Raw genomic sequence first — 57,459 nt, 5'->3', positions numbered from 1 at the left:
TCTCTGTCTTCTCCCTCTCACCTTTGCACAGGAAACTGCCGCTTGCTTGCCTTGTCAGACTGAGACGAGGCCCTGAAGTATCGAAAAGGCTAGCGAGGCCGAGAATAAAAAGCCCCAAACCACGTCCTACTTCCTGCTGGTAAAGCGATAGGTGCAGAAACAAGGGTGGAGGGATCAGGTGTTAGCTTGCAGTACTCAGATATACTGGGACCAGTTTGTAGCTATTGCTGGGAAGCAAAAGAGAGAGAGAAGGACCTCTTCTCTTGGGACATCAGCAAGAAACCCATAGCTTCCTCTTTCAGACACCCGAACAGATCATTCATATCACTCTCGGGGTCTGCACATGTGCAAGGAACACTTTGAAACTGGATAGGAGTCAATTTGCGGCAGAAATACTGTGGACTGCTTTGTGAAAAATAACTCGAGTCATTGACCTAAGCAACACCAGAACGAAACCAGCCTCCACATCAGTGCCCCAGTTTCAGAGGATCCATCCTGGGTCAGAGCAGGAGTAGAACGAGGGCAGTGCAGAGTGTGAGCAAGCTTGAGGCACAACCCTCACTCTTGCAGATGGTGTGACACCACAGGAACACCCATCCTGCAGCCTCCCTACCCAGCCGAGCACCCCACTTGCTCCGCAGAAGGAGGGATCACCTCCTCCGACCTGAGCCTCACAGCTAGTCCAGACAGGCAAAACCACCCCGCGGTAGCTGCAGTGCCGGTTTGGCATGGCTCGTCCATTCAACAGGCCAGACAGGGATGCAAAAAAATACGTCCAGCTTCTTCCAAAGCTTTATGTGCCCTCACCCTCACAGATGGATGACCGCTCACAGGCCCTGCAGGGCACATTTAATTTTAGAAGATCCTTTTGCCACAGGCAGATGTCTTCCCCGGAACACTTTGCCTTCACATCCCAAGCCAAGACAGATGCACAAACGCAAACCCCCAGCCCAGTGCTTGCCCGGTTCACAGATAGGCGTGCACATGCATACATGTCCCTGCACATCTCTCTTTTTTTACGTACGCAAACACAATTCTCTGAAGTGCAGCGTATCACGTTTCCTGTCTGGTCAGGGCTTCACAAAGATGGCCACTGGTGTGGGGCCAGGTGATGAGAACCTCCTTTCATAGACACAGTGGTCACCGCGCTCTGTGCTCCTCACCTTTGTCTCCTAGAGACCTCAAGGCCTGAGCTCGGGTCCGCCAAGCAAGTTTTGCTGACCAAAAATGGCCAGAGGCTAATCTGAAGTCTCCAGGCAGTTCCTTTTTGAGGACTCTATCAACCTGGAGGATGGGGCCTCCTTTAACGACAAAGGGATCTTGGTTTCAGGTAGTGGAAAAAGGGTGTGGGAGGAGGATGAGGTTTTAGTCACAGGCAGCCCAGCCCAGAGACTGGATCTCAGAAGATATTAGACCTCAAAAAGAAATAGTGTTGGAACGAAACAGTGATTTGGAGGCATGGGTGGAACCATTTTGAAGGAGGTTGCCATAGTAGATCCTCATAGCCATTTCTGGGAGAGCATTGCAGCTAATCCAGCATCAAGCACTCACTTAGCCAGCGGTCTGGAGTGCAACACCGCTTTCCTCACCACGCACGACACGGACCAGGAGTCTGAGAGGTGTCATTTGGATGCTCTTGCTAGTCATCTGAAGACTCCCATCACGGCCACCCTTTGTGACGGCAACTGGGGAATCTGACCAGCCAGCCTCTGTTGAAGAGGAGCAGGGGAGAGGACGGGCTGTGTGCTCTCCTCCTCTGGAAATCACTGACCGGGGTAGTTGCACCTTGGAGGGTCCCACCAGGGTGGAGCTGTAATGGCAGGTATCATCAGGGCACAGCCTGCCTTTCCCAGGAACTCTTAAAATGAATGCAGTTTATTCTGGCGCAGAAGTCCTCTCCTGAAGGAATTAAGTGCTCTGTGAGTAACTCCTTGATATCACCAGCCCTGCAGCTGCAATGGAGTTTTCACGTTAACCATAATTTTTCCTGTTTGTCCATCAGACTGAGAAATCTGTGCCTTCCTTCAGATCAGAGAACACTCTGGGAAAGCAAGAGCGCAAAGTACCCATTTTTTATTGTTCAGCTTATCAAAAGGAAAAACCCCACTGATTCCCTTTTTTTTCTTTTTTCCTTTTTTTCAATGTGTAAGTATCAGATGAGGTTGGTTTTGCACTGTGTTACCTGAAATAGTGGAAGAAGAAAACTTAACATGTAGTTAGTCCCTAGAGAAGATGAGCGGCTGCTACAGTTGAAAACAAGGATTTATCTGGTCAGCCAGTTCACTGGAGAGTCTTTTCTAAATCTGGGTGTCTCCAATAGATTCTCATGCAGATTTTTTAATATCTGGTAAGGACTGATGTCACATTGAAGAATTTCCCAATGAGGGTCCTAACGGAGAGCCAACTTTCCTCTATCCAGTCACCTTTGCTTAACAGTAATAAGGGATATACCTCTTTGTCAAGTATGACTGGAACTGATTGACTTTTCCAAAATTGTGGAGAGGGGGAATGGTCCAACAAATCAGCTAACAGACAGCCAAACAGCACTGTTTGGAGATACAGACGGCCTCAGCATGTTTAATTTCCACTGGAAACACAGTTTAAAATGTTCTAAAGCAACAACTGTGTGGCATAAGTAAGAAAGGGTTTCCTACGCAGGCATGATACCTTGACTGTGTCCAGACCCCTTCTGATACAGATAAATACACTTGCTGTCAACACAGTTTTCAGACTTGATTGCTCAGGTTGCTGTGTTACTGAGAATTTGGCACTTTTTATCTCCTTTACACCGATGTTGTTAGGAATGATGCCATTTGTAATGTGAGAAGCCAAACAAAACCACATTGTCAGCAACACATGCGAAGTGTTCTTGTGATTACCTTCCTGTCCCCATAATGGTGACTGAGATGGGTGAACTCACTAGTCAGTGTTGTTGCTCAGTATTAAAGCAGCAGGTAAAAATGTAGTGTTGGAGGTTTGGTTGGCCAGATCAGTGTTTCAGGGGCAATATAAGTTTTAAAAATCCTCAAGGCTGGGGCAGATACTTATGCTCAGGCTCGTCTTTTTGCCCTCGCTCTGCTTTCATTAGAGAGCGGTGCTGCTGAAACTTCTGATTTTCAGTTGCACGTCCACTGAAAGTCTCTGCAGAATGGCAAAGGTGAACAGGAGAACAGAAAGAGTGAAGAACTGTGAAGTGCAGAAGTATTGCGTGGTGTCAAATTATCAACGATTCATCAATTCATTAGCTGTCGTTAGGCTAGGCACATCCCTTCCCTTTGCTGGGTCTCAGCTGGGACTGGAGTCCCAGGCTAACTGGGTTGCCTTGCCTGTGGTTTACAAACGACCCAGCTCACCAGCAGCAAGCTCAGTGGAAGGCTCGGTAGATCCATCTCGGTGTCCCATCCCCATGGCGCTCTGGATTGGAGCAGTGGGAAGGGTGCAGAGCCAGCAAGAGGTGAGGGGCTGAGGGCAGAGATGCCCTGATGGCCACCAGATTTCGCTTCCTGACAGGATACACTGTGATGATCTCTAGACACTCTGGTACTTTCCAAATAATGTTGTTTTAACTATAACCTTTACGTTGAATTTCCTGCCATTCGTATACGTGCGCTTCTCAAAACTACGACGTTGTTCTACATCTGCCGTTATTTTCCCCTTAAATTGTGTTTCTACTCCGAAAAAAGTCTGTAAAAAATGGCCCTACGGGGAACCACTGTTTAGTCTGTCAGTGAGCTCTGTATTGAATTACCAGTGTAAAAGAGGCTTTGCTTTGTATCAAAATGGCAATCTTGGGCCGACGTTAAAGAGTTGTTTTTTTTCCTCCTGCTCCATCATCCCTAGGGATATTGCTGCTATAGGCTAACCACTGCCCTCGGGTTAATTTCTACCACCACGTTTAAGTGGAGAGTCATTTAAGCAATGGAGTTTAAGTTCTGGAATCAGGTACCACAATGGAGTAACCATGCTGGGCAGCAAGCGTAAAGCCCACCTACACAGCAGAAGATATTCCTGCATTTCTTCACTTCCAACTTCTGTCCCACAGAGAGTGTCCTGATAGATCTGCCTGATAAAAGCAGAAGACATCAAATATTCACATGAATACACAAAAAGTTCAACAATAGGGATTCCCTCGCCCTGCAGGCGATGGAAGAACATAGATAAAAGTGGTAGGAAGCTGAGACATTTGCAGGCACTCTCACCCGCGGCAAGTCTGGGGCCACAGGTGGGAGTGGATGGAGGAGGTGTTCACTTTCACTCCCTGACGGTGATGGTCACAGGCCCAGAGAAGTGGGCGAAAAAGGGTGGGAGGGGAAGCATGCTACTTTCGAGCAGTTTCACTCTTAGCCTGCCTAACACACAGCTATGAACTTATGAGCATGAGCACGGGACAGTCACAAGATGCCCCCGCTTAGGACCTGAGCCCTGGCTCTTCATTACGTTTGGGTTGAAGTAGACAGTGTCAAGACTTTGGTCTGAAGGGCTGGAGCCCACACAGCAGGCTCAAGGCTTAAGAGAGCTCCTAATTGTGGATACCTGCCTCCCTGATGGGTGCTTGTGGTCCCGCAAGGGCTGCTCAGACCTGGAGTTCCTCCCTTGAGACACTCATGGAAGACCTGGGCTGTCACCCTGGGCCTGGAACTCTGTGTCCCTCAGCATCCTTGGGCTCAGCAACAGGGAGGAAGGCCAGTACCTGTGCCCTCATCTGTGCCTGTGGACGTAGTGTGTGAGGCAGAGCAGGCGTTTGAGCCACAGCAGTGTGGCAAGTAATCTCTGTCAGCTGAATTGTGGCATCTGTGTATGCAGATGGCCTCAGCCTGGCACACCTGCCATGGAAAACTCACCAGTGTGAACTGGAAGGAAGGTGACGTACCCATGGGACTGTCGATGTGTTTGTACAGCTCTCACATCCTCTCTGCGTCTCAATTTCCACAGCAGAGAAAGGGGCGTAAAGAACATCTCCCCATCTTCGTCGAGAACTGAGATTTGCAGACCAGGCAACAGATACTGCATCGCACACAGGTGTCCACTGCCCAGGTCTGTAGGGACATTATTGACTTCTAGTATTAAAATATGTCTGTGCAAGTCCCTGAGGGTTCCCCTGGCATTGAACGCTGAAGATACATGGCCAGAGTGCCTACTAACTTGCTCACAGACCTGTATGGAAGAGGGAGCGTCTGTGCAAGTTACATGATCTGCAGGAGGGCAGCATTAGATTCAGAGACCAGCCTTACACCAAATCTAAGCTCGAGCAAGATAATGACCTGAATGCTGGCTGATTTGCTATTCAGCACCAGCGACTGCTCTCGCCCTTGAGGGAAATTATTACCTTGTTACCTGGGCAGTCTTGGAAAGATAAAGCCCTGCTCTGTTTTGCAGCCTGCCAATGTGTTACATCTCTCTCTATTAAAGTTAGAGGGCTTGTGTGCAAATGCTTGACAAGCCTAATATGAAGCAATGATGGCTTCCAGACCTAATAAATTGAGAAGAATTCAGAGATTTATTGTACATTCAAAATTGCCTTAAGGCAAGCCATGATACTGCAAGGAGATTGTTGAGAATAAACCCTCAGGTACTTTAATTAGCAAGGCTTGCTCCCAATTTAATCACATTTCCCTTCCTTCTCTAGAGGAAAAAATCATTACAACAACCACCCCCATTCTGCTCAGAGCTCTCCTTGCTCCTTCTCCTTTTTCTTCATCTCTGTGCCTGAGCAGTTTCTAGAAAGGGAGTTAATTAGATTGTTGATTTTGTTTTAAAATATGCTTGATGATGTCATCCTTATCCAAAGGCCAACCCCCTGCTCCTCCTTAAGCCCTTCTGGGGGTTACTGATTTGTGACTATGGCAATTATTACCTTTCATGTCATGAAAATGCCTGAAGAGAAATGACTTGTTTGGAGGCAGCTGCTTGTCTCCGCGCAGCTCGGTGCTCAGGAATTGCGCTCCTGTCTCCCCCCGGGGCTCAGTCAGGAGAGCCATTTTTTCCCCTGCTTTGTGCTTTCCCAGGTTCAGCACCCCCCATTTACCCCTCTAACATCGCAGTTCACTCTTTCTTCCCCACCTTGGGAGGCAGAAGATATGGTGAGAAAAGCAATGGCCACAACCAGTGTGCCTGGATGGAAGGAATGGAAGGGACCGGTGAAGTCCACAACCTGACCCAAGGACTTGAGGGCACTTCGCTCCCCCAGGTGATGTACTGCCTTGTGAAATAGGTCAGCCCAAAGGGCTCCTCATCCCTCTTGAGAGCCCACCTCTGTCGGGATTTTAGCTGTGGGCTTGTTCTCTGAGCACTTTTCCTCCTGGGGAGCCCTCCTTTGAGGTGAACTGCCTGTAGCAGAGCAGCTCTGCAGCTTGGTGAGGCTTTGGGTATGTCTGTGTGCAACTGAAGAACCCGTTTTCTGGCTACAGGGGCTGGAGTAGGAAAGGCTGCTTGTTACTGGAGACTGCTAACCAGATCCCAGTGAACACTGCAAGACCCCCACTGGGAGAAAAAACAAGCAGTGTGGAAATTACTATTTTCCTTAGTATGGTCTCTGAGGAGCCTGAAGGTGCTCCTTGAGAGATGTGACACAGAGCCCTTTACACGTGATACATTTCGGGTTCGTTGCTATAACACAAAGCCCAAGCCACATCTCACCACATCTGCCCCACTGACTGTGCCTGTATTTGGGAAACGGGTTGTGGAGGTCTCAGGGCAAATGGGACTTTGTTCCGTGAGAGAAAGATAAGACCAGGGTGTTACTTTCCTCCTTTTCTGTTCCTGAGAGTGGCATGCATGGACAGGAGGGGAATGCCCTTCTGAATATCACCATTCCCGGTTGCTCCAGTACCTCCCGCCTAAGAAGCAGGAAAGGGCACTGAGCATTGAAGCAGTTCGTAATTTCATCCTCCCTCTCGCTACAGCTCAAAAGAGCAATTGCAGCTCTCGCAGCCAGCGCGGAGGGCTATTTTGGGCAGGGTGCCATGCCCCATGTTTGGGAGCCGGCTGTGGAGAAGGTCTGGGGGGGGGACATGCCCTCTGCCTGCACCTGTGCACACATTCGTGCACACAAACACGGACACACGCAGCTGCAGCCAAGTGGGGAAACACGGAGGGGATCAAGCACTTGGCTCCACTCGAATGCTTACCCTGGAAACAGGCCAAGGACAGCACGTGTCGGCAGGCACCGGGGTCCCTTCCCTTAGCCACGGTCTACGCAGGTGAGACTTTAATCCTAAGGGGAAGTTTGCCCTGTTGCTTTTATGTTTCAAGGACGAGGGTGTCAGTACATTTCCCCAGTGCTGACCTTCCCTGTACCCCAAAAGAAAGGATCCCCCTTTTCTTCCTACTCTCCCCACCCGCTTTGCAGGCAGCAGGTTCCTTCATCAGAGATGCTCAGTGTCCAGCGGGAAGGTGGCTGTTGAAAAGGACTGCTCAGGGTTTTTTTCCCCCCTTTTGTCTTGGAAATGATGCTGGCAGCCTGGTGCTGTATCTCTCCCTCCTTCCCCCCTCCCCTGCCTCAGCCCCCATGAGGGGGGAGGAAAAGCGTGGGCGGTGGAAGGAGTTGTGGTCCCCAGATGTGTGAATTGTTGCCGAGTAGAAATAGCGCGCTGCGGACAAACAGCAGAGCAGCTCAGCCGAGAGCCATCGCTTTGGGCTTGCGTCACTGACCTTTTCCTCTCGCCCTTCTCAGTCCTCACCTGACCCTCCCACTGCTTCCCCTGCGCTTTGCACTCAGAGCCCTCTGCACAGAGCTTCGAAATGGTGAGGAGGGCTGGCATAGGAATGTAGAGGAGGGGGGGAGTGGAAAAAAAAAAAAAAAGCCCTGCAGCAAAGAGAAGGCAATGCATTGATCGTCTTTCCATTTCCCCAGAGCTCAGGTCGCCAACCTGCAGGACAGGAGAGTTGTGGGCTGAGCAACACACCACTGTGCCTGCCTGGTCTAGCCATTGCAATGGAAGCATAGCCGTTCTGCCTCCACAGCTGGCAGGGTTAGGGATGAGGGAGGAGAAGCAAGCCTGTCCTAGGGTCAGGGGAGTGCTTCAGACTCTGGCATATCATGAACAAATGGAATTTCAAAAAAAAACATTTCAAAGCCTTGCAGGACCAAGCTTGAAATGTGGTAGAACTATAAAAGCCTGTGTAAGTCTTCTAAAGAGTCAAACAATGCCACCAGCATACCGCATGGAGAGAAGTGGGAGTCAGGATGAAGCAAGGGCTTGGGAAGTGTTTTGGACTGGGCGTAGAATGGTAATTCTGTGAGCCCTTGGCCCAAAAGATCTGCTGAATTGCTGCTCATGGCTGCAGGGGACAGGGCTTGGTTACCTGGGAAGTCCTTTCTAGTGATCTGCCCCATTCCGCTACTTCAGTGGAAGAACTGAAGACATGTGGGGGAAAAAAAAAGTGTCTGTAGGGGCAAATGGGGGAATGCCACGAGCCCAGAAAGCATGTGTGGGGCAAACAGGAGAATGCAGTAAGCCTCAGGCACCCCATGGAAGATGCTTTGCCCAAGTCTTGCTCTAGGACATTGTTGTGTCCAACACCTGGAAAGTAGTCAGGACTTCAGAGCAGGGGACCAGAACAGTGAAAATGATGCCTGCAGGATGGGTGTCCGTTAGACAGGAGATCCGTTGTCTTCCTTCCTCTCCCTGGGCACTTTCTTCCCCTGGCTACTTTGAAGCACTGCAACTGTCCTCAATAGCAACCCGTGAGGCTTGGACACATCTCCTGCCTCAGAGGTGCACTGCAGTTGGCATCGTCTGGGCTCCCTGGCAGCTGAGGCACCTCAGCAGCTTTGAGGTTGATGCAGGTCAGCCTCACTTCTCAAAGGCATGGATGCAAGTAGGTTAAAGTGAATCAAAAAACAACCCAGCTCCCCGCCTCCCACTCACCCAGGCCTGGATTTCCAGCCTTCCCAGGTGGAATGGGAGCCCGCTGCTCCTTAGCTCCTCCAACCCAAGAGTTCTCCATCCTGCTCCCTCCCATTTTAGCCACTGCAAACAGCGACTGGGAAAGGTGCGAGATTTTGCAGTAATTCCCTGGTCATTCGTGAGTTAAGTGACACAAACTCAAGAGATGGGACGGTCTGTGGGCTAAGAAACTGTCAGAAGCCTGTGATTTAAGTCTTCTGCCCTGGCACTCACTGTGGTATAACTGCAGGGAGAAAGATCACAGAGGGCTTGTGGGAGAAGGGGGAGGCTTGTCATGAGGTGAGCGAGCTGTGCTTGTACCAAAAAGGCCTGGCACCTCAGCCCCCCTCCTGATAGCATCTTCAGAGTGAACCGGGCTTGAAAAGGGCAACAGTTTCCGTTGGCAGGAAGGTGAGAGTTGTCCATGTGGGGCTGGTACGTGATGTGCGTGTGTATACATGTGTGGGTGTCATAGCAGAGTGCGCACCGAGCTGGCCTCTGAAGCCCAGCATGGCTCAGCAAATGTCCATTTTCCCACCGTAGGTCCGAGGAACGATCACCCTCGGCAATGCAGCCGTGCCCCACCACCCACGCAGCCGCAGGCAGGGTCCGCATCCAGCCCTTGGGGCCCAACAGCAGGTCCCAGCCAGCAATGGGAATGGGAAGGTGAGAAAAAGATCTGGGGTAGGTTCAACCCATTGCCGGCATCCGGCCGCGATGTGCTGGATGGAGAGAGGCAGGGGCTCTGCTTGCCGTGCTGGGTGATGCTAGCTGGGGCGTTGCATCACCCCCTCTCCCTCTCTGGACCCTGGGAGATAAACAAGGCTGAGGTGAAGTGAAGCAGGTTGTCTGGGTGGCTTGGGAGGGGAGGAGGGACAGCAGGCTGGAGCGGAGGGGAAACCTGCTATGGTACGGTGCAGCGGCCCCCAGAACGGTGCACAAATCCCTGACGTGGGGCAGACCCTGCGCCATGGCTGGCAGCCGGGGTGAGGCTCGGGGGTCTGCCAGAGACCTTTCCCATGGTTGCCCCACCTGTGACAAAGGGTCAGGGGACATGCAGAGCCGGGTCCTGCCATGCTGTGCCCCTGCTCCCCCAGTGCTTTGGGTGCAGGCACGTCCACCTGTGCTCATCTGAGTGCCCCTAGTAGGATCAAAGGTCTCCTTTTATATTCCTTCTCTTGCCCTTCTTCTCTCTTACCCCTTCCCGCAGCTATCACGGGGCAAGGAGCTATTGCAGGGCCTTCATCTTCTCCTGAGCTGGCCCTGAGCTGGCCGTGTTTTCTTCCCCAGGAACAGCACCACATTCTGCCCTTTACCTCCTCTTTCCCATTTCTCCACCCCCCCCTTTCATACCTGCAAGACCACAAACCCACAGGAAGCCAGTTTAAAGGGCCAACCCCTTGGCAGATACCTTGAACAAGCTTGAGACGCAGCCGCAGAGCCCTTTGCAGCAGAGCCTGGACCTGTCTTTTAGGGGAAAACAGAGGCACGGCCCCAGGGGTAGCGCTGTAGCTGCCCACCCCAGGGCACGCTTCTTGCTTTGCTTGGGAGAGAGGTACTGGCTGTCACCAACCCCAGGCTCCCATACCAGAGCAGCCCCATTGCATGGAAAAGGACCCAGCCCTGGGGACAATGAAGTGAACGGAAATCTTGTGGCCTTCAGGGCACGGCTGCACCCACTGGCAGGGCAGCAGGGCTGGTCTGACCCAGTCTAGCCCTCATTTCTTCAACAGCGTTGTGGGGTTCACCTTGCCTGAGCTGAGCCTCAGCTACAGCAGCTCCCCAGTTGGGCATCCATGGTGTGACGGGTGGCACCGGGTACAGACCCCGCCTGTCGCCACGCATCTTAGCCCCAAGGGATTTGGCTGAAGAGACTCTTCAGGTGGCACTTTCCTCTCCAAGTTGGCAGGCTGAAGGATTGAATCATAGAAAACTTTTCTAGAAGGTCTAGCCACACGTTTCCGCTCCTCCCTCTTCCCTTACTCCTCGCCTTTTGTAAGTGTGACAAAGTCACCTCCAATCTACCAGCATCTCACCTCAAGGGGCCAGGAACATGCACAAGCACAAGCCCTGCACTTCCTGAGGACACATTTCTATGTGCTTCCTCAGAAGTAAATAAAAAATGCGAAGAAGGCTGGGCTCCGATCTGACACTATTGCATTTACTAGGAGATATATAGCCCTAGCTCTGGGCCTGACGCAGGACCAAAGAGGCCTGTAAATATGCGTATGATTATGTTTTCCACCCCTTGCCAAACAAAGCGTCTGGTACACGTCAAACCACAGGAGAAGCTATGTGAAGATGAATTAAACTCAAAACAGAAGGTCCTATATGGGCACGTTCTCTTGTTTTCTTGTCCATTCCTTCACTTCAGCAGGAGTCCCCTCAGTCCAAACCCCAAAGGTGCTAAACAAAACCCCACTTACATCTTTGACTTGCACTGAGACCCCCAAAAGGCATCTCCCTGTCCTTAGGACTCTACCCCTCCTAGATCTTCCACTCAAGCCTCCAAGTCTTCGCTCTCCCGTCATGTCTCCCTGTTTTCCCCAACTTTATGGGCAATCACCACTTGTCTTTCCACCTCTGACCTGAACCTCAAGCCTTTCTCGTCACATACAGGTCTTCAAAAAATATGTGTCCCGTTTAACTCTGGAACTGCCACTCGCCCCGTTGTTAGCAAGCGCCAAGTGCCTAGTCAACAGTTTAATGTCCCTCTTACATCTGTACTTCCTGGCTTTCACCTCTTGGCAGAGAAAAAAGAAACACCACAGGGAAAACAGAAAACACACATGCTTACTAACTACTTGATAGAAGGATGTGCTAAAAAATTCACAGGATAAAGTGTCTGATCCCCCTTAAGAGAACTCCAGCATTAACCCAGCCTTCCTCAATATAATTAATTAAGTACTTGAATCCTAATTCTACAACCCATTGTACTGTCCTGTTTTTTTTGGTAATTTCCAAAGAATCATTCCTTGAATTTGCTTAAAGCTTTACCAGCAAAGAGGAGAGGGTTGCCATAAACAGAAGTGTTCAACCAGTAAATATCTTTAAGGTAATGGTTCTCCACAAAGGAAACAGACAGAAGATTGCCAAGGATTGCCCAGGGAAGTTTCAGAGCTGAGTTAGACTTTGTACCTCTCTCTTTCAGGTTAGTGTCTTTTCCATCATGCTGTTCAGCGATAACCAGAGCTAGAAGGAATAGGTTGGGAGGGAAAAGCAGATCTAAGTGCAAAACAACCAGGGAAAAAAGTTTAATACCACTGGAAAAAAAAAAATATACAAAAGTTCTTGGAGTTCATTTGGTTTTGTAACATAAAGCACCATTAATTCCACAGTACATTACAACTCAGCCTACTACACCTTCCAGAAAGCACCCAATACTCCTGAAATCTGATTTAGCACCAAGGGATTGCATTCTTGTTTAGCACCAAGAAGCCTGTCAAACACACCCTTTGGTCCCCCTGCCCTCCTGTCTCATGTGCATCAGGCACCATCTGGCTGCTCATGGGTAGCACATGAGACCTATCACTGGCATTCAAACACCAAATAGAAAAGGAGGAAGAAGGAAGCTTGTTTCTGGAGATATTCAGTGTTAGAGAGGCTTGCTTCACTTCAGGGAGACAAAGGGGCACTGTACACTGTTAATAGACAATATCTGGGTTTGCAGCCTGTTGAGGAAGAGAAAAAGGGATTTGGTCCTGAGCATCACCTCCAGCATACCGCTTCCTCTCTACTGCCTGAAATCCCATCTCTGAGCAATTCCACATGCTTGACTTGCTAAGGGAGGGGAAGAAACTCACAGTCTTCTTTAGTTCCCATGATCCCATCATCACATGTTTCCCTGGGAAAAACCCAGCTTTGCCTCAGAGAAACCTTGTTTTTATACCCCTTGCCTCAGTGACGGTGGTGGGGAGGATCCAAGGCAGAAAGTGTCCGAAACTCATTCCAGTCTGTACAGCTTCCTCAGCAAAGCAGGGAGGGTAAGTAAACAGGGCAGGAGAGAAAATGTCCTGCAATTCTCTCAAGTTCGTTTCTAATATTTAGCCTGGGTCCCTGTGCCTTTGCCATCCCTGGCTGAGTGTACCGGACCTAGTCCTGTATAATGATGCGTATCTCCTATGGGAGAGCTCTGGTAGTCCCAGGTGCTATAGGCAGAGACCATGGCTAATCATGAGACCGCAGAAGCTAGATAAGTCAGAAGACTTCATTATCAGTGATGGGCAGAGGAGAAATACAGTTTCTCCTGCTTGTCCTGTCCTGAGACTCAAAAAAGACACCACTCTTGGCACTGCTGTTTACGGGAGCACCACAACGTGTGGAAGTAGGTTTCCCAAAGTGCTGAGTCAGCCTCACCTGCTCCCCCCAGGACCGTAGCAATCCCAGTGAGTGAGAACAGGGTGAGACCAGTACAAATGGTACTAGAAAACCCTACCGCTGGCATTCCTTTCCCACTGCGACATCTCCAACCTGACAAGAAGAGCGAGGGTTTGTTTTAGCCACATGCTTTTCTCAGTCGCTCTGATGAGATTGCCAGGAAAGGGCACTGAGCGTGTGGCAGGGAAGCTTTTAACCCTGGGGCGAGGTCCTGTAGTGTCACCTCCATCTCTTTTCCATCACAGAGGCGAAGAGGTGCCAACCTGCCCAGGTTTGGAACCGATTTAACTGCAATTGCCCTTACAGCCTGCAGCTCAGGTTCTGAAACAGCCGTCCCTCAATATTAATGTGGGAGAACCACCTTCAGGAGGACAACGTAATGGCACGCAGGAGCCAGGGCCTGACTCTCCCCTCACATCAGCAAGTGTTAGGGATGCCTGCTGATACCAATGGAAGGGCATGGGTCCACCTCTGCCAAAGAAGAGAGCAGATTCAGGTTCACTGTCTGGACTAGCTTCCCGCAGCTGGGGAACCGAGACCCAGTAGCACCTCAGGGGAGGTTTGGGAGGGTTGTGTCTCTCTCCCGTTCTGTACTTATGATCCCTAGTAGGAATAGAGTGGTGGGCTCTACTGATTCAATGGCAGATGCTTCTGAAGGGTCTGGTTGAGCGTCTGGCCCTTCATCTCTTCAAAGATGGCACAGAGGAGGACAATCCCACCAGGCCTAGAATTTACAGCCAACCTGGACTCTGTATCCCAGAAGGGTGTCTAAGGAAAGCCAATGACATACTTCAGAAGGCCAACAGTCCCCTTTTTGGAAAGACAGTATCATCTCTCACCGCTCCTACATCTTCCTCGTGCTACAGGAGGCCATCGGACCCCAGGCCGCTCTCCAGACTACAGGTGTGAGAGGTGACATTATGGCCATGTTGCAGGCTGCAAAACTGGCATGTCTAGCTGGGATGGAGAGGAACCAGATGCACCCAGGCACTGGGGACTTTCCAGCCCTTTCTACAGGAGTCCTTTGTGTACGAAGCCCCAAGGAGGGACACATCCCCAGGAGCAGCATTTTAGCTTTCCTCCTGCTCTAGGACCCTAAATGCCAGACACAGCTTGCTGGCAGATTTAGAAGAAGCCAATAACCTAAGTTGGGGTCATGAGGTGAGAGGGCGAGAGATGGTAGTGTCACACCGTAAGTGGACAGATACAGGCCTGGCTACAAGAGAGCGTGAGGTGGGAGCCAGTGCGGCAAGTTTCACACTCAGTGCCTGAGACTTGACAGGCCCATTTCCAAGTGATTTGCAGTGGTTGTGGGCAGTAAAGAGGGAGAGAGAGGAAGAAGAAAAAGGCCAAAGAGGCCCCAAGGAGGAGGAAAGGCAGTTAGTCAGTGCTGGGCTTGACCAGGTACCCACTGAAGGTGATGTACACATCAACATCATCACTGTAAATGGCATTCTCCCTCTCCCGCTTGTAGAGCCTCACCCAGATCTCATCATTTTCCTGAAGCTCCAGCATGAGGCTCTGGCTCTGCATGATGCTGCGGTCGCTGGGTTGGGCATACAAGATGACTGCCTCTTCTTCGTTGTGCATGATGTGCATGTAGGTCTCCTTGAAGTTCCAGGTGTGGACGTTGAGGCTGAAATAGTAAAGTCCACCTACATAGCAGTAGAATTTGCCGTTGAACATGTCAAAGTGGCTGTAGAGGTTGACGAAGACGGTGTCGAAAATCAAGACCTGGAAGCCCTCGCTGCTGTGCAGCGCTTTCTTGCGACCAACGGAGAATGCAGCGTACTGATGCTTGCAGGGGTCTCCGGCTGTGCCCATCTGTCCTTTACTGCCCTTCTGGCCCTGGGCACCCCGCTCACCTCGTGGTCCTTCTTTGCCCCATTTCCCTGGCATCCCAGGCTCTCCCCGGTCTCCTTTCTCTCCTACAAGAGGAAGCAGAGGACACAACTCCTGTGTGATACCAGAGGGAGAGGTGGAAGTGGCGGTGAGAAAGCCTAATGAGGAGGCAGAGGATTGCTGAAGGATGGGGCAATGCCAGAAGAAGGAATGCTCCTGAGGGTCACAATATCATTGTGCTTCATGGGAAAGGAGCTAGCAGAGCTCTTGGTGCAACTAGGGTCTCTTCTCTTATGAAGCCCCTGCTCACCACACGATATGGCCTTGCACCTCTCCTATGACCCAATTATCCATGTAGTGCACACACTGTTCTTGCTGTAGGCTGAAGAAGGGGAAGCCTGTGGGAGAATATGACTAGAGAAGTACAATGAGGTGGGTCAGAGGGAAAAGATCCAAGCTGGACTTGACGGATGGTGCAGTGTAAGTTAGAGGGCTGGTACTTTGACAATACCAGCATCCTTTGGGCATCCTGTATAATTAATACTCCAGTTCTACCCTGGGGTTTGTGTGTTGCCTGTCACACGCTTGGGCAGGCATCAATACAGGGAGAGAGCAGCACCAGAACGTACTTTGTGTACAGAGAAAAGAGTCGGGGGTGAAAGCAGCCTCCAGCACAAGTGACAGCATCCCAAATTTGTGCCTTTTTCTTTTCCTCCTCTCCATCCCCTGCATGGTATTGCATGTCCCCCTGCAACACCCCACTCTAGCCCAGGCCTTTATGTGCCCTAGACACACTTCTGAGCTTTGATGGACTGCAGCTATTTCCAGGCTGGGCAGGGAAGGGGGAGCATCTGCCCAGCTAGCCCGGAGGAACCGCAGAGCAACAATAAGCGAGTGGAGCAGGATCCAGCTGGGAACAGGCTTTTGCCCGCAGCAAAGGCTAAAAGGGGAGCCCTGAAGGGAGGAGCTGATCTAAAAGAGGGAGCCTTTTCCCGTTAGCCAAGCCAGCCACAGCAGGGAGGAATGAGCCAGGTCACTGCCAGTTAGCCTGGAGGTGTTTGCAAATAGCTTCTGCCTTCCCTTGCCCTCCTCCCCCTCCAAAATGCGTGACCTATGGAGCTGGAGAAGGTTTACCCCCAGCCTTCCCAGATGCCAATGCCTACCCTCCAAACATGCTTATTTTGCAGCTGGATGGAGACTGCTCCTTCCCTCAGGCACTACAGGACTCTGGAAGTCTGAGGCAAGGAAGGTGTCCTCCCAGCTTGGCCAGAGGCCGCCACTGCCACCCCTGTGCTAGCAGGGAGGAAGAACTGGGAGCAGGCAGCATCCCGAGACACAGAGGTCACAGCACAGATATGCACTGACTTCTCTCCTCCCCAGGCTACTCTTGATCACCGCACAAAACATCTAAACCCTGGGCACGGTGTGTGCGGTCGCATCCCCTTCAGGACGGCATCTGGCTGGCTGTTAGCATAACCAGCGTGCCAGCAACCCAGCTGTCACCTCCACCGCGGTGCCACCGGTCTCTGAGCAGACCTCGGCATCCCGGGGCCACGATGGGCACTTACCCTTCAGGATGGTGATGTTGATATAGGGACGGACCTCCGGCATTGGGTAGGGCAAGTGGTAGTGGCTGGGAGGGAGCGGTGGGGCGTCTGTGGAAGAGTCCAGTGGGTCACAACAGCGCTTGCAAGCACTGGGGGCTGGTTCCGTGGGGTGGGCTTCATCGGTGGGTGCCCCAAGCACAACAAGAGGGAGAAGAAGGAAGGCCAGGGGTGCGCGCAGGTGAATTATGCCCATGGTGACCTGGGAAGATATGAGGAAGCGCCAGAGTGAGGTATAAGAAGGGGAGGACATGGGGGATGGAGCAGACATCACCACAAAACATCTTTCTGTGACTGGAGCCAGGGGTGGGATGAAATGGCATTGTCCTGTGGAGGGAGTTTACATGCTTCAAGTCCCTGGAGGTTCAAGGCTGCAATCTGAGTAGCAACCGCATGGCCCCAGAGGATGCCCCACGCCCTTCTGCCCAGACCGATGGAGACTAGGTACTAACTCTGGGAGAAGGCTTGACCCTTACTAGGCAAACCACTGGAGCCACTAGAAGATTCAGTCCCCAGCCTGGGATAGAGGAAGGAGACATGGCAAGCCCCACAGCGCCTTTAGCAAAAGCATACTCTGGTAGGCTGCTGAATCTGTGGGGAGGGCTGTAAAAAACTTCTCCAGTCCTCCAGTCACTAGGTATCAACTCTTTTCAGGAGTCTAACCCAACAACCCCCCCCGTCCCAGCCGGAGTCTGACCCACATCTCTCTGCAGAGAGACACCCTCTCCTGTGGGTTGGGAACTTAACTTCAGCCCACTCCTTTCCCCCCCCCCCGCCAAATCCCATCCCTCTCTGTGCCTCAGCCCCCTCCCACCAACGCTCAGTTGTGTTCTCAGCCAAACCCCAGCACCTTCCCAAAGGGATGGCCGGCTCCTCCGAGAGCGCCCAGCAATTCCAGGCCTTCGCAGAGCTGCTCCGCTGCGGAGGGTGAAGGAAGCAAAGCTCGGAGCAGGCAGCCTGCGGAGAAGCCTGCTTACGAAAGACAGACGCGCAAACAAGCTGAGAAAGCCCCTCTCCCAGCCTCTGCCCCCCCTTCCCTCTGCCTGCACCCCAGCTCAGCGTGGCAGCTCACCCCAAAGGCTGAGGGCTCCCCTCTGTGCTTCCCAGCCCTTGCTTGCGGGCTCCCCTCCGCCTGCAATGCCGGCCCCCCGGGCCCATGGCTTTAAGAAAGCTGGCTCTTGGCACAGGCACTGCTGAGTGCTGGCTGGGTGAGCAAACTGGGCTTGGACCTGCTCCCACCCCTCTCCCTCCCTTTCCCTCCCTGGCTTTGGGCGCTCTCCATTGCAAACCGGCTTGGGTTTCGGCGCCTTTTAACTCTTTCCTAGGTAGGGCCTTTTCCTTCTATATGGTTTGTTGGTTTTTTTTTCCCCTCTGCCTTTTTGCTTCTCAACAACCTAGCCTCGATCAGCAAAATGCAGGCAGCACAGATTGCACCCTGCACAAGGAGTGGGCAGGCAGCAGGGCAGTGTCCAACCCTGAGCATCTCAGGATGGGCAAGGTGAGGTGCATCGGTGCAAAAGACAGACTTTCCTTCAGGTGGGATGGTGCAGGACCCTGCCCTCATACCTTTGTGTTAGTGCCTTGTCCCACGCATTAGCCCTCCACTTGGCTGGCCACGCTCTCTCCCCAGCTGTGCCTGTCCCACTCATAGTCCCCAAACTTCATCTTTCATTCTCTCCCGCATTGTTTCTTCTCCACGTCACTGCGGCCTCTCATCCCAGGCATGATATTTCTAGCAGGCTCATCTGCCAACTGGGAGAGGCATCAGGTTTTTTTTCCCCTCTCTGGACATCCCCTCTCCCTGGGCAGAGCCCCAAGCCTTGCGCTCCGGCGCGTGTCATTCCCCGGTCACGTCCCCGGTTGGGTCCCGGGCTGAGGAGTTTGCACGGAGGGGTGTGCCTGGCCTGAAGCTGCCAGCAAAGCTGAGGATCTGGAGCAAACCCTGGCCGTGATCTTTGCCCCCAGCCTGGCGCCAAGCTGACATGCTTGTGCTGTTGGGATAAGCACTACGTGGCTGCACCAGAACCTGGGAATGAAGGGCATTTGCGGGGGGGGGGAAGAGCACGGGAGGACAGACAGGAGACTTTTCTTACACTGCAGAATCAGTTGGTAAGAGGATTTGGGGGATCCTGCTCTGCAGCAAAACTGGATTTGCAAACCTATACCCTGGGGGGATGCACATATGTATCTGTGGGAGGTAGAAGGAAGGATGGGCAATAGCTCTCTTCTGCGGGGGCCAGAAGTGCCAAGTCAGCACTGCGCCTCCTGCAATTTGCAAGAGAAGCTGGAGAAGGCTCCAAGGTTTCTGAAGGGGAAAGGGTTTTGTGCATATCTACGTGTGCTTGGATTGTTTTTTTTTTTGTTTTCCTTCTCCCATTTGTTTGGTTTGGGAATGGGAGGCCCCACTTCCCAGAGAGTGGCTGGCGTTTGGCAGGACCCCAGCACCACTGGAGAAGCAAGCGGAAAACTCTGGGAAAATATGTGCTGCGAGCTGGGGGGAAGGGAGGAAGGGGGGCTGGGAGGCCTGGAGATATTCTCAGGCTGCCTGTCAGCCTGGAGCTCAATGAACATGGAGTGAACATGCCTCCCAGCTGGGGGAGGAAGAGGACCAAGAAATTCACTGCTGTGCTCAGGAGTTCCTAGCCGGGCTCCAGCACTGACATGCAATGAGACCCATTGCAAGTTTGCCACGTCTGCCCGTGCCTCAGTTTCCCCTTTCGGAAAATGAGAGGGCGAAAGGTTAGGGCAACCCTTCTCGTTAATGGAGCCTTGCCAGCTGACAGAAGCGGGTTTCTGTGATCAGTTGTGTTGTCTACTCCCGCCTGCTGCTGGTGGGGATTTCGGCAACTGACAGTACTATTGAAAGCCAATAAATTTTCTGGGGTGCATGAAAACTCAGAGACCGACACTGGAGGCAAAGTTCCTCTCTGTCCCATCAAAGCTATTGCAGTGCCTCACTCCCTCAGGTTTTCCTGCCTGGCTTATTTCCAAACATGACATTATCCCCTTTTGCAGCTCTCGGCCTTGTGTCTGGCCTCCTCTACCTTTCCAAGGGGAACAGGTCGCAGGGAGGCCATTGTCCTCATGTCCATCCCACGTTTCCATCTGTGCTCCTGAGTTGCTCACAACCAAGCAAACGATCTTCGTGGAAGACCTCATCAGCTGGGGTCTTTGCCTTTGTCTCAGCTGCCTGCAAGAACAGCTCACAGTGGGCAATGAGCAGGACTTTGTATTTAATGTCCTGCCTCAGCTGAATAGGGACCCGGAGAAACAAAGGCTTGCACTGGTGGCACTGCCCAGCTGGGCAGCAGTTTATGCCAGTAAAGACACTTTTGCCAGGGTAATATCTCCATGCTCCCTAATGGGAACTAGCTGTACCAGCAACATTTTGCCAGGGCAGCCACATTTGCAGGAGGTTTTGGCTTGTATGGCCGAGTGCTCAAAGATACGAGTTTTGAGAATGCTCTCCGATAACCCTGTGCCAGCCACGCTTTTAAGTGTAACCCAAGCCTGAAGGCACCTTGTGTGCTCAACGATCTTCCCTCTCCCTCATCAACACACTCTGCCTTGGAGGCAGCCCAGGGAAACTCTGGCCAGATTAGACAGCAACAATCCCTGCTCAAAAGCAGCTGCTTCCTCCTCCTTCTGTGTTTCCTCCTTTGTCCTGCAACCCCCCCAGCACAAGTAGGGGGATAAAGCCTGGCTCTCCCCCAGTGACTGCCTCCATCCTATTAACCCTCTCTACCACAGGTCCAGAAGGAAGGAAACGACTTTACAGGTACACACACCAAACGACTTTGATGTTTTCTCCCCTTTCCAGCCCCTGTGTACAGCTCAGCTCCCCTCGCTGCACATGTGGATCCCCTGCCCTGCTGCACACACACACGTACTCGCACCCACCCACAAACACCCACACGCTCGCTCTTCACGCCTCCTCCCTCACCGAAACCTACGGAGCAAAGGTATCATCCGCACCAAGAGACAGAGAAACGGCACCTTCTCTTCCCTTTCCTGCCTGCTTCTCCTCCACCGCAGCCGCTTTCCCTTTCCCCTTTTCCCCACCCCTCCGTCCCCGCTCTCCAAGAGCATCGCAAGCCGGGAGGGGAGGCGGAGGACCTCTTACCTCCGCTCCCCTCCGGAGGGGTCCCGCGTTGGGTTCTCCGTATCCTCAGCTGCTCCTGGTTAGGAGCGCGGGGAGGGAGGGCTGGCGGGGCCCGGCTGACTCCAGCCAGATGCTCGCCAAGTGCTCTTATGTAATTACTGTCTTTTCCATCTTGCCTCCGAGGCCTTTGTGCGTGTCTTTCCCCCCCCCCCCCTCCACCCCCAGCTCTGGCCCGTGTCAGACTTGGCTCTCCCTCCCTCCCTCCATCCACCCACCCCGCACAACATCACGATTTGCTCAGCTCAACAGCTGATTCCTTCTGAAGCAAAGTTCGGGCTTTTGGCTACTGCCGCTGCTACCCTTGGCAAGAGAGCTCATGTGTTCCAGGAGCTGGGAAGCGATGGGCAGCACTGTTCCGTGCTCGCCTCCTCTCCATCACTGCCCCACAGCTGCCGGGTACCTTTGCTTTACCCTTCCCTAGTGCCTGCAAACGGGGAGAGGGACACCTAAGGCATGGAAAGGTGACAGTGTTTATGCTGCAGTACTTTGGGGTGCCCTCGGGTTACCCTGTAAGAGCAACTGCCCTCCACCGTATTGGGTTCACTGATCATCTCTGGCCAGGCTGCAGAGGGGGTTGGGAAGACTAGATGACCTTTAAGGTCCCTTCCAACCCAAACTATTCTACGATTCTGTGATCAGATGAATCTTTTCCAGCCTATGGACTCCACGGCTGTGCACAAGGCTTGTGTAACAGCCAGCCCTTGTTACCCAAGAGCGCCAACACAGTATGAAATTACTGGCTCAGAATATCTTGTACATCTCTGAGGATGGGCAGGCCTGTCGGACGTCAGCTGCCTGGCTACATTTCTCTCCTAACTTCTGCCCATGTGCGGCCTGGACCAACCAGGAACAACGCATTCCATGGCTTTACGCAGGCTGCTGCTGAGTTTGAGGGCACTGCTGCCAGCAGGGATTTCTGCTGTGGGCTGCTCGGCAGCCTGGACTGTCTCACACAGAGATCAAGGCCTGGCAAAGCTGCTACATATTTTTTTGCTGCGCGTTGCTGAAACGCCACGTGGCTGAGGAGCAGCTGGAAGAGCCGTTCACCTTTACTCATCGCTGGGGCAAAGCTGCTGCTAGACCTGGCAGTCTCCGGCACTAAGCATGAAAGCATGGGTTTGTGTCCCACTTCCCACTGCCCCCACAGCTAGTCCGAGACACTGCACGTCTGCCAGACACGGCTGAACGGTGTATCAGAGACTGGCTGACACGCTGCATCAGTTGGAGATGCTTTGCAGCTAAGGGCGCATCACCCAGGCTGTCCCTCTCCCCATAGGGAGCTTTTCCAGCTTGAGTGTCCCATCTCTTATCCCCACCTTGTGACCCTACCTGCGAGACCGCTGAGACAAGAAACTGCGCCAGTATCCACCCCAAAAATCTGGCAGGCGACTACAAGCGCTAACCCTAGTGCAACCAGCAAGACTTTGTTGCCTTGTAAGCATCTAGGCCCAAGAGCTTGGGTGGGTGGGAGATACCAGGCGACACTGCAGTCTGAACTATTTCTTAAAAATAACCTTCAGCCGAGCCTGCTGCTGCCTTCTGCTTATCTACATCTGAATGCATCTGAATGCCTCCTCCTCCCATCCACTCCTATGTAGACCCAGGAGTTTCTGCCCCTGTGCTGTCCTCTCCTACACACACTCCTAGCCCTGCCCTGAGCAGTTATCAGCAGTCGATCACTACTGGGAGTATCTCAACTCTCACAAGGAGCACTGAGAAAGGTGGATAGTGGTTAGGGCACGAAAATTTTCTTCAGAGGAACCCATGAGTTTTCTCACCAAAGGAACAAGCACTTTGTGGCAAGAGGGGGGAAGGTGGTGTTTAAGAGCTCACGGAAACTCTTGGATCTGTGTCAGGTACTTCCCACTAAGGGAACTACCCTGACACGGGGAGTTTTGAAACAGAAAGGTTCTACCATCGCTTGGTAGCACTGTCCTGAGTCTGGTCCTAAAACCAGTCAACAGGGCAAGAGTCATGCCACGTTCTCTGGCCATTCGATCCAGCATGAGCGTGTTCATCACTCCATCTTCAAGGCACGGGGCACAGGTGGTGTTCAATACCCGCGCAGCGAAGCTCAATGCTTTTCACAGCAACAGATCCCTGCTGCAACTGTATGGTGCCTTGCAGGAACTACAACGCCTCTGAGGGTCTAACAGAGGGGTCTGCATGGATCTCCAGGTCCACAACCTGCATGGTGAATAGGTAGGATTTCCAAGAAGATAGTGGTGCCTCCCTCCGGCACCAGCACTGCCAGCACTGCTTCTCCTGCCGACGGTTGGCACCCACGGCCGGAGGGCAGGTAGGGACAGAGGTGGGCTTATGGTCCTTCATCCTCTCTGCAAACTCCCACCCGCAGCTTAACAGCTGCTCCCGTTAAAGCCCACCGAAGGAAAACAGTGATGGGGCGCAGTCCGTGCATGCACAGTTTGTGAATCAAGGCGTATAGATTTCCTTCCCACGCAGCCCTGTTTGTCATGTGTAGAAGGACACGCTGCAGCCCAGGCGCTTGTCTTTGGCTGCATTGACGTGCCCGGTGTGTGTTTGTGTTTGTGCATGACATGGTGAGTGTGAGATCTGAGTGAGCTGGCTGCGTTGTGCATGGCGTTTGCATATTTTATGCTTGGGAAGGCAAAGAACACCAAGTTTTCACGAGCAAATATTTGCATATTTTCCACTCGTTCGAGCAGATAAAGCATTTCAGTTCTCCGTTGAATCCTCAGGAGAGCCAGGAACGTCTTCTTTTCAAGGGTGTTTCCCTTTCTTGTATCTCCCTGTCTCTTTTATCCACTGGCTACCCTATTTCAACAACTGATTAACTGCTTCCTGCCCCCTCCCCACACCCCCTTGTTCACGGTCCTGTACAGCAGCTGAAGCAGAATGTGGCCTGGACAGTTTTGCTGTTGCCTGAGCCGAGCTGCTGTGTTTCCCTGCTGATGACAAATACAGCAGCTCCCTAACAACAGCTTCAAATGACATTAAGTGTGGGCTGTGTTAGTAACAGCCTGGAAACGCACCCTCGCCTCTCCACGTTGGCACCCCTCCCCAGTCACCATTCACTGCCCTTCCAGTTTCTCTCTTGAAGATCCACTGCAGAGCAAAAGGGTCACACTGAGGCGTCCGAAGCTGCTCCGAGCCGCCGTTGGGCTGGCAGAAATGTGCTTGGGTGTGCAGGTATGGTGGGCCCACGTGTGGGGAGGGTCATTTGCAGGGTCCAGTTGTCAATCCCCAGTTTTAGCCCATGCCTGGGCTGTGTGTACGAAGGTGTATGATGTGCTGCATTCTTGCGTTCATGCTTAGGGCAAGAGGTATGTGCGTGTCTGGATATGTGTGCATCTGTGTGGGTGGCCACATATGGTCTCATGGACACATAGCTATACGTGAATCAAAGCACCCACAGCCCTGAATATGTATATATATATTTATACACATTCACACAGTCACATGTACCCACTCATACAAACATGCTATCACATAAATACTCATTTGTATGCGTGTATACACATCACGTACATACGCCCCTCTCTTTCTGCTCTTGTGCACTCTGACGTGTGCATAGGAACTCTCTGGGCAGCTGGCAGAATGGGGTCTCCGTGTCTCTAACACCCCATGTATGATCAAACGTTTGCTGGGAGGAGGCATTGCACAATGCTGCTGAAATCATTGCGGCCCTTTCTAGTCTTGCAGCTCCGATCTCTACGTGACGAGAATAAAACCTTTTGTGCAGCACAGGGCTTGATGGAGCCCTTATCTCCGTGTCTCTGCACCCAGAATAGAAAAATCCATTTCCATATCTGACTGGAACAAATCCCCCTGAACATGGCCAGAATTTCACTTAGCCACTGCGCACGGTCCCCTTGGCCTCTGGGTTGCTTGGAGTCAACGGTACCATCGTTAGGAGAGGGAGAGGGATCACAAGGGCCATCGGATTAATGCTATTACCACAGAAAAAACTGGGGATTCACCAGGAGGATGACAGTGCTGAGGAAAGAAGCAGGGGTCAGGAGGCAGCGAGGTACCGTCCATCATTCCAAATGTCTGTTCCTATGAAAAACAGCCTTTTAATCAATGGTGATAATTTGCAGAATTTTGTAGCATTTGTTTTCTCCTCATGAATTTCAGACAAAAAATACGTTTTCTTTTCCCTCCTCCAGTCTTATTTTCAGTTCATCTCCTTTTTTTTCCCCCCAGTTTGTCACTGAAAAATAGGATGTGGCGTAGGAGGGAGAAGAAAACACAAGGCACAAAAATATGATGCTTGTGACCCTTTTCTTTTAAGCTCCTGTTTAAACTAAAGACCCCCATTTTTTTGCAGTTCTCCCTGGAACACATTCTGGCTTTCCCCAGCAGGCTCCCCTGCAGATCTGCCTTGCTAGTGGGCTCAGACTCCACGCATCCAAATGATGTCTCCTTGGCGCACTTGCTTGGTGCTGGCATTGCAGTGCTTGGGCCCTTCAGAGATGTAGGTATTTTAAGAAACCAGCCAGTTGGTGGAGTTTTTTGAGTGGTGACTTGCAGCAGATGGAGCTGCAAAGGCGTGCGAAATGAAGTCTCAGCTCAGTTCGGTGGTGAAGGAGAGAGTCTCCGTTAAGTGTGTTGGCAGCCAGGGAACTCCCCCACCTCCCCACGGCAGCTGGGCAGCCACTCTGTGGAGAAGGAAACCTTTCCTATAGCTGCCCCCAAATCCATCTGAGCTGCCTCCTGCAAGGTCCTCATTCCCTGTCACATGCCTTCTTCAATGCCTGGTCATCAACCACGACCAGCACTACGTGCTCCCCAGCTAATACCATTTTCTCCCCTGTCCTGTGTCAGCGGTGCCCAGAGTTCACCTTGCCCTGCTCCTCACTGCGAGAGGAATAAGGCAGACCCCCATTTAAAGTGCTGCGTTGTCCATCTGTCTGACCACTCGGTAGCCAGACCTTTTAATCTTCCTACTGTTTGTTGCCCCATATAGAGGCAGGAGCTTTGGCAGTTCATCTTCATTGTGCTAGGATTTCTTGACTGTGCTTCACCCAGTGGATGCTGTGGGAGCTCCCCAAGCAAAAAAAAAAAAAAAAAAAAAAAAAAGGCTGTTTTAGTCCAACAGGCTGTGCATCCCATGCCCATAAATAGTTAGGGTGCTTTTCTCAATGGGGCCCACAGTGTGGGCAGCTGATGCGTGGATGGAAGGAGGAGGAGATGTGAAGAGTTAGCAGAGGATAGAAACTGGCTACCAAGCACTTTCTTTTCCCCAGGAGTTGAACCTGCGCTCCTGGGTGTCTGACTGCCCACGCTCAGGGGAGCAAGTGCACTTTGTAAGAGGAGCTAAGCGATAGCTGTGTGGTATCGCTGGTAGCTCAGCTCCCGAGGCTGCGCCTTGGCACCAGCATCCCCAGCTCAGAGAGGAAACAAGAGGATGGAGGATTCATAGGGACAATCTCTCTCTGTCAGGGAGCTGATGGCTGTACCAGTGGCTGAGAGCACAGCTGAATGTCTTTTGCTCGGTCATGTTTGCAGTCCCTTACCACCCTTCCTCTGCTCTCTGACCTGGCTGGGACATGTCTCCTCACCTGATGCCCTGCGACGGTCCTTTCCTGACCTTGGGTGCCCTGCAGTGCAGTTCCCCGGATGCCTGCCAGGTTTTCACTTCTTCTCACATCACTTTTGGGTGACCTTGTCTCTTGCTTCCTCATAAAGTGGTTCTGTTCCCATCATCCTCAGCTGCTGCAGCTTGTTCTGCTTTCCAGTCCAGGGCTTTTGTCTTCTGTCCCAGTACACCTGGCCCCATGCCATCCCTTCATATCTCATCCCTTCTCTCAAGTGACCTATGAGACATCTTTCCATCACCCAGCCAGCTCTTATCACTGACCCTCCGTGGACTGCCTCCTCCAACATTTCCTGACCTCAGGGACCCACCAGGGTGGGTCCCTCCTTCCCAAATTTATTTGTGTAGAAAAGTGCCCAAATATAACCAAGGGCTCTGATATGAGAGTCTTCTTGATGGCTGTAGCTTAGCAACAGCATTTGTGGAGAAGTTCAAGGTGTGGGGACAGACATTTAGCAGAACCTGCAGGAATGAAGCCAAAGTGGAGAGACCTTCATCCCACCCACCCTCATACATTGCTGCTCCTCTAGCCTGCACACTCAGACGGGTCCACCCACAACTTCCCTCTAACAACCGATGCACAAAAGCAAGCACTCATCCAACACACAGCAACACACATACTCTCACACTCTTACCCAAGCATTCACATGTGCACACACATCTCCATATATACTTGCATGCCTTTACAACTGTATCTACACTTAAACATCCCACAATTACATAAACACACTTCCTCATCTGTGTTTGTATACCCTTATACACGTGCATACCCCCTTATGTACATTTGTACACATTTATACATGCCCCACAGCCACACACAGATTAGCATCAGTGCCCAACCCGTGCACATCTCCCACCAGCCCTGACTCCTCGATCTCTGGTCCTGTTCAGCCAGTCTCATACACGTACAGTCCAGTGATCAAACTTTCGCAATCAACCACCTTTGTACACATGCAGACTCATCATTTCTTCTCCATCCTGGGCCAAATACTCTACTATTTCCCACAAGGTGAATCAGTTCCTAGTATTGCCCAGAATCCTGCAACTATAGCTCTCACCCACTGGAGATCATCCGACCTCCCTCTGCTCCCTGCCCCAATCCTGTACTGATACATGCCTTGATCTCCTGTACCAGCCAAACATTATTCCATACAGAGATCAACTCATCTCAAAGACGTTGTGTATTCTCAGGAGAGCCAAATCTATGCCACCCCCTGCCCTAAACACACAGAACAGTTCTGCCCAGTTGGCCTTTTAAGTCCAAAGGCTTTTTGTTTATTTACAATAAGACTTAGGGAGAAGAAAAGGGAAAGGGCATTTCAGCTTGTAAGAAACCCTGCCTCCCACCCATGCCTTGTCTTCTTTCGTACCCTTGTTACACCTTCCACCAGGGTGCAGAGGCACCAGGGAAACCCTGAAGAATGTGAGGTACAGGAAAGAAATGTCCCATTCGCTCTCCCAGGTAAGTCTCATCAGCCTGCCCAGAGTCTATGGGAGCCCTAGAAAGAAAGAGGAGGCTTTGAGCAGTCAGAGTGGTCTCCAGCCATGACCAGCATGGGTAGGAAAGTTGTCCCCAAGACATTGGAGAGCTAGCGAAGGGTCAGCCATTCATGCAACTGGCTGGTATGTCTTCACTGCAGACATTTTCCCTTCCTGTTTTTCTTTTAGGGTAAACAGCTTCTCATGTTTATATGGAAGATAATCAAGGCATTGGGAGGCCTTTTTGTTGTATATGCCAGTTGAGGACTTCCTTGAGGTGCCACAGTCAGATGGCAGCTGATGCCCTTCACAGCTGGGTGATCTAAGGGTGGATCATGCAATCTAGGGCTGACCTTGTTCTCTCCATACTGTCAGTGCCCATCATCTCTTCAGCTCTCCCTGGATGCAGTCCTTCCTTTACCTGGTACCACACAAACCTCGGGTGTCCCTTCCAAAGCCAAGAACAATGCCTTGCTTTTTCCACAAGTTCATGGAGCCCTCTTCATCTTTAAGCAGAGTCTTGGACTTTAATATTCCCTTCTATCAACATCCCCCATTGTCTTTGAGGTGGAAAAGCACAGAGGGTGAAGGGGATCCCATGTCCCAGTGTCTCTTTCCCCTGCACCACCCCTTTCATCATAAATAACTGACATGCAACTTGTTGCTCTTTTCACACCCCACAGGCTCCTCAGGGAGTGGTTTTTGCTCATTGGTTTCTCCTTCCCCACTGCTTAGAGGGTGCTCCTGCCTGTCATTACCATTCTGGGTGATCTTGCTGATCTCAGCCTCTTCCTCTTCATCATCAGTCTTCTCTGGGGGGCATGCTGGCACGTCCTGGCTTTGGACTCGGCGAGATGGCCTAAGGATGGCCCTACGGAAGCCCTGCTTGAAGCGGTAGGAGAGGAAGCCATAGATGATAGGATTGGCACAGCTGTTGGCATATGGCAAAACCACCACAAGGAAGTAGACACCGAAGAGGGACGGCTCCTCTGGCAGTGGGCAGACAACATTGATTATGTTGAGGACGTAGAAGGGGAGCCAGCAAAGGATGAAGACAGCCACAACAGCCACCACCATGCGGGTCACTCTGCGCTCGGAAAGCTTGTGCTTGGAGGACAGAGCTCTCACCCGCCTGCCAGAGGAACGAACCTTCACAACGATAAGAAGATAGCAGAGACAAATCACCAGCAGCGGCCCAAAGAAGCCCAAGGTGGCAGTGTAGACGATGAAGCCAGCTCTCCACACCGAGGCAGGCTCTGGCCACTGGATGTGGCATGTGCTCATCCCTAAAGGGACATCTGAGAAGACGACCACGGGCAGCACCACTACGGAAGACAGCACCCACACCGTTGCACTCACAGCCTTGGCCACCCGTGCTGTCCGCCATTTGGAGGACTTCCCTGGGTGGACCACGGCCAGGTAGCGATCAACACTCATCACCGTCAGGCAGAAGATGCTGGTGAACTGGTTGATGGCATCCACAGCCATCACCAGGCGGCACATGAAAGACCCAAATGGCCAGTAGGACAGGGCATTTTGGGCAGCCAGGAACGGCAGGCCCAGCATGAAGAGCTCATCAGCTAGGGCCAGGTTCAAGATGTAGACGTTGGTCACCGACTCGCTCACAGAGTGCCGCAGGACCACATAAATGACCAGAGAATTCCCAGCCAGCCCCACCACGCAGACAATGAGGTAGACCAGGGGGATGAGGACACCGCTGACGACCACACCAGGGCTGGCGGTGGTGGAGCCGTTGGGGGTGGTGAAGCCTGCCCAGCTGCCAGAGGCATTCCCCTCCTCCGACACTGCTGGCGTGGGGGGGCTGAAAGCAGAAGAGTCCATAGCAGAGGCAGGGAAGAGGGCAGGGGACAGCGTCCTTGCAGCATCAGTTAGCAATCTGGAAGTGAGAGGAGGAGAAAAAAGCCATTGATACTGGGGACATGACAGCTGAACAAGCCACAGATAAAATCACCACATTAACTGTGTGTAGGTATGGACAGGCATGGGAAGTTGAGGTGAGTTTGTGGGTGCTGGAAGATGTAGGACAATATTGACCCTATCTAGTCCTGGGAGGCCCAGTGGGCACGGAGGGACAAACATGGACATGGCTCAATGTGGGCCAACGGAGCCTCTTCCCTAGGGAAAGAACCACAGACTAGGATAGGGACCAGGAAATTTCTCATTTTCTGCTAATGGCTCCAATACAGAGGACATAGTCGCCAGGGGCCCGATTCTCATTTGTGAATGGCAGGTGCCTTACAAACAAAAGAAGGAAGAGCATCCAGTGATAACACGCCATTCCAAGTCTGTCTCCCCCAGTCACTGAGTACCCTCCTGCTTGCTGAAGCTCTTTTTGGACTGGCCAGGTTATCATGGGGTTGTTAGCCCCACCAGCAGAAATGAAAGCACCTCCACTCTCAATCCCAGCTGAGAGGCTGAGCTCAGCACGTGAGCTGGAGGGTAGCTGGTTTGTGTTATGCCAGTTTGAGAGTAAAGGAGGAGCCAGATTATTTTGAGTACACCAAGAGGGATCAGTCCAGATCTCTCTTGTCTCTTTGTCTCTTACTTTGTCTCTCTCTCCTTCTGCACCCTGCAACACACTGCTAATGGAAGAGGCTCTGCCTGCCCCAGCTGTTTGCGACACCAAAGCAGTGTCCCAGCCTTCCTAATCTGAGGTGCCCAATTGCCCGCCACATCAGGGTTTGGCATGGAAACAGCACTGAGCTCACTCAGAGAGCCTTGAACAAACAAGCTCTCCACTCGCCACCAGCAATCTGCTGACACTGGGTGAGAAGCTGCAGGGAGAGAAGAGACGGAGAAGGGAAGGACGTGCCTTTTGTCTTTTGTCAGGGTTCCATATATGTGAGATACAGAGCCCAGCACACACTCCAGACCAGAGACACCCTGGAAAACCTTATGCAGGGGAGATTTGTGATGCTTGCAGGATTGCTCCGGCTCTGGCAAAATTTTCTAGAGGTGTGGACTGGCAGGGTTATCCTTTTGATGAACTAGCTCCTTGGAAGGGAAGATGACTTAGTGGAGGAGAACAAGGACCCTGAGGCTTGCCTTTACCCATCCCAACAAATCTCTTGGATCTCTGAAGCTCCTTTGTTACTGAAATGAAAACTGAGGATCTCAAAGAAAAGGACTCCCAATATTAACTACTTTCAGGAGGCCAAAACACTCCAGACACTTTTCTCCCAGATGGGATTCTCTGTACCATCACAACTTTCTTCACAAATGTCTTAATATTACAGCTTTTATTCTTTTTTGTAGATGTCATTCTGACTTCTGGAAACCTTAGGGGAGACCTGAGCTTTAGATGGATTCCTTGGATATCAGATAGGTAAACACACAGATTCCACAGATTTATCAAATCTTATCCTGAAAGAACCTCATCTGATAGGCCCCATAAAAACACCATTGAGCAACGATGTCTTAAGGCCATTTCTACAGGCTATTGCATAAATGTTTCCTGCTGTACTTAAATGAGCTTTGAAGGACTGGAATTGTTTAGACTTTATTTGCAGGTGCCTTAGGCTATGACACACTGTCCTGATAGAAGCCCATCTCTCGGGGTCCTGCAGTACTGGGTTGTCCCACACATCATGAGTGGCTGCAATGAATGGGCAAAGTAGGAAGTGATTTGAAACTCTATTTCTAGGCTTGAGGATCTTTCCTCTGATATTTTTTTCCAGTGCTGTTCCAGTGACACAAGTCACTTGTTGGAGGAAAGGGGAGGGCAGTGGCTGCTCTGGGGACAAAGATCCCTGCAAAGGGTGGCAGAGACCAGAACAGTACATTCATAAAAAGATGATCCTCTAAAAGGTGAGGACATAGGTAGGAATCCCTTTGGATGTTCCTCCTGCGTGCAAAGGAATTTCCCAAAAAAAGCATTTGGAGGCAGCCCTACCAATATCAAATATGGATGGGGACACTCATGCTGGGGCTGAAAAGCATTTGGGGAAGTGCCTGGGGTCCAGACCTCAAGGCTGATTGCTCAGGCTGTGGTATAGCAATGCAGTAAACGCAGCCTCAGGGCTCCAAAAGCCCTATAAAAAGTGCTAAGGTATGCAATGCAAAGCACTGATTCACTATAAACTCATTCTCCTGCTCAGACAGCTGCAGTGGAGAAACTTTGTCTTTAAGCAGGCATGGTCTGTCTGTACCATTCTAACTTTGCCAAGTACCATCTACCAGCTCAAACGCTGCATCACACATTCTGGCTAGTTTGACAGAACAACCACTGGACACCAGTGCCTCACCTGGGTTGGGTCCACTCTGCTGGCTGCTTTGGCAACACCTGCATAGGTAGGAATTGATGAGGAACCTTGGCCTCAGACTGGTAGTGTGTTGGCATCTACTTGGGGTCTGTCCCTGATGCGGATAGCACCTGTTGCAAGAAGATTTGGATCCCCTAACGGGTGCTGCCAGAATATACCTGCTCCGTACATCTGGAGAGCAGGAGTAAGGCAGAGAGGTAGGAAGAGAGGGTAAATCAGTGCTACCGCTTTCTTTAGGAAAAACAAAAAAGATATATTTCTGCGTTGAATGAAAGGAGGAGGTGGATGCTAAAAGCTGAGCCTAGACCTGGTTACAAAACAGGAATAGAAGCTGGGAGGGACCAGAGAGTCCAATAACCTGCAGCCCCTCTTGCCACCCTCCCCTCCCGTTTTCCATAGCCCTGCTCCAGCTCAGGACTCCCCCTGCCTCACCTCGGGGCTGAGCTCTCTGGTAGGGACCAGGCTGGGCTGGCAGAATTGGGGGGGCTGGAGCGGGGGGCAGGTTTCCTTCTCTGGGACTGCAGAGTTAACTTCTGCATGGACTCACCCCCGCGGGAGACAGCTGGGAAAAGCAGGCAGAGCCGCCTGGTACTTACGTGTCGTTGGGATGTACATTTTCCTCTGCTTCACCGGGAGAATCCGTGTCATGTTTTTTTCCCCTTCCCCTTTCTTAAAAGCAATTGAACAAAACGGTCCCGGGAGGGAGCGAGTCCCACCATCCACTACCGAAGACGCAAGTCCTTCCTCCTGGACCTGCCCATCGCTTCCCTCCGTGACTGGTGTGGGAGTGGGGCCCACCCCAGCACCCGCTGGTGTCCGGCCGGGGATGCGCGGACCCTCACCCTCAGGCCGGGGGGTCTCTGCCCCACTCTCCCCTCACCATCTGCTGGGGAAGGGGGGGTTCGTCTGCCGGGCTTGGGCAAACGAGATTGAAGTGGCGGCTACCGTGGGATGGCTGCCGCCAGCCAATGGGCGCCACGCACGGAAACACCGGCAGGAGAAGGAGAAGGAGGGGATGGACGATGGGGCTGGAGAATGGGAGAGGAGCGGGGAGGAGAAACCGGGATGGAGAATGAAAAGGGAGAGAGGGAGGTGCGGCAGAGGGGCAAGGGGAGAGGGGGAGCGCAGAGGAGGGGAGGATGGAGGGAGTGTGGTGAAAGAAGCTGGGGAGAGGGAGAGGAGAGGGACGCAGAGAGCAGCTGTGTGGTGGGAGAGTGGCGTGGTGGAAGGGGGGGACCCGGCTCAGCTCCCCTAGGAGGGGGGAGTTGTGGCAGTGCAAAGTGCCCTGCGAATGCTCACGGGCACACAGGAGAGGGGCTGCCTGTTCCGAGGATCTCGCGGGCAGGACAGCTGCTGCTCAGAGCTGCAGGGACACGGCAAAGCCTTCTGGCTGGCAAGATGCTCAGAAACCGGGGTGGATGCTGAGCGCACAAACCCTTCTCCCTTCTGTTCTGCCCTACGAGCACCTCCAGATGGATGGAGCGAGGGCAGATGGGCAGATAATGGGGCTGTCTGTCTCAACTCTCTCCCTCCCCTGGCTCCATGCACAATCTCACGTCTTTTGCACCTTTTTTGGGAAAAAGCCCCGGTTCAACAGCCCCAAACTCTCCTGCCTGATTTCATCTGTGCTGCAAGGAGTGGACACAGAAGAAATGGGGCAGGGCAAGCAATTAAGCTCCTTTGTGTGAGCAGTCAGTCGTCCCGGGAAGAAAATTAGGATTTCCCCATCCCATTCCTTGCACAAAGTGCTTCCCTATAGTCCTCAGCCCCTTCCCTGCCCTGCAGCCAACATCAGTGACTCCTTGTGCTGTGCAGTCACCCAGCTCTTGAAATCTGCCACTGCTGTTATGAGCAGTTAAGCTCCTAGGGCCAATTCCAGCCTTAACACGAGTAGGGAGTATCTCTGCGAGCAGAACACAGCCAGGGTCTAAAACCTGGCCTTCCAGACCTGCCTGAGCAGCCAGTGCTGCTCAAAGGTGAACCGGTGAAGACAATACAGGGCTTCAAAGCTGTCAGGATGCCGTAGCCTAAATCTTGGCCACAGTGCTGTCTGGAGACACACAGGAGAGATGAGGCCTCACTGGGGAAGGAATGGCATGGGCAGCACCCAGTGGCTATCTTTGTCATGGCAGGGCAGGTATCTGCAGCAGCATGCAGGGAGCCCCTAGAAGAAACAGAGCCATGCAACAGCAGAGCTCTACCCAGGCCAGCTATCCCTTGCAGGCCTTGTTAACATAAGCAAAGTCATTAAGTGCAAAACTTCCAGATCTCCAGCTTGCTTCCTCAATGCTCAGAGTCCTGCCTCAGTCTCTGCCTCAGCTCCAATGGATGCTGCAAACTGCGTGAATTGTGTTGGAAGGAGAGCTCAGCCTGTGCACCTCCACAGGTAGGCAGGTAAATGAATTTTGTTTCAGGCGCACAGTGAGCCTCTCCTCTGCATTGCTGTACATGGTAGGGGACAGGGCGGACTGAGAAGGTAAAAGCCAAGGCTTGAAAACTGGAGAGGAAATAATAACCCACTGGGAAGTCATTGGTCTGAGTAATGTTTAGGGTGTTTCAGGGAGGCTAGATCCCAGTCTCAAGGGCTTTGTGTCTCTTGCCCACACCAGAGACTTCATTTCTGCTCTTTTGGACTTATGTTGACACAATTTACATTACCTTTGGAGGGGGCTTGGGCAATTCATCCGGCAGCGCATAAGCAATGCAGGCATTCGTGGAACTTGCTGCCACAGGATGTCGTCCAGCGTTGCTCTGGACATTATCAGTGAATAATGTGCCACACCGCTGAATTAACTGCCTTACTCGGATCTGACCGTGAATTGAATTTGCAGAAATTTCCCTGGCAGCAGGGTACCTCAGGGCCTTCACTGTGGCGGGTTGTTGCCGACACTACCCCTGCACCTCCTCAGCGCAGGAAGCAGCCTTTGAAACTCAGAAGTGATGCTGCATCGGGGAGCGGTAAGCTGGCTCAACTCCACCGTTTCCCTGTGCCCTCCTAGGACTGCAGGATTTTGCAGTGCCAATCATTGCACCCTGAGCCCTCCTCCCTCCCTCCCTCCCGCGAGCGGTGGCAGTAGCAGCCACCCCGTAACACTTCTTACTCTCAAGTCCCTGCAATGCATCAGGAAGGCAGGTGCTCACAGCTGCCAGATCCATAGTACCGCTGGGACCACTCTCTTCCGCTTAATTTTAGTGACTTGGAGGCAATTTGTCTGGACTGGTGACTCATTCCTCGCTTTTTTTATTTCTCCCCCCCCCCCGCTCTCCCCCTTCCTATTCTCATTCTGCCTGTGCCTGGCAGTGTGAGCGAGTGCCGGTACTGATACGACTGCCTGTGACGTGAGCTTAGGAGCATTAATGCAGAAATGTTTTGGTGAAAGCGTGTCCCCAGCGACCTGCAGGGGCAGTCCCCGCAGAGAGGAGTCTGGGCCTGGGTGTCGCCTCCCAAAGCTCGCATCTCATCCTCTGCGTGTCTCGGAGGGGAGACAACTTTTCCTTTGAACGCATGGAGGCTGAGAAGAGAAAGGGCAAAAGCGGAGGTGTAATCGTCCCGCCGCCTTTGGCCGGCACACGATATTCCCACTTTACTGAGGAACGCAGGGGGCTCAGCTGAGAACTTGGCAACTCGGTGCATGAATCAGGCCTCGTCTCTTCATCCTATAGCAGCGGGGGCTCCCCGGCACCAAGCTCAGGGTGGTGCTGCCTGGGTTGTCACTGCCGAAGGAGGGGTACGGCTGGCAGATGCCTCCACCCCAGCCGTCCCGTTGTTCACCGCTTCGGGGCCGTGTCGCCCCGAGGTGCAACACATCACGGACATGGCAAGAATGAACGGTCTGTTTATTCGGTCTTATTCACTACGTTGTAACCTCGGAGGTTGGTGAGGAAGGGAAGGGGCAGCTGGGGTGAGGCGAGTGTGGGGAAGTTGTGCAAACAGACAAACCAGTGCTACAGACCCACAACAGTCTTTCAAGCCAGCAGAAGTAAAAAGCGCAGTGACCGCCACAAGGTACTGAGCTCCGGGATGCTGGAGCCATCGCTCTCCTGTGTGCTGGGCAGAGCCTGGCATCAGGACGGGGCCGGGATCTGGAGCCAAAAACACGACAGACCTCATGAAACCAGCTCGGCTATTTTCCTGCTCTGCCTCCCTCTGCCCTGGTGGTGGTGGGAGAACGAAGGGGCAGGGTCACAGCCAGAAAGTTCTCATTCTCCTCTCTCCTCAGGCTCTGGCCAGCTTGGCCTCTCATCCTGAAGCCTCTCTGCTCCCTTGAGTTGAAGGGGAAGGGCAGATGGGGACAATATGAGGAGTCCTGGGGGAGAAGCTGCTGCCTGTCAATGTACAGCAACACAAAAACCACCTTGAGGTGAGCAGGGCCCAGTAAGATGAAGGGCCATTGGGCAACAGCCATCAATAAGGAACAGCTTTTTTTTTTTTCCCTATAGGCAAAGGCTGTGGCTTCACAGGTCTCACAGCAGATCATCCCCAGGGCTGCCTGGATGCAGTTCCCTCTGTGGCAGAAGGCGACAGTTCTTCTCTGGGAGGGCAGAGGTGGAAAATCTTGGGCCTCCTTGCACCAGCAGATGGGGGCAAACCTGCCCATGGGCAAGCAGCAAGGAGGGGCAAGTGGTTCAGGGGTCCACGTTCTCCGTCATACCATGTCCTGTCCCTTCCCCAAGCAGGAGGACTGTCTCCCTGTCTCTCTTTGAGGCTGACCCATCCCACCAGGCACAGCAGGTTATAGGAACCCAGTGACCAACTGGGTTCAGGAGCAGGAAAGTGCCGCTGGTGTCACTCCCAGGGATCCCTTTCAGACTTACTCACTTAGAGAAGGCTGCATACACGCTTCTTTGTCCGGGTGGGCTGCGGGCAGAGGACTGCTCGGATGGCCTCGTCAAACACCGTCTTGAGGCCGCGCTGCGTCAAAGCCGAGCATTCGAGGTATTTCACGGAGTCTGCCGGGAGGAAAGCAGGTGCTGTAATGGGGAGGAAGGGAACTGGGGAAGGCAGTGGGGGTACCCAGGAATCTGCTGCCGAGGGTGCTCAGAAGAGAAACACGCAGAAGGAATACCACAGATAGCGTCAAGCAGAAAGAGATGCATGGGCCTGTTTCACCAACACGTTTCTGGCTCACATCACAGCCACAACGCTCTCCTCCCTCAATGCCCATTTACAGTGTCCTGAGGCACCTACACACCACGGAAACACCCCCTGAGTCTCGTCTTGAGATGAGGTCTCAGGTCTCCTCAGGTTCAACTGTCATTCAGACTGCCTGGCCTCAAGCGCCTCTGGTGGCATCTCAAATCACATGGCACCTCCCTTTTGGGACTCTGTACCCCCAAATTCTCAGAGGCGTTGTGCTGGAAAGCAAGGCACCTTGCTTTTCCCTGAACTGAATAAACACACCACAGGTGATCAAAGCCATTAAGCATTGTCAGGACACACTTCACTTGCTCAGGTAGTCTTGACTTGAGGGCAAATCTTGCCAGCTGTACAAGACTGGAGTTTGCCTGTTCTCCACCCTTGTAGCCAGAGCAGAGCCATCACGTGAAGCTGGCTATGTTATCCTGACCGGACACGCTCTCCTCCAAACTCCCAGTTGAAAACTTCTCCCTCAAGCTGTGTTTCCCAGCCTTTCTCCTGCCTCTGCATGCTCCATTGGAGAAGAGAGGTTACCTGGAACAGGCATTTGTGCATTTCCCAAAATATGGGAGGGAGCTGATGCCCCTGAGATGAATGGTGGGGTGTGACACACATACCCGGGGGGTTGCAGGTATAAGCCCCGCTAGTCAGAAGCAGGGACGGGAAGCTGCAGTTGCAACTCTTCCTGAGAGATGTTAGAAAACTCACTCTCTTCCGCTTCTTTCCGGATGTGGAGGAGAGGCCTCTGCCCACACAGCAGCTGCGGCTTTCACAGAAAAAATATTGGCCCAAATAGAAATAGCAGAGTAAAAGGGGAGGGGAATGAGCAAGCGTGTATTTGTGCGTGTCTGTGTAGTGTGGTGGCCAGAGGGAGGCAGAAAACAGAGGGTTGAGGCTCCCTCAAGGAGCAGATCTCCTTCCTGAGTCTCCTGAAGGGCATTTTGTCCCATGACCCTTGATGTGTCTCCCTGTGTCCCTCGGAGATACCACTGTGAGATACCTCTACAAAAGCCTCATTAGGCTGAGGGGAAGCCCTTATCTTCTGCCTCTCTCCTTTCAGTAGGTCCAAGATGTTGCCCCAAGCACATACCGATTTCCTTGGCCAGAGCAAGGCCCTGAGGATAGGTAATGGGGGATAGCTTCTTCTCCTTCAGCTTCTCAATGGTGTCCTTGTCATCACGAAGATCCAGCTTTGTGCCCACAAGGATGATGGGAGTGCTAGGGCAGTGGTGCCGCACCTCGGGGAACCACTAGCAAGGGAGCAAAACGGCAAAGATGTGAGAAGAAGTCACACACACGGGCATGCACAAGGGAAAGAAAGAGGCGCCCCTGAAAAAATGTCAGCAAGGTAGCTAACACCCTGTCCTTCCTCGCAGCCCTTCCATCCAGTGTTGGGCACTATAGCCTGGCCCAGGCCAGCCCTTGTTGCTGGGTCCTCCTGCAAAATCCCTGGCATGGAGCTCAAATTCTGTTAAGCAAAAGCACAAGCTGCACTTCACCCTTCATGGCTCCCTGGAACCCAAGGAGGAACCTGAAAGTGGTAGGAAGGAAATACTCTGTTGTTCTCCTCCTCATCAATCTCTCCCTTCTTCCCTCACTTCCAAAGGCTGTGGGTACCTGCTTCTCATACCCTATGGACTGGTCCTGCCTGTCTGTGCTGTGACAGTCTTGGCTGGAAGATGCCGTCAGAATATAAGCCTGTGGTCTCACAGCTCAATAGCCCACCAAGATGAATACTAGCCTGTTAATGGGGTTGGCCACTTTCTTTGAGACGACGCAGAAAAGACATCTGAAGGAGGCTTATATTTTAGTCCCTTCTGATTGTCACAAAAATGATATTACCCCTCTGAATCTAGAGGTCCTGTTAGCAGTTTCCACCCACAGTCACTCTCTTTGCAAGACCACCACCAATCTCACCCTCCTTAACCCCTAACGGACCAGGATATTGTGTCTCACCTTAGCACGGACGTTTTCATAAGATGCCGGGCTGACAAGGGAGAAGCAGATCAGGAAGACGTCCTGTAGGCATACAACCGTGGTGCGGAGTTAGGATGAGAGCATGGGATTGCATGACAGGAGGCAGGGAGGGCAGAGAAGATCTGGGGGGGCAGCATCATCCCTCTGCAGCAGAGGGTCATGCTAGGGAAAGCTGTCTCTCACAAAGTAACACAGTCCTGACTGCTGCTAATTGCCTCCAGAGGAGAGAGAGATATTTGCTCCCCTGACTCATGGTAACCATAGCCACCATTATCAGAAGAGCCAAACGTTTAACTACGAGGATGGGGTTTTTGCGGTAGGCACAGTCATCCTCATGGGAAACAGCCTGACAGCGTCCTGCTCATTTCTCACAGAACATCGTCGAGCTTTCAGGCCAGAATAATTTTGCCTGCTGTTGAGACAGAACTAAGCTCAGCCCAAAAAGCGCACACGCAGGATGTAAATGAGGCGGAGTTTTGGTTATCCACGTAAGTGCTTCTCCTGGGCATGGCAGAATATAGACTTCCATTAAAAACAAAACAAAAAACCCAAAACAAACCAGCTCTTCAGGGTTATATTTATTTCATCCAACTTCACCTAGCTAAAACAAGGGTGTCAGGCCCAGGCTATCTGTTTACATACTTTTACAAGTATCAGAGGCAAAAACCTTGGAGAACAGTTCCCCCACCTATCCTTGGGTTGTGTCCCAGGGTGGGTGCAAGCATGTTGTTGAGAAATACATCTGCTTGCACTGATTGCAGAAGGAGCCTAGGCAAAGAGCTTATACCAGGAATCCAACTTTTAGGTGGCTGAACCTAGCTGAAATAAATAGTGCCCTCAATTCCTAGCCCTTTTTGTTGTAATGGCAACCTTCAGACCAATGCCTGAGGCAGCAGGGTCTTTCTGAGCTTGCCAAGAGACTGCTTAGAACAGCATCCTCCAGGGAAGGTGACCTTTAAACCCTGAAATCACTCTGTCAACGTGGTTAAAAACTGGTAAACACAGTATCTGAGACATCCATTTGTTCTGCTAGAGGCTTGGGCTTAGTTGAGGCATCAGCAGATCGAATACATGTGTCCACACATCAGATCCCTTTTAAAAGGCAGAAGCCAGAATAGCGGGGTTTGCAGAAATGCAAGAAGCTCCTGTGTCAGCTCCTAAATTCCCTGAGCCACTTTAACTTCACAAAAGGAAGGGTTTTTACCAGGGCTGTGTAAGGCATCTGCCCCACACTGAAATCAGTGTCAGCTGGGCTCATAAGTAGCTTCAGCTGGGCTCATAAGTACCTTCAGCTGGGCTCATAAGTATCTTTGAAGATATCAGTTTTGTTGGTAAGTTATACGAGTAATGAAGTTTAGATAAAGTCTCCAAAAGACTCTCAGATATCTTTTACCTTTAGGGTTTCAAGGCACTTGTATATCAACAGAGATATTCTCAGAAGGAGGCAGAGAAAGACAGGAACAGCCCTGTTGCTGTTTCGATAAATGTTGATTTTTGCAGTGGGGGATGGAGATATATCTGAGGGAGGAACAAGGGAGGAAGGGCATGGAGTCTGACCCACCGTCTGCGGGTAAGAGAGCGGCCTCAGCCTGTCATAATCTTCTTGTCCAGCAGTATCCCATAGCCCCAGATTTACAGGCTTGCTGTCAACCATCACGTTGGCAGAATAGTTATCGAACCTGAAATTCAGAGACATAGGCTGTGACTCAAACGGGAGAAGAGGGACCCCTTCCAGTAGTGTTGGTGGGGTTCACTAGGTGCACCCATGAGCAAAGGGTAGTGATTCCTCTTCTCAGCTCACCTGGGTGATGCTACCTTACCAAATTCCCACTCAGCATCAACCTCCTTCCCATCACCCAGCTGTCCTGGACAGGTGTCTGGCTGCAGCTCCACCTTTGCCACCTTGCGTGCAGATCCATAAACCCTTCAGTTTCCCACTTCTTTCCCCAGTATCCTTCTCACAACTGCGTCTGCTCTAGCCAAGCCCCTGTCTTTCTTTTGTGCTCTAAAACCCAGCTTTCTCCTTAAAAGTGAAGAAGAACCCACGTCTCTAGCTCTCCCAGAGCCCTGCACTCCTCAACAACCCTGCAGGAACTGAGACCAATGTGCCAAGATGTGTTCCTTTACTCTTTGAAAACCCAGCATGAAATATTTGAGAAGAGCTATCAGGATTGCACGCTTGGGAGCAAAGACTTAATGGAAAAAAAGGATATTAAATCAATACAGATGTTCCTCCCCTTGTCCTAGAAAATTTTATTTCTGGTTCCTTTTGGTATTTTTTTTTTTTTTCAGGCTAAGGTGAGGGAAACCAGTGATGGGGAGGAACCAACACAAAGACTTTGTGAATGTGCTCACAGCATACGCCGCTGTTGTAAGATAAGCCATGCGGTCCAGGAGCACAAAATGGCCTCCCTTTCTCATCTCCAGACACAAGCTTCAGACAGTAGGAGAAATGGTGTTTGATGCACAAAACACATAGCCACTTTGTGTCTACATGCTAGGAAGGGATGGTGCCCCTCCACAAACCGGCTTCTGAGAAACGATGGATTCTTGCTGCCACAGCCATTTTTTTGCAATGTCTGCTGCAAATTGGAGAAGAAGGTGAGGCTCTGAGGTTTTCCTGTACCTGTCCTTCCCAAGGAATCTGAACCTGAGCTGGCGGTCTGACACACTGTGCCGAGCTCCTTTTCCCACCTCGGTGAGCGTGCCGTCATACCCCACATCCCAGTGGTGTGGTATGTGTGGTGTGCATCCCCAAACATATCCCCATGCACTGTGGGGAGAAAAATGCATCTGACTGCTCAAACTAAAGCAACCCTGATTTTGCTCCTTATTGCGCCAGTCTTTAGGTCTGTCTCAGCCTCATGCATACATCTGCTGGATTGCATAGTGCTTCTACTCTGGCACTGAGCTGAATCCTGCACTCCTACCATCAGGGTTATCACTGCTCCAATGACAGTGGGTGCCTTGGTCAGGGAAGGAAGTGGGGAGCCCTGTCCATCCAACTGCCTCCTCTTGGAGGCCAAATTTTTGTAGCCTAGTGCCTGGTTGTTTTGCCTAGCAGGACCCCATCTACTACTTTTAAACTTAACAGGCAGATAGGCTTGGTTTGTGTCTCCCAAATACCCCATTTATACCAGCGTTTTATAAGGCCACTTGTGCTTCTGGTGAAAGGTGACAGATCCAAAGTGCAGAGGCACCTTCGCTGGTTTGGCATCCCTTCCTGGCACGGAGATCGTGACCCTGCCTTCAGAGTGCACAACAAGGGGTTTCTGCACCCCTTGCACCCTGCTTTCCATGCCTCCCACCCACCCCGGGACCTGTTTATGCATCACTCACACAGTGGGGATGTATTCTCCTGGGAAGGCATTGGTGGTGTAGCTGATAAGGAGACAGGTTTTCCCCACAGCTCTGGAAGAGAAAGAAAAAATAGCACAAGTTATGGTAGTGTAGGCAATCTTGCTAGGGTAAGGTGGGGATGGGGCAATCCTTCCACACCTCTAAGCTAGCCCTGTCAGGAGACCCCTGGCAGCAGAACCATTCACAGGACCAGCCAGCGCATAACCGTAAGTTAGACAACCAGCAGGAAGAAAGACAGGATGTCACCCAGAATTGTTTGTTGTCTTTGAGCACGAAGGCTTGTTCTTACGGTCTGGTACAGAGATCACTCAGCTAAAGCGCATCCACTCTGAGATGGAGGCGAAAGCCCATTTTCCAGTGCGTGCACGGTGCTGTACGCTCACAGCCAAGGGTAGGTGTGTTGATTCGGTGTGGGAGTGCCATGACAAAGCTGCCCAGCCAGCTACAGCCCCTGAACACAGGCACTCCAGCCTGCTTCTGCAGGTGCTGTGGCCAGGGGCTGGTAGCACCTCTTCTTGATATAGCCACAACATCCACGCCTTGCCTGCCTGCGCTGAGCTGCAGCATCGCCCGCAGAGCCAGCTGTAAGCAGCCAGCAAGGTGCCTCTCCCTGCGGCTGCTGGAGGTTGCGGGTGGTGTTTCTGAGCTAGAAGCTGGCGCTTCCTCCCTCCTCAGCCTCCCCCACACTCATGCTGCAGCAGGGTGGAGCGAAAATAAGCCAGGGTAGCAGCACAGTCCAGGCTGGGTGAGAGCGTTGTTGTGAGGGAGGTGGGAAAGGGAGCAGCAAGGCTATCAAGGGGAGGAGAAGGCGTCGTCGGCAAGGTGTAAGGCTATGGTGAGGGCAAGAAGTGGAGAGGAACTGGAAGAAGATAAAGCAGCCAGGACAGGTGTGGGATGGAGAATCCTTCTCCTGCTGGGCTGCTATTTCTCAGGTCTGTGCAGCCTGGGAAAGTCTGGTCGTGTTTCAGTTACAGCACGTGTAAAATGGAGGTGGTGAGAACAACCTGCCTCCTCAGCCTACGACCACAGCCACAGGACGAGGAAGATGTCTCTCCCGAGGGGAAAGGCTGGAGTCTCGCTGCTGGCGATGCTCCAACCCCCTCAGCTGTACCTGCAAAGTCCTCCCTCGCGGCCCTGCCTTTTTGTGTGCCACCAACAGGCACGGCTGGCGTCTGCTCCCTGGTCCTGAGGCACCTGCCTCGGTCACTGCACTGTGGGGCAGCTGAGAAGGAAACTGAGCTCTTCGGCGTGCTCTGACACGGATTTCTTCCTTCTGCCACCTCCCTTTCTTAGATCCTCCTCTCTCAGTCCCTTCTTTCCCCAGCTCCCTTGCTTCCCTCTTATCATAGAGATATTGAGGGAGGCCCATGGAGGCTTCCTGAAGCTCTATACGGAATGGCTCAGGAGATGTATGGGACTGTGGGTGGGTCAGTCATGGATGGGGGGACGGTTCTGAATTAGTGTGGTTGAACAGAGGAGCAGAGAGGGTCAGCGAAGGGGTGAAGGTTACAACAAAGTTGTTGAGAGAAGAGGTGAGGTTAGCGGCACCTGCAAGTTCCTGGGACTGAACTCAGGGAGTGTTAAGAGGTTGGTGATGTGTGATGGAGGGAGCTATGGGGCCAGAACAGCTACGGGGCAACATGAGGGGCTCAGCTGAGTGAGGGCAGAAGGTCCTGTGGTCAGTAAGGTTGAGCCAAGGAAGGGTGATATGGCTGGTATCACTGGGAGGGAGGCGAAGGGTGGTGAACCAAGAGCTCAGAGCGATGGGGAGGTGACCGGACTGCTGTGTTGCAAGATGGTGAGAGGGGAGGTGCAGTGTACAGAGAGGCAAAATGACGGGGCAGAGGATGTTTAAGAGTTGCAGTCAGAGGGGCTGAGAGCAGGACGTGTTGCGGGGTTAGCCACGATAAGAGGGGAATGCTGCCTTGAAGGATAACTACAGAGTTGGTGCAAGGTGTGAAGGGGAAGCTGCGGGGTTAACAGCGCAACAGATAAACGCCCAGTGGAGTTGTTTATCCAGCTCTAGCTTGCTGCCTTCAGGGGACTTTTCTTAGAGGTAACGGCGTTTATTTGGGGCTCTGTCCTTCCTTGTCCCTTCTCCCTGTCCCCTTGCTCCAGCCCCTGAGAGTATGTCTAACATCTACTGTCATGTTTGCAGATGTCTTCTTCCCCGGGCGAGTTTTGTGGGAGGAAGTGACGGTGGGGAGCAGGGCTGCTGCAAATGTCTCTTCATCTGCTACCTGATAGCTGCCCCAGATAACAGGCTGGCCAACTCCTAGCTGGGAAATGAATTAACCTACTCTGTGCCAAGTGTGGACTCTCCTCCCCTCCCTCTCCTGCATCTACTCATCCCACAGGGCAGGAGGAGGTCCTGTCCGCCCCATCCCTCCCACCCCCGGCAGGACGGACTGCTTCACTTATTGACGGCTTAGATCAGGCCATTTCCAGGGATGACAGGACAGGGGCAGTGACGCTATCATGCTGTGAAGGCAAGGTTGCGTTACCTCCCACTCCCAAAGTAGCATATACTTGCGCATATGTCAGTGGATAGAGGTCCTCCTCCTTGTGCCCAGTAGAAACCCCTTGCCCAACAGTCTCCCCCACAGCCCGATACAGAGATAATGCGCCAAGAAAAGGTGATCACAGAGATACTGGCAGACATCTCATCAGGACCATAGTGCCGTGCCCTCTCCCAGTCAGTCCCAGTGAGCAGATGGCATTCAAGGAGCCGTTCGCCTGCAGGAGAGCGCTTGCATCTCTTGGGTTTTAAATCTGACTCCTGCCTACAGGTTGAATCTGGCAGCAACACCACCACCTCTTGTGCGTGGGACAGACCCGCTCCACTTTCCATGCCCCTTTTGCAGATGCCCTTCAAAATGGCCTCTTCCACACCCTACCTAGAGGAAGGTCCTGTGCCCTGGGGAGGGAAAAGCGAGTGAGAGAGGGAAGGCAATCCGCAGGAGGTCAGAAGCAAAGCTGGGGAAGTTTCACCAAGCAACCACCTTCTTTCTTGCCCCTTGTCACTGCCCCTCCCTCCCCGCATCCCCAGCAAACCAGCGGGGTACCTACCCGTCTCCCACCACGACACACTTGATGGCTTGCATGTCTCTGGACCCGTGGCAGAGGACAGCGCCGGGGGCAAAGGAAAGTCAGGCCAAGGCGAAGAGTCGACGGGCAAATTTGGGTATCAGCCCTTGTGCTGCAGTGAGCAGCAGGTTGCAGGGTGGGAGGAAGTGGAAGGGGGAACTTCACTCAACGATCACCCTCCGGTCCTTCCTCCCCTCCCACCGCTGCAGCAGCCCTGTGGCTGAGGCCGTTAGCTGAAGGCGGGGCATGCGTGACTTCATGGTTGGGATCATGACTGCTGTAATTTATTTTTTTTATTTTTTTTTCTCCCCACGTATCTCACCCACTCCCTTCCCACCCCATCCCAGCGTACAGCTGGGGGCACCAAACTGCTTTTACGGGGAAGCTGAACAAGGGCTAGAAGCTTGGGGAGAAAGCGGAGGGGTGGATTTCCTCCTCCCTCCTTTATCATCCAAACTTTGGAGGAGGTGCAAGCGGGGAAGGGAATCTGAAGTGGGAGCAGTGGGGTGACGTGGGGCAATGAAGATTTTTCAGGTCTTCCCAGCGCCCCTGAGTGTCAATGGCGAAATGGCACAAGGAACAATGTTTTCTGTGAAGGCTGAACAAGGAAGTTAAGCAGCCTCTAGGAAGCAGCAGCCACCCCTTGGCTGCTCTGTCCCTCCTCTTGTCTGGTGATAAGGTCCTACTGCACTTCCCCACCTGCCCAGATTACTAGTGCAAAGAAGTATGGTGTGAACCCGTGTGTTCACCACGAAGTGGAGCAAATGCATTGAGGGATGCAATGAACTGTTTTCTTTCCCCTGCCAGTACTATGAGAGCCAAGACTGGTGGATGAGAGGAGCCCCCGCAAACCAGCTTCTCCCTGTCCACCCTCTCTCCTACTTCTGAGCGAAAGCAGCCAGTGGGAGCTGCTGCCAGACCTCTTCCATCTTATCATAGAATCACAGAACGGTTTGAGTTGGAAGGGACCTTTAAAGGTCATCTAGTCTGCCCCCCCTGCAATGAGCAGGGACATCTTCAGCTAGGTCAGGTTACTCAGAGCCCTGTTCAACCTGACCTGGAATGGTTCCAGGGATGGGGCATCTACCACCTCTCTGAGCAGCCTGTTCCAGTGTTTCACAACCATCATCATAAAAAATTTCTTCCTTATATCTAGTCTGAATCTACCCTCTTTTAGTTTAAAATCATTAGCCCTTGTCCTATCACTACAGATCCTACTAAAAAGTCTGTCCTCATCTTTCTTATAAGCCCCCTTTATGTATTGAAAGGCCACAATAAGGTCTCCCCAGAGCCTTCTCTTCTCCAGGCTAAACAACCCCAGTTCTCTCAGCCTGTCCTCATTGTCCTCAGAAGATAAAAGAATTTTAGAGCTAAGCAGCAAGGAGAATAAGGAAGCAATCACGCTGAGAAAGAAGAGACGAGGAGCAGAAAGATCCCAGGAGGCTCTACTCCTTCCTTTCCCTTCTCGAAATGAGGGTCTGCCACCTCTTCCTCCCTGCTCCTCCCATGCAACACTGAGCCCGGAAAAGTGCGTACGTGTGCACATCTATCTGTGTGCTCCAGCCTGAAGGGATGAGTGGATGGGCAGGAGATGCATTTTGTAGAAGAAGAGATGTGGTGACACAGAATTAATGAGAATTTCCAGGCTTTGTCAGGAGACCAGTTAGACCAAGAACAGCGGGTTTCCAGCTGGGATGTTCCTGAAGGAAAGAACTCTGAGGGGAAGTGTTTCTCCAAAGTTTGGTGACCTCTGTGCTGCTGCAGCCACGGGAGGCTGTTGCAGCCAATCTACTCGGGAGAAATGCTCCCCATCCGTCACTCAGCGCTGGCTGCAACCCAGAAACCTTCAACTGTGGAACGTTTCCAATTCTTGCGGCTATTTCCGAAGCACAAAGCGACCAGCTGTACTAGGTGTTCCCTCTGTGGGTGGTAGGGAAGGGGGAGGAAGGAAACCCACTGACTCCTCTGCAAGTGAGAGCAGGAACAGGCCATAGGAATACAGGTCAGAGAAGGACAGAAGGGAGAGTGACAAAGGCTGCTACAGGGAGAGCAGCAGCAGGAGCTGGAAAGGGCAGGCAGGTGCAAAATAGAGCGGGCCAGGAGATAGGGACTCAGTCGGAAGAGAAGACGGGTATATCTGGCTCTACAGAACGCTACTGGTGGATGGAGAAAAACCATTACAGCTCCCTGGGCAACTGGACACATTGAAAGGTCTCTGTGGGAGACATCTGGGTGCCAAGTGAGGGCCCACGGAGCTGGAACTGGTGGAGTCCCTAAGGAATCAGGGAGCTCTAGGTTGGGCAGGCAGCCTGGGACAGGCAAGCAGGAGCCTGACCCCGTTCCGGGCATTGCTGAAACTGCATTTGGAACCAGCTTCTCCAAAGGAACATTTCCACTTTCACCAGATCTTTTCTCTGAAGGTTTCCAATAATCCTTATGTGCCTGGGGAGAAGCAGGGTGGGAAGAACAGAGAGTGAACACCCGGGGTGGGAAGGATGTGGGCTGAGGGCAAAAGAGCTGGGAAGAGCTGGGGAATACCTTGAGTTTTACCTGGGATGGAGTAACAGTCATGTGAGGATACTGGGCTAGGGATGTCATTCAGGCTAAGGGAGACTGGATGGAAAACCGGCTGGTGGCACAGAAGGACCTGGTGGCAGGGACAAAAAAGGACCACTGACCTGCTGAATGCTGCTGTGTGCTTTTGTCCTTGTAGTCTGGCTTGTGGGACTGGCAGCATCAGAGGGACTGGAGAAGAAGACAAGTTAAAATTGGTCAGGGAGGAGGGTCTGTTGTTGAGACCCCACATCCAGGTGAGCTTCATGTCAAAGACACTGTAGTTTTGTATGACCAACAATGAGCTGTGGAAGTGCTGGCAAGAAGGTATACCTCCAACCCACTTCTGAGCAAATTACTTTTGGAAGATAATTGCCTGCTACTGCTACGGATAGTCAGTTCTCGTCCAAGTCAGAGGTCTGTGCTGTGAATCTATAAACATCCCTCCTCTGCCAGTGCCTCTGTAGAGGGATGATAAGGATCTACATAAAGGCTTTTAGGGTGTTTCTTTCCATCATATTTAAATTATTAAAAACGGGATATTACCTTCAAATAATACATATTGTAATCACTCTGAGAAAAAAACCTCTCGGTTGTACATGCTGCAGGAAAGGAAAGGAAACTGCAGGAAATAGGCCTGTAACCCCCAGCTGAGCACAGACAGATCTGCTGCTGCTTTGATGTCCTCTCATACCACCAAGAGGTGCTCTCGACATGAGTTTCCCTCTGCATGTGCAGTGGGGCTGAGGGGAGGCAGGCACCCATCTGGGGTTTCTTGTTCCCTTTGCTGAGTTTGAGGAAGATTCTAACGGGAAAGAATTGCTTAGTGAGTCAGTTTTGCTCTGAGAGACTTCCAGGGCCCTTGTGGGACGGCGGGCAAGGGAGGAAATGCGTGATGCCATTTTTCCTCCCCACAATGATCCAAAGCAGCGAGGACTGCTCCATCTCTCCCTCTCGTTCTGCAGGGTTCTGCTCCCTCAGGGAGGATGGGAAAAGGGTGAGGGGGGCTCGTTCAGAAATGATGTTCATTTCTTCACAGCCCTGCACAGGAGGGCAGGAGCTGAGCAGGTTTGTCCTTCAGAACAGACAGTAGCAGGGGGAATCCTTTCCTGGGGGGAACACGAGGCTCATTTCTTTGCACACCCAGGGCATGGCCACAGCAGGTATTCTCCTTACCCTGGGCCCTGATAGGATTTATTTTATGTGAGCTATCGCTCAGGCAATCCTGAGTGGCCATGAGAACATTTCTGTGTGTGCTGGGCCTCCACCAAGGAAGAGAGTAATTTGCTTCAGCCTGGCTGGGCTGCAAACTGTCCCTACTTGCTATATTCCCCTTTTTGCCTCTTCCCACTTCCCCATTCACACAGCTTTGTACCATCTGCCTCCTGCTTTTAGTTCTTGCTTTGCTGCTTCTCTTCACCAAAACTCCCACCCCTCCCTGTCGCTGCCCCCCTCTCCCCTCACTGCTGTGGTTTCTCACCGCCTGCCATGCTTGGTTGAAAAGCCTGCCCTGAATTCAAAGCTCAGGTCATAACTGAAGTGGGGCGACACACCTCAGGCCATGACGCTCTGCAGTCCCTGTTAGAGAGGTTGCAGAGCTGCTTCACATGGGGTCTGTTTTCTAGCATGGCCATACCAAGGGCTTCTGTAGCCTAAATTTACCCTGTCAAGCAAAAGCTTAGGAAAAAAAATGAAGTTTCCGATCCAGCCTCACTAAACACAAACTACCTACATTTATAGCTTAACTCATATGCAAGTCAACTTGCAAAGAGTTTACTGAGTCTTGGACCTGTCTTACTCATGGCCTTTCTGGAGACCAGCCCTGCTGCGGTCAGGGGCAGCTGGTCTATTCCTCATACATCGTGTCATGGGGGCTCCTCTGTCTTCAGAGTGTGACCCTCTCAACCTTTCCAATTTGGGGCAAAATAGCACGTCCACTGCCATCCTCCTACCTGGAGCACTGAAAGAGGTTCACCTCCTCCACCTCTTCTCCACTGTGTGCCTGGGTAAGTGGAAGACCGTGGCACAGACTTTGGTCAGCAGGTTCTTTATGATGGCTGATTCACACTTGCACTTCCCTCAGCTGAGAAGTTGTTTGCAGACTCTAAATCATACTGGGTTTTTATGGCTTGGCCTTATCTGCTTCTCTGTACTTCTGCAAGTCCCCAGTGATTCTGATATGGATTTCCACTCTTACAGACATTTTGTTCTCAGCCAGTGACAACTCCCATCTTGCTGATACCATTCTGTTACTTAATGGTGATATACAGATCCGTATCTGACTGTGCATCCTTTCCCATGAGGTGCTCAGATGGTTCAACAACATTTTTCATCTGCCTGTTGTAGAAGGGAGGTAACAGGGACTAGAGATTACACGTGTAAATTCTAACTTGAGTGTCAACTGCTTGACTTGAATCCCCTGCCTGCTAGCACTCTTCACACGTTATCAGATGCTAGATATACTGTGTTTTGTAAAACCAGATCCAATACATATCTTTACTGGTAAGCTATGGTATCTTCTAGGAAGCCTGCATCAGGGAAGTGAAAAGAGCTGTTTAGAGCACTAAGGAAATCTATAGCTACTCTGTTTTACAAGACCAATATTTCCTGAACTACCAAAGTAAAATCTTTTGCTTGACTTATACTATTTTTGTTCAAAGGCATAAAGCTTCAATTTTGCTGCACTTCCGAGTCTAACAAAAAATCCCTCTGGCTCTTTATTCAAGTTTATCAGACTCTAAGTGACCCTCCTGTAATCTTTATAAGAGGTTTTTTTATTTCCTGTGGCCTTTTGTAATCACCATCTTTCTACCTCTAAAACAGACTCCAGCTCCTTGAATTTGTAAAAGCAGTTCAGAATAGGCTGTTCCAGGTACTCTGCACTAGCAGCTTTACTTACTGCCTGCGTGTTTGCATCCTGAGCTACTGCTCTGGCTGTCACAGTCTGTGTTGCTCCTCACACTGAACAAGGATTATTTTATTCCAATTGTTATATGAAAAATCCTGTTATTGTCTTTGCTCTAGTGCTGTTTTACCTTGCATCAAAATACCCTCTGTGCAGCTCGTAATCCCCACAACACTGTGTAAGAAGTGCTACACTCTCTCCTGACATACTGCAGTCCCTAAACCCAACCTGAATGGCAGTCTAAACCTCCTGAAGGGGCTATTGAATTTGTACAGACCTGTACTTTGTCTCTCTGTGAATAGTTGTGGGAATACAGTCGACATGTTCAGCACAGAGAAATATATGCCACTCTGTCGTTGTCTTTATCCCCTTGGAAGCAGTAGGAAATATCTATATTTCCTTTTTATTTACAGAATTATTTTAAGCCTATACAAAGTAGTAGAAAAGTGCACCCACGCTGTTTTGATATTTTCTTTTGTGGCCACCAGAACAACAGATATTTCCAGCTCCAGTTTAAGTCCCTGTGTACAGTCAGGGAGCATCCCGGGAGAAAAAATGCTTCGTGGCACAGGAGGCACGGGGAGCAGCCTGGAGTACTGCTCTGCAGCAGTCTGCCTAATCTGCCCATGCCTGATGACGTGAGAGCTGCTGGACCAGCCTGGATGCCCCCATTGCACACACTCCCACCTCTTGCCTGGGCAGCCCCAGCCTGAGGAAGGATGTGCAGTGGCAGAAGCAATTACTGGATCTAACCCCAGTCCTGTATCAGAAGAGCTGATTTCCAGGGATCTGCTTATTCCTGTCCCTATTCCCAACAGCTCTGGAGGCACAGGAGAAGCTCTGCTTTACCTGTGGGTGGTGGATGTGAAGGGGTGTGATAGCAGGGAACAAAAAGGGGCAAATCCCACCCTAGTCCAACCCAAGGCATATCTGACCTGTCCCAGTCCCCTTCACTTGCTCTGATATTATGTCAGCCCCTCAACACCCACCTAGTCCTCTTGTTGACATCTCTTCTTGCACAGCTAAGAGAACTTTCTTCGCACCTCTGAGCCAGGTACGTCTTGGAGCAAGGAGTAGCCATTCCCAGCTCTACTCTTTGCCTTGTTGAAATAATCTCTATCACCTGGAAAATGTCCTTTGGTTCTTCCTCCAGTCTGCTGCATTTCCAAGGACTGCATGCCTTGGTGAGATATGCCCTTGATCTTATCTGGGTTGCTCTTTTCCCAGATGTTGCTGCAGTCATCGCAGTGGGGTTTTTTAATCTATAGGCCACAGGTTTCTCTAGAAGGAGGAAGATGCCAGCATCAGTGCCCACTATAAGAGTCAGTTCCCTGGATGTGGGTATCTTTCAGCATAAGTTGATTTTTGCTGCATGTCGGATTCTCCTTGCTTAGGCTGTATCTGACCTAGGCTGTATCTATGCTGCCCTTGTTGACAACACCCGTGGGAGAACTCATGTGCTCTGAGCCACTGGCTATGGGCTAACTCTGGCCACACTGTATAGCATTTAAATCTCATCTCCCCTAGGATCCATTTGATGTTTCTATGTCCCTGGGGCATAATTAATTTTTATGTGTTCTTTCTTGGTTGCTTGTTTGCTTGCTTTTTTTTGCTTGCTTTCCTCCTTGCTAGCTTTCCTGCTTTCTTCCTTTCCTTTTTTCCTCTCCTTTTTTCCTCTCCTTCCTCTTGTTCTCCTCTCATTCTCTCTGTCTTTGCCAATTCCTTTGGGTGCCCACCCACCCCTCCCCCCTTTCACTTGAAATAATGAGGGTTGTGTGGTATCCCTTTCATGGTATTTTCATGCCATGACCACAGAACATGTGTTACTTACCTTAAGGGCATTTCCAGACACATTGCTGGCTGCAGTAGTGTTGGTATCCACCTGAGTTCACTGCAGATCTGTATTGTCTGTCTGGGATGCTCAAGCAAACTGACCTCTCATCTAGGTCTAGGTTTCCTCAAGAGAGCAACTGGTTGTTTTGCTCCAGGGTAAGCTTGGAACCAAACTAGTTTGTGCACTATGTGAATGAGTGGGGGACTAAGGACCTGGAGAGGGAGACATACTTACCCTGCACTTTGGAAAGAATGAGAGATGCTCTGGGGTTAGTTTAGTTATATCTTCCTGTCTCACTTCTTGTGTACCCTCATGAGAAAATATCTCACAGGTGTTTCATTTTTACATGAAACAGATTTGTGCAGTTTTTTAATGGTGCATTTCCCATTCAGACTCCTCTGGCTGAAATAACTGGAAGCATTTAAAGTGCATCAAGGCCAACCACTGTTAAAAGCAAGGCTACCAGAACCAGGAGAATGCAAGTAGTGGAGGTGATCGTTGCACTGAATTAGTAGGTAAGGTGTCAAAACAGGGCAGTCAGGGATTCCAGCAGACAGGCAGTGAGAAGGAAGCATCAAGATGTTAAGAGATGAAGCAAGTATGGATTAGAGACACAGGTACAGGTTTTGCATTGCTCTCTGTTGGAGTGGCTAGGAGTGCTTCTGCAGAGCACAGAGGCATCCATTTTGGTGTTTGCAGGGTGCTTGTGGTTTGACCTGCCCACACACACGTATAGGAACAGCCCCGATCAAGCTGCCTATATATGTCACCTACCTTTGAGGCAGGCAAGATCAGGTCTTCAAAGGAAGTGCTTTAGGTTGGCGTGCCTGCTTGATGTCAGCTGCAATACAGCTGAAACAATTTTTTTTTGTGGAAAATGATGACGGAAGGACTGGAGGTGATACCCTGGACCCAGCCCCAGTGCAGGAATTGGGACACTGGGCCAGACCGTGTGGCGGTGAACTCTCCTCTGATGTGGCCCAGAATCTCAAGACAGAAATTGAGTTTACAACGGGTGGGCTCTTGGCAATTTGTAACCCAAAGGCAGGCCTCTGATAAATTTTAAGCATGGATATTGGGTGTAACGAAGGTCAGGCAGACAGGTTAGAGCAAATGCAAGAGACTGAAAGAAAGGGAGGGCAATCTGTGTCTTTCTTTGTGAGGTTGAAAGGCTCTTAGCCAGAGTGTTCACGCAGATCCTACTCTTTGCATCAAGCCTTTTAAAGGCCCAGTTTTCTCTCCAGAGGATCTCAGACCAGACTTAGTTAATAGGAATGTGGGAAGGTAATAACTCGTCCTTTCTGAGTGAGTCAGGGACCTTCAGCCTCACAGGAGCATATTCTAAATGATGGCAATTGTACATAGATGCTAGCTCCAACTGCGTAACAGGTCAGAGGGTCATTTCTTATTTTTCTACACATGCAATGCTCTTCCAAACTCTACCTTGCTGTCTCATGGAAAGATGGTAGGAAAAAGTCTGGACCTGTTTTGCTGTCCTGCTCAAGACCTGCTGCGAGTACAGCGACAGGTCAGGGTGCTAAGTATGTAGAGTGCTTCAGAGGTAAGTGTTCACGCATGGAGAGGAGCCATCCCTCTGCAGCTTCAGTCCCGCTCGAGGAGGCAAGAGCCCTGTTTGGGCATCACACCTGGTTTGAATTTTACCTTGACCTATTTATTCAATCACCAGTTCTTCTGGCTCTGACATGGTGCTTTCCTGCATGCTTCTTTTTCCTTACATTGCCTGCATCAGGGGTCTACCACATAAATCACATGGCAACCAAATACAACTCGAGGGGAAGTGTAGAGCCTTCTGGGGCTGTGCGGAGGGAATGGAGGAAAAAAAGCACCTCTCTGTCTCGCAGATGAACAGAGCAGCACAAGTGCCTTCAAAACAGTCCTGCTAATGCCAGCTCTCCTACCAGCAGGAATACCATTAAACTTGAGAGGACTTCATTCCTCCTCAGTTCACGCCATCCTTACAAGGCTTCCCAAGAAAAGCAGCTTGTTAGTGGGGGAAAAAAGGAGCAAGACTTAGAGTAGAAGTCACTTAGTGGGCAATGAGGGAAGGAAAAGAAGAAAGACTCTCTTCTCCCTTCCATCAACCATCCTCCACTTTTGGAGCATTCATCTCCCCACTGCTTGCTGCAGAATTAACACAGGAAGAATCTTTCCTTTAAAATGAAACCACTTCCCGAATCAGATGGGTTTTCTGAATCAAGAACTTCCTTTTTTCTCCCCTCTCTCCGTGGAGTAACTCAGACAAAAGCCCAAAGTACTATCAGCTTCTCACCGCTCGTTTCAGTCCCCTCAAACAGAGATGTGTGCTCGGAGATTCCCCTAAAAAGCTGCTGGGATGGAAATGCATTTGTGGATTTGCCTTTCAGAAGTAGCCAAGGAGCCCCCGTTAGCTCATGGAGGTACGCACGTACGGTTTCCTTCACTGATGCAAACTCATGAGATGTGGTCAGAGGGAAGAGGAGAGGAAGGGTGGAGTCAGAGGGCAACCCGCCCCCCAATGCTGCTGCGATTTTGGTCACTGGCTCCACGTCGTTTCAGTTCTGTGAAGCATCTGAACAAGCAGAAGGCAAGGAGGACCAACACTTCTCTCGAAAATATATTGCACTCTGCAGGATGGACTTTTGTCCTGCTGGTAAGCCTTGACTGTCTTTTGCCTTGTTTTCTGTGGGGGCTGTGTGGTCAGTTTGAGGGGACAGAGCACACCGTGAAATCCCAGCAGCTAGAGTGGATGCTGTGGCTGGTGGCTGGAGGAATGAGGTGGTGGAAGATCCCTGGTGGTGTAGTTAATCGCTTGTCAGCCTTCAGCATTAGGCGTGGTTTTCTTCTTACTTGCTCTCCCGTAAGCAAACTCCTTTCACATTGGAGAAATTTCCCACTGATTTGAATGGCCTTTGTGCTGAGAGTGTCTACTGCTTGTGCTGGTGATCCCGAGCTGAGAACTGACTCAGGGGTATCAAGGGTATATGTGACACTTGGGATGAGCACCTATAAGCTTTGGCTTCTCTTCATGCAACTCTGGCATGGCTTGCAAGCTCCTCAGCAGCGTTTCCCTACAGCCCTCAGGAGCTGGTTTGCCTTTGAGGAGCCTCTCATGCAGTTGGGTATCCCAGTGCAACATGCTTGCAAGGCTTTTTGGTACTGGGGCATCTCTTGTGTATATCCACGTTAAAGGTAAATGACTGTATTTGGATTCTACCAACACCAAGTGACCTGCAGGTGGGCCCGCCTGGTCCTGAAATAATCTCAAAAGGCAGATGTTGGGGGGCGGGGGGGCAGAGATAAGCCACATCTGAGGAACTGAGAGAGATCTTGGGTTTTATTTCCTACTTTAGCAGGTGGTAAATAAAGTGGTTGGGATTCAGCAGGGAAAGGCATCCTGCCAGACTGAACGTTTCTAGCCTCTGGCTGAGGAAGCTCTGAGTGTGTGTCTGCGCAAAGGCAGCAGATAGGGAGAGCCGAATAGGAGCAGGCTGAACAAGGGCCAGGAAGAAAAGGGATCATCTTGCACTGGCCCTGCTTTGTCTGACTCCCTGTCCTCACAGGCTTTTGCATATAGGATATAGAGCATAGAGTGAAGGGAAAAAGCAGTGCCCGGTCCTAGGTGGGTAGCCAAGGAAAGGGCACGTTCAAACCGCATAGCAGCCTTGCTTGTCAGGGAAATTGGTGGGACTTATGGGAGCTGAGCTGTTGAATGAATGTTGGCTATGAATGTTGGTGAAGGTGGGTCCCTTCAGATCACCCAGCCCTCCCCACCTGAAAGCAACAGTGGACAAAGCTTCTGCAGGACAAGCTGGGCAGGAGGAGGGGGGGTACCTCATGTTTCACTACTTATTTTGGGGTGTGCTTTCCACAGAAACTGAGGCTCTCAGAACTGATGGTCGGACACAGTCATTCACTCAAGTTATGTGTTACTGAGTTAGTTATGTCTTAAAGTTACACACTGCAATAGCACAATGAGCTCCTGCTCAGGGACAACGTGGGTTTGCTCAGCTCTGGCTGGAGGCAGAGCTGGGAGCTAGGCACTGCCTGAAGAGATGGGCTGGTTCTCACTGATGTCTTTGCTCAGTCCCAGCCTGTCACTTCACCACCGTGTGGGAAAGTGGGTTGGTTTGATGCTGCTCTACCTTGGGAGCCAAGGCTGCCGCCAGATGCAGTTTTCCAGTGAGCTTTAGAGCACTGGATGCGTTTAAACTTGCTCGGTTGTGGCATGATTTTCCTGAAGGTCAGAGGTGCACATACACCTTTTCCTGGCGTCACTCCTACCTGGAGAAGCAATGGTCCTGTCAGGTACCTGTCTGCCACCGCTGCGTGCAGATGAGACCTGTATCTGTGGGGAGGCTGCTTTCCCTGCAGTGGATGTCCTCTTCCAGCT

General features: G+C 51.6%; 4 protein-coding genes across 6 annotated transcripts in view; 1 reads left to right on the top strand and 3 right to left on the bottom strand.

Annotated features, from left to right (window-relative positions):
- Positions 1 to 11,068: 11,068 nt before the first annotated feature.
- C1QTNF6 (C1q and TNF related 6) lies at positions 11,069 to 17,993 on the bottom strand. Its single transcript, XM_075051071.1, is given in 6 exon segments — positions 11,069 to 15,193; positions 16,676 to 16,913; positions 17,784 to 17,858; positions 17,860 to 17,913; positions 17,915 to 17,957; positions 17,959 to 17,993. Coding segments are annotated over 6 exon segments (993 nt in total). The 3' UTR covers positions 11,069 to 14,645.
- A 10,347-nt stretch (positions 17,994 to 28,340) lies between these two features.
- Positions 28,341 to 32,249, bottom strand: SSTR3 (somatostatin receptor 3). The gene is made up of 2 exons (XM_075050822.1): positions 32,199 to 32,249; positions 28,341 to 29,830 (listed from the first exon to the last, which is right to left on the bottom strand). Exons 1-2 carry the CDS (start codon positions 32,240 to 32,242, stop codon positions 28,570 to 28,572), a joined length of 1,305 nt encoding a protein of 434 aa, XP_074906923.1. The 5' UTR covers positions 32,243 to 32,249; the 3' UTR covers positions 28,341 to 28,569.
- Positions 32,250 to 35,758: 3,509 nt separating this feature from the next.
- Positions 35,759 to 45,979, bottom strand: RAC2 (Rac family small GTPase 2). 2 transcript variants are annotated; one of them, XM_075051077.1, is made up of 7 exons: positions 45,760 to 45,979; positions 42,670 to 42,741; positions 40,892 to 41,009; positions 39,310 to 39,372; positions 38,444 to 38,603; positions 37,032 to 37,166; positions 35,759 to 36,299 (listed from the first exon to the last, which is right to left on the bottom strand). In XM_075051077.1, the coding sequence occupies exons 1-6, from the start codon at positions 45,792 to 45,794 to the stop codon at positions 37,036 to 37,038; spliced, it is 579 nt and encodes a 192-aa protein (XP_074907178.1). In that variant the 5' UTR covers positions 45,795 to 45,979; the 3' UTR covers positions 35,759 to 36,299; positions 37,032 to 37,035. The 2 variants fall into 2 exon arrangements, with proteins under 2 accessions (XP_074907178.1, XP_074907177.1); XM_075051076.1 differs by having other exon boundaries at positions 35,770 to 36,299; positions 37,036 to 37,166; positions 45,760 to 45,977.
- Positions 45,980 to 55,592: 9,613 nt separating this feature from the next.
- CYTH4 (cytohesin 4) overlaps positions 55,593 to 57,459 on the top strand; it is an 18,654-nt gene continuing 16,787 nt past the window's right edge. For both annotated transcript variants that reach the window (XM_075051129.1, XM_075051128.1), the window contains exon 1: positions 55,593 to 55,719. In XM_075051129.1, the coding sequence (XP_074907230.1) occupies positions 55,701 to 55,719 (19 nt within the window). In that variant the 5' untranslated portion in view covers positions 55,593 to 55,700. The remainder of the gene's footprint in view (positions 55,720 to 57,459) is intronic.

This window comes from Buteo buteo, chromosome 19 (assembly GCF_964188355.1).
Source record: "Buteo buteo chromosome 19, bButBut1.hap1.1, whole genome shotgun sequence".
Classification (NCBI taxonomy): Eukaryota; Metazoa; Chordata; class Aves; order Accipitriformes; family Accipitridae; genus Buteo; species Buteo buteo.
Note: the sequence above shows the minus strand (reverse complement) of the source record. Positions and strands in the feature narration are given on the sequence as shown.

Excerpts from the sequence above, each read along its gene's own strand:
- SSTR3 (XM_075050822.1), bottom strand. The coding sequence starts at position 32,242 with ATGCAGGTGTTGCCAAAGCAGCCAGCAGAGTGGACCCAACCCAG. Across the intron at positions 29,831-32,198 it reads GCAGAGTGGACCCAACCCAG|ATTGCTAACTGATGCTGCAA; the intron begins GTGAGGCACTGG and ends TCTCACTTCCAG.
- RAC2 (XM_075051077.1), bottom strand. The coding sequence starts at position 45,794 with ATGCAAGCCATCAAGTGTGTCGTGGTGGGAGACGG. Across the intron at positions 42,742-45,759 it reads TGTGTCGTGGTGGGAGACGG|AGCTGTGGGGAAAACCTGTC; the intron begins GTAGGTACCCCG and ends TTTCTCTTCCAG. Across the intron at positions 41,010-42,669 it reads GGAGAATACATCCCCACTGT|GTTCGATAACTATTCTGCCA; the intron begins GTGAGTGATGCA and ends TCTGAATTTCAG.